We start from the raw sequence: 72,089 nt of genomic DNA, 5'->3' as shown, positions 1-72,089 counted from the left end.
AATTTGAAAGTGGAGGGGGGCACAAATGCGATTTTGAAAAGTGTGGGGGATAAGTCCCCCCTGTGCGTATAGGAAATTACACCCGTGGGTAGGACATCATCCCCAGGCTTCCTGAACTTGCGCTCCATGCTTTCACCGACGACACTAACGTGACGTATGGATCTCATTCACCTCGTGTTGCCAGGACCCGCCCCGCTCTGCTTCTGATAGGCTTGTGCCGTTAGTTAGAGCTGCGTTCCTCTCATATGAATGGTAGGTGAAATCAATTGACTCGAAAATATTAAACTGCATGCAAGTTCCCAATTTTAGTTTTTTTTTTTTTCCCTCAGATTTGGAGATGCCCTGATGGAGAGACCGCATATAAGCCATTAGGAATGAGAGAGCGGGTGAGAGAGAAGGACGAACCGAGACATACAGCGAACCGAGAGCTGGTACAGCATAAAGAGTGTTCGTCTGAGTGAACCGAGAGCTGATACAGCATAAAGAGTGTTCGTCTGAGTGAACCGAGAGCTGGTACAGCATAAAGAGTGTTCGTCTGAGTGAACCGAGAGCTGGTACAGCATAAAGAGTGTTCGTCTGAGTGAACCGAGAGCTGGTACAGCATAAAGAGTGTTCGTCTGAGTGAACCGAGAGCTGGTACAGCAGTAAGAGTGTTCATCTGAGTGAACCGAGAGCTGATACAGCATAAAGAGTGTTCGTCTGAGTGAACCGAGAGCTGGTACAGCATAAAGAGTGTTCGTCTGAGTGAACCGAGATCTGGTACAGCATAAAGAGTGTTCGTCTGAGTGAACCGAGAGCTGGTACAGCATAAAGAGTGTTCGTCTTAGTGAACCGAGAGCTGATACAGCAGAAAGAGTGTTCGTCTGAGTGAACCGAGAGCTGGTACAGCATAAAGAGTGTTCGTCTGAGTGAACCGAGAGGTGGTACAGCATAAAGAGTGTTCGTCTGAGTGAACCGAGAGCTGGTACAGCATAAAGAGTGTTCGTCTGAGTGAACCGAGAGCTGGTACAGCAGTAAGAGTGTTCATCTGAGTGAACCGAGAGCTGATACAGCATAAAGAGTGTTCGTCTGAGTGAACCGAGAGCTGGTACAGCATAAAGAGTGTTCGTCTGAGTGAACCGAGATCTGGTACAGCATAAAGAGTGTTCGTCTGAGTGAACCGAGAGCTGGTACAGCATAAAGAGTGTTCGTCTTAGTGAACCGAGAGCTGATACAGCAGAAAGAGTGTTCGTCTGAGTGAACCGAGAGCTGGTACAGCATAAAGAGTGTTCGTCTGAGTGAACCGAGAGGTGGTACAGTATAAAGAGTGTTCGTCTGAGTGAACCGAGAGCTGGTACAGCATAAAGAGTGTTCGTCTGAGTGAACCGAGAGCTGATACAGCATAAAGAGTGTTCGTCTGAGTGAACCGAGAGCTGATACAGCATAAAGAGTGTTCGTCTGAGTGAACCGAGAGCTGATACAGCATAAAGAGTGTTCGTCTGAGTGAACCGAGAGGTGGTACAGCATAAAGAGTGTTCGTCTGAGTGAACCGAGAGCTGATACAGCATAAAGAGTGTTCGTCTGAGTGAACCGAGAGCTGATACAGCATAAAGAGTGTTCGTCTGAGTGAACCGAGAGCTGGTACAGCATAAAGAGTGTTCGTCTGAGTGAACCGAGAGCTGATACAGCATAAAGAGTGTTCGTCTGAGTGAACCGAGAGCCCGTACAGCATAAAGAGTGTTCATCTGAGTGAACCGAGAGCTGATACAGCATAAAGAGTGTTCGTCTGAGTGAACCGAGAGCTGGTACAGCATAAAGAGTGTTCGTCTGAGTGAACCGAGAGCTGATACAGCATAAAGAGTGTTCGTCTGAGTGAACCAAGAGCTGATACAGCATAAAGAGTGTTCGTCTGAGTGAACCGAGAGCTGGTACAGCATAAAGAGTGTTCGTCTGAGTGAACCGAGAGCTGATACAGCATAAAGAGCGTTCGTCTGAGTGAACCGAGAGCCCGTACAGCATAAAGAGTGTTCGTCTGAGTGAACCGAGAGCTGGTACAGCAGAAAGAGTGTTCGTCTGAGTGAACCGAGAGCTGATACAGCATAAAGAGTGTTCGTCTGAGTGAACCGAGAGCTGATACAGCATAAAGAGTGTTCGTCTGAGTGAACCGAGAGCTGATACAGCATAAAGAGTGTTCGTCTGAGTGAACCGAGAGCTGGTACAGCATAAAGAGTGTTCGTCTGAGTGAACCGAGAGCTGATACAGCATAAAGAGTGTTCGTCTGAGTGAACCGAGAGCTGATACAGCATAAAGAGTGTTCGTCTGAGTGAACCGAGAGCTGATACAGCATAAAGAGTGTTCGTCTGAGTGAACCGAGAGCTGATACAGCATAAAGAGTGTTCGTCTGAGTGAACCGAGAGCTGATACAGCATAAAGAGTGTTCGTCTGAGTGAACCGAGAGCTGATACAGCATAAAGAGTGTTCGTCTGAGTGAACCGAGAGCTGATACAGCATAAAGAGTGTTCGTCTGAGTGAACCGAGAGGTGGTACAGCATAAAGAGTGTTCGTCTGAGTGAACCGAGAGCTGATACAGCATAAAGAGTGTTCTATGAATGTTGCTGTAGCTGAGGCTACGGTGAAGGCGCACGTGGCGCAACTTTTATTTTCTGTTTATTGGTTTTTCAATAAAGTGCGAGTCCCAGTCACGCCGACCTTGTCTTCTTCCTTCCACCCACACACTAGACTTGCTACAGTAGTCAGTGTTACCGGTGTTACACGGTGTTCAGTCGCAACACCGGTTCCATCACTTGCCCACCGCGACACCGCGGTGAAAAAACAAAAAAAAAATTTTTTTAAAGCGTTAAAATATTTAACGCAATTACGCAGTATCCGTTTTTTTTCTGTCACCCGTTGGCTAGCGTTGTATGATCACGCTCTTATTAATGTGAATGCTTTTAAGCGTGACAAGACTAAAGAGACCCCGCTATAAGTCCTGCCTATTACACACACACACACACACACGACACACAGAAAAGACGCGCGTCAGTATAGAGTTCTCTTTTGGGCTTGAACAGTCCATAACACACACAAATTATGCCAAAATGTCCGTTTTGTCGAGTGTCCTCATAAGAGCAGTATTAAATGATTTAAATAAAGTCTTAAATTAACGTAGAGATTTGTGAGAAAATGGGACGCGTGTCAGATCGCATCTCTGTCAGCAGCGTCTGGTCTTAAAGCGTCACTAATGTTAATCAAAGAACAAAGGCTAGAGAGTAAATTACTCACTCAGACACGGAGCCAGGATGATTATTATACCGGTAGCCTAATAATCACGAATGCACTCCGCTGTCTTTTAACACATCTCCGGCGAGCGGCTTCTTCACGCAAAAGAAAAACTCTTCATGAAGTGCAGTGAAATTCAGCGATCTATGGCGTTTCCTGATGGATCATGTTTGTTCGTTAACTTCATTTTATACGTGCAACTCACGTAGCCTACAAGGACACTGACAACGCGCTGACAGAAAGGACCGAGCAGGTAATATTTAATATGAAACAAAGTCTCAACTTTCAAATTTGGTCAGTCAAAGAAAATGAAACAATAAATAGGCCTACCGTTTTGTGGCTCTAATGTGTCGTGACGTGAGAGATTGCCTCAGTTAAAGCCAAGTTCAAATCCACCGACGGTAATCTACTAACTCTCCTGACTGCTTTGTCTGACAAAATATGGTGGATTATGATTTGTTAGATCGCATCAAACTCCATGCGAAGGATGAATTGACGCTAATTTAAAAGTGAAGTGCACACTGACGCACCAGCTTTTTATAAGCGATGTAAAAAAAAAATTTAGTTTCGTTTTCAAATTAGCGCCAATTCAGCGCACAATAACAAAACAGCGTTGCTCCGCACGACCACCAATTATGCCTGTGCAAACGCGCGCATTTTACGTTTACCTTTAAATTAGTGATTTAAAAGCCCCCGCCGGTGATACCAGTATTACCGGTGTTGTCACACGTCGATTAACCGGTGGGAAAATATCCTCACCGTCACATCCCTACCACACACTGAACCTCATCACAGTTCCTTAAGCTAAAAACTTTATTTCTCATTGCTATTTCTTCTATCAAGAGAATTCGAGATCTGTAAGCCTTGTCGGTTGCTCCTTTGTGCCTGGAATTTGCACTTGGCATGGTGAAGGATTTTCTTCACCCTAGGCTGGGTTATGTTCCTAAGGTCCCTACTAATGTTTCGGGCCCAATCGTGCTGCAGGCCTTTTATACTCCACTTTTTATTACACCAGATCAGGAAAGAATTAATCTGCTGTGCCCGGTTCAGCCTTCGGATGCTTATGTTCACAGAGCTGCCCTGTGGCGTAATTCGGACCAACTATTTGTCTTTTTCGGATCACCTAGAAAAGGTTACCCTGCTTCCAAGCAGATATTGAGCAAGTGCGTAGTCGAGGCTATCTCACTTGCTTATGAAGCGGATTTTTATCCAGACATCAACGGCTTATTGATCACTATAGGTGTTATCAATCATTTAGTTGTTGTTGCTAGTTTGAGTTGAGAAATACACATTTCAGCATTATCACTAATCTGTGTGTGCATTTTCCTTGAGAACCAAGCAAGTTGACTCATGAAACCATTTGTTTATTATATCGCAATTGCAATATTGACCTCAATAATCGCAATATGACATTTTCCCCAAATCGTGCAGCCCCAATTAAGATCCACTTCTCCTCTCTTGCCTGCCCCGCCATAACGAAGTGCAGGACCTAAAGAGGAATATGGATTGAGCAGCAGTTTCCCTCCATCTCGAGGACCAACTTCTGTCCCTTTATTAAGGGGGTCGTTCGCTGGGATGAGGGAGAGTTGAAGATGTGCTTTTGGAGTGGGCTGGACGACCACCGGATGTTACCAGTTGCTCGCTCCTCCAATATAGTGGCTGACTGGTTCCCATTGAAAACAACTGGGAAAATCCGCTATCCTCAAGAAAGAAATTTTGATTGATGGACACAGAGTTTCATGAGGACGCCTGCTTCACCTTCCTTCCCTTCCTCGCTGTAACAACAGTATCCTGTACTAAAGATGCACATATTACATACATATGACGTCAGAAAAGCGTCAGTACAATTATAATCGGTTATGGTCTATTACTGAACCTATACCGAATCGTCCTCGTCTGCATCGCGATGCATCGTAGAAACGATTAATTTCGACACAATTAATGCTTACTATCTAGGTACACATGTGAATGAATGACAGTAGACGCACCTGTAGCTGACCATAAACCAGATGCTCCTGAGACGGGTTTGGGCTCAGGATCGGCCAGCTTGAGACTGGATGAACTGGGAACAGGCGTAACCTCGTGACTGGACGGTCCCAGGATAAACGATAACTCTGAAAGAAGATCGGATAGACTTGGATCAAGCGATGAATCGAGGCTGAGTGAACCTGACTGGGAACCAGGGTAAGATGGACCTGAGAAGGGTAACGTGTCAGAACTAATCTCGCAGTAAGCTGGACCTGAGAAGGGTAATGGGTCAGAACTGATCTCGCAGTGAGATGGACCTGAGAAGGGTAACGGGTCAGAACTGATCTCGCAGTGAGATGGACCTGAGAAGGGTAACGGGTCAGAACTGATCTCGCAGTGAGATGGACCTGAGAAGGGTAACGGGTCACAACTGATCTCGCAGTAAGATGGACCTGGGTCGGTTAACTCCCAGGCGAGGACAGATATTCGTGGCTGTAGATCTGCTGGATCTGGGTCCACTGTGTCGTCCCCGTAACAACAAAGAGCGGAAACCTTTATAGTCTTCCATGTTCGTTGGATGAATGAGCTGATGTCTTTCTTCACCCTCCTTTTTGATTGTTTTTCTAAAAAAAAGAAAAAATGGAAAAATAAATTAAATTACGCCACGTCAAGTTCGGACAGAACAAAGACGACCAAGGCGAATCATGTAAAGGCAATAAAACGGCAAAAAGTGATGGACTTATAATAGCTTGTGATTGTGAAAAACCTATTCATACACACATTTCATAAATCGATTTTGTGTTAGACTTAACTACTTAAAGTTAATCACAATAATTGTGTAGCTCTCTTTCACAGCTACACACACACACACACACACACACACACACAACTGCGTCAAAATGCACATCGGATGTGTAACTATATTCATGCATTCATTCTTAAAGGGACAGCAGCCTCATAAACTGGTGCCATACGTTACATTAATGTTAATAAAAAACACTCACTGCTTTTGACTGAATCACCTTTTTAGACTACCGTTTTATTTTTTACATTTGTTTATTCAATTTCGGTAGTATTTCTTACTACATGTTTAATAAACATAGGCTACCGTACATGAAAAACCTAAAGTTTATTTAATTTGTATATTTTTTCTATTATATTTGTCCTATTGTTTGTAATTTGCTTCTTTGTTCCTATTTTTAATATAAAAGATAAAATTGCCTGCCTTGCTTTAATACAGAAGACTGTGTGTAATGATTGTAGTCAGCTTCATTTGTTTTATAATATTGGGTGGACTAAAATGGGAAGAAAAACTAAATACATTTCAAGGTTCACATTTAATTCAGTAGGATTTTCTTTTCTTCTAGAGCTATTAAACTGTGTACCGCAGTCAAATAAGAACTCACAACAGTAAACTACAATCAAAATGCTCATATCAAATCGAAATTTGATTCACAATCGAGAATCGATTCGAATCGTGAGGAACCAAAAGATTCCCACCGCTAGATTATAGTGAAAAATAAAATAGAGATAGATCCCAACATGCTAAATGTTGAACACTAATAAAGGGGAACAAGAATAATATAAACCGTAGACTAGAGCAAAAGTATAAATACAACTATAACGAAAAGAATGACAGTAGACTAATAATAGACTTACCAACAGCCGGCGCTATCCCAGAATCCAGTGTGGATGGACTGGAGACGGATAATGGCCTGAGATCTGCTGGATCCTGGTTATCCACCGGCTCATCAGCAAACCAGTCTGAGGCAGATTTGACAGAACGCTTTATAGCCCTCCATTTCCTGCGGAGAAACACACCCATGGTGTCTTTCTTCTTCTTCTGCTTCTTTGTCCGGTTTTCAGCAAACCAGTCAAACGCTGAGGGAAGACATCATGAAGAAAGAACACAATTGTAAGGTGAGACAACTGGAAAAGTGGCACATGAAGCTTAATCGTCTAAAAAAAGGATTAGACAAAGAAGTAGCATAAACTCTTAAAGTCTCCCTGTGGTGAAAATCCAGCTTTTAATGTTGTTTATGTGTCTATGTGATGTTATTAATATGCTTTAAGACAAACCATGTGTAAATTCGTAAGTCGACAGCATTGCTGAGTATTTTCTCCTTAAAACTGCAGTGAACCAAAGACGTGTGATCGTCAACGAGTGGATCTCTGAGTGAGTGAGTGAGTGGAGACGGGGGCTCATTTGCATATTCATAGAACCGCGCATACTAAATGAGGCAAGGGTGTCGCGTTACATTCAAGATATTTTAAGGCGTGGCAGATTGTTTTTCAAGGAAAAAAAACTTTAAATGTCATTTTTGGTGATCAAAGATGAGTTTTGAGGAATGAAATGATTGACCACGGGGGGACTTTAATAATTAGGCACAGAAGACGAAAACAACACAACTCGGTATAATGAAAGTACTGACAGTAATAATAATGACCATAGACTCACCAAAAGCCCCTAAACCAGATGGATCTGGGATCTCAGAATCCGGTGCCGATGGACCCGGGACAGACGATGGGTCGGGATGGTCTTGACTGGGGTCCGGTGTCAGCTCGATACTAGAGAAGCTGGATAATCCTGAGACAGATATCAGCTCTAGATCTGGTGCCGACTCTGGGTCCAGGACAGATGAACCGGAGACAGACGACGGCTCGGGATCATCCGGATCGGCATTAACCGGCAGCTCGAGAGTCGATATATCGGAGACCGACATCAGCTCTAAGAGGGATTCAACGGAGACAGACGACGGCTCGGGATCATCCGGATCGGCATTAACCGGCAGCTCGAGAGTCGATATATCGGAGACCGACATCAGCTCTAAGAGGGATTCAACGGAGACAGAGGACGGCTCTGGATCATCCGGATCGGCATTAACCGGCAGCTCGAGAGTCGATATATCGGAGACCGACATCAGCTCTAAGAGGGATTCAACGGAGACAGACGACGGCTCGGGATCATCCGGATCGCTCTCAGATGACAGATCGAGACTCGATACATCGGAGACCGACATCAGCTCTAAGAGGGATTCAACGGAGACAGACGACGGCTCTGGATCATCCGGATCGGCATTAACCGGCAGCTCGACTCCAGATGGACACGGATCCACTGATGACGCCCAGTCAAGCCCGGATAAATCCTGCTGGACATCCGTGGGATCGCAGTGGGGAAATGTGGACACTACATCAACATCACTGCAGCCGAGGGTGGGAAGCTTTACAGCCTTCCCTATTCTCCGTAAGAAAGCACAGATGCCTTTCTTCTTCTTCCTTTTCTTTGGCTTTTCTAAAGAAAGGTAAAAACATTCACACAAGAAACCGTAAATACTGAGACTTGACATCATGAAGAAAGAAGAAAATGGGATGAAAACAGTTAAAGATGTTCATCCCAATCATCCCAGCGTCCGATTACACACACACACACGCTTTCTTTTTCATTTCTCCCTTTCAATTACAATTACAGCTATACAATAGTGGCCACACGTGACGTCCGGCCTAGGAAATCTGACATCTGCACCCTTCATTTAAATATGATTATAAATGTGTTAAAGATTTTGTAGTCATATTGCATAGTTAAGCTTGGAGTCGATTGATTAATTTGTGATAATAATGCAATAAAACATGATAAATTTTGTGACATCATTTTTGTCCAGGCTGTCATTTAAAGAAATTAAAAACACATGCAAAACCAAGAGAACCAACCAAATATTAATAACTGATTATGTTGTAGTCAGTGTTTGCTTTTCCTGTCAGCTTTGTTGTTTTTCTGTGCATTTAATTTTTTTGCATAGTAAAATAAAACATGTAGCTGCAGTTTGCCAGTTTTTGTTTTGTTTCTTTTTTTACCAAATAACCTAATGTTAAGCCAAATTTAGTTTTTGGATTTTGTCGCTTATTTTAAAAAAACATTTTCCTCATATGTTGAGGAAATAACCCCTCTGGACATCAGTTTTGGCCACTACAGAAAATACTAACAATCACAGAACTAAGTTAGCAGCAAAGAAAACGAATTGCATTTTTGCAATTTTTTTCTGACTTCATTTTTTTCCTGATTGGTTTGTTCTACATTAAATCCATAAATGAAAAAAGTTAAATTTTCACTCATTATTAATTCCGGTTAAGTTACAACCGTTAAGTTAGTTAACGTACACGGTTAAGTTAGTTAGTAACGTTGCGGCAAACAGTTTTCCTTTCTGATTTGACCGTTAGTTTGAGTCTCTTACCGGTCGGGCTGTTCTCCTCTTGTTCGGAAGAAGCTGATGTTGGGTCGGTGGTGTTCCTTCCAGAGTCACTGGATATCAGCACAACATCTGTGTGTTCAGAGTCACTGGACATCAGCTCAACATCTGCTGAATCTGGACTGCTGGTTCTGATCGCCACAGACTCCATCGCAGGAGAAGCGCGAGAACAAACTACACCGCTTACAAACTCTCCGTGTGTTTGAGCGCGTGTAAATATACTAAATAGCTGTCAGACTTTCAGTATGTTTGTTCGTGTGTAGATATACTATATCGCTGTCAAACTTTCCGTGTGTTTGCCGGCTTTCAGAAGAAGAGATTCTGCTCAGGTGATTCTCACTGAACTAAGTGACCGTTAGAGCGCGCCTGTGACGTGTTCTCCAGTGTGACGTCACAGTCGCTGCGGGTTTTTTTTATTGAACAGCGACTTTTAAATTTCTCGCGTCCATTTTAGGCTCAGGACGTACATTTACAGTATATTGTTTATATTGCTATTTATTTTTATTCCATTTTATCCGAATTAGGTCACAATTTTTACACCACATTTTTCTACATTTTTTAAACACCAAATATGAGGGGGGGTTTTTCTCAATTGATGTGGCTGAGCCTTATATTTCAATATCAAAGTTATCGACAAATTAAGAAATTGTGTTACTATGAGATTTTTTTAGAGTAAAACAATTCAAAACAGAAGAGTTTCTCTCAAGTACCCAGGTCTGTTTATACCGTTTCTGCCACAATGAACTCCTATGTGAACTACAGCAGTCATTACAGTTCTTAGACAGTATTTACATCTACACACATAGAAACATTACAAATCCATTCAAGCAGACAGAGTGTAACTGTAGTAATTACATTTTTATTAGATTTCAAAATTAATTTAAAAGATTTTATTTTAAAGTGTTATTATTTTAAAATAAACTTTCTAGAATGGTCTGCAAGGAAAAGGAAGACAAACTGAGGATTGTTTATTGCACCAAAAGACATTTGAAAGGAATCAGTCTAAATACAAAAAATGTGGAATATTAGTGCAATGCAGAGATGGGCCCTTATGACTTGGTCACTTGGACTCGAGTCGCTATTTTTATGACAAAGATGGAGAGACTCAAGAAGTGACAACACGTAGAAGCAACAGGACGTTTCTGAAGGGTTAGTTGATGAATTTATTTATCTGATGTGGAGATAACTATCTTCAAGTCTGTGATTAGCATATTCTGTCATGATAATCTATAAAATTGCTTGTGTGGGAACTGTTGTAAGATGCACACAGCGTGACTTTCTATTGCATGTGAAAAGACGGATGCGACAGCTTGAGCTTGAACTCACAAATGTGCTCATCTACAACAACTCTTCCTCTCCTCAACATGGACTGCATGTTCCCGGGGGCGGGGCTTATGTAAATGTTAGGGTTTGTGATGTCACTAACCCGTGAGGAAGCTCGTGTAGTTCTACCAGCCGTTTGTTGTAGTCCTTAAAAGGCGATTTCTGTTAAACTAAAAGAAAATATCTCCCTTTGCTTTGAGAGTCGTAACTTTGCAGATGTTGTTTATGCTCAAACGGCAACATTACACACTAACTACAGTTAGAAAAGTGGAATCATAATCAATCATCCAAGAGAGCGCTGACAGACGACACACGAGAATAAGGTTATGTTTTTAAATCTCTACATAATAAATCACTGTCTTATCTTTTCAGATGCAATTTCCATCCATAAACCAAACAGGTCCTTGAGATCCTGTAATCCTGGTGTGTTTTCGATCGCTAGAACGAGCCTTCGCTGTCGTTGGTCCTAGTCTTTGGAATAAAATGCTTCTCTACCACGTTTAAAGTATCTGCTTAAAAAACATCTTTTATTAATAGCTTTCAACCAGGTATAATGTTTATAGTGTGTGGAGTTGTGTTCTTCTGTATTATTGTATTTGTATTGTATTGTATCAGATTTTAGTTGTATTGTACAGCAGTTTTGTGTCAACCTTGAGTTGCATTGAAAGTGCTTAATAATAAATAAAAAATGTAAAAAGGTTGTATTTAAAGTTTACAACACGACCACTAGAGGGACAAGAAAATAGAAATTGTTAATACATCAATATTTGACGTTCTTGATTAAGCTTTTTGTTGTTAGGATGACAAAACAATAAAAAATGATTTAGACAGCCAATCAGATTCATTAAAACTGATTTGCCGAAATCAAAACCCGTGCAGTGAAAGGGATTTGCCAGTAGCGCGAGTCCGGATCGAGCCGGGAGCGGCCAGACAGCAGAGGATTCACAATGATTTGTCCCAAAAGAATAATTAATTCTCAATGTAGAGTTTGTTATGCGTATGGTCTGATGCGCGTGAGGGAGCGCTGTGATTGGATGATGACCGGTGTCGTGATCATTCTCTTGTGTCGTGTTGCTGTTGTATCAGTCAGTGGTTAGATCAGCGTAGCACTCAATAAACGGGACAAATAAATTAGGCCTAATATGCGGGACGTCCCGGCTAATACGGGACAGTTGGGAACCCTAGTATCAGTATATTGGATCCGTGCGGCTCTTAAAGTGACAGCAGCCTAATAATCCTTCTTAAACAACGAGACAGAGATAAAATCACTCACTGCTGTCAATTTGCGATATTTCAATAATGTTAATATACCGTGCAGCCCTAATACTAAACCTGCATCCGAAACCGCATACTGTATAGTAGGTACTCCATTTGGTTTGAAACACTTCACAACCTTTACAAAGTGTGTTTTATATAGTATGAATGGCATTTAGATGAACTACATCCACTCCTGTGGCCTCATGGGATGTGCAGTTCAGAAGCTCATCCACAGACTTTCACAAAGAGTTTTTCATATACTCTGTTCTTGCCTGCTATTTAGTAGAGAAGCGTTCGATTTTGGATGCAACTCGAGTCTCTAATGAGCGTGTTAATAAGAGTCACTCAACATCCCGGTCTGATGATCCGGTATCTGCCACACACGGACAGATCCACGACTGTCGAACCCAAGATGTTCTGATCTCCAATCGTGCCTCCGTCCACCACAACCGCCAGACTGGGCCACAGATCCTCAAACTCCTGCAGAACACACACACACACACACACGTCAAACTCAGACCAAAGCCCCTGAGAAAGCACTGCGAGCTGTGGAGTCTGTGCTTACGCTAGCAGAAACCGTACTGGTGTGAGCGCTGACGTTAGCGCTGGTGAGCGCGAGCGGTTCCCCACACATCTGACAGAGGCGTCTCATGAACGGGTGATCTGGGATACGGAAGCCAATGAGTTGCACTTAACACAACATTAATGACATATGTCTTAAACACACACAACAACAGGGAAAACATTCACTAAAGGCCGCTTGTGAAAAAGAAGTGCGCTTAATTGTACTGAAGTCTTAATTGTACACCGTGATTTTGCAAAGTAAGACATGGTCCTGGATCAACATATTTTGTTGATCCTGGATCAACATTCCTGTCCCAAAATGTAGTCCTTACCCAATCCCTACCCCTAACCCTACCCATAACTTTTCCCTAAAATCAGAGGGTAATGATAGGTGAATGACACTGATGTTTAAGTACTTCACCTTGGTTTTAAGCCTAACTTGACATAAACTAAACTTGTCCCTCAAATCTGATTGGTTAATTGGAAAGTTGATCCATGATCAACAACGATGTTGATCCAGGAGCATATGGTACTTGATGAAATCACATTCACCGAGTGAGTACATCTTAAAGTCCCCCTGTGGTGAAAGTCCAGCGTTTAATGTTGTTTGTGTGTCTACGTGGTGTTTTTAATATGCTTTAAGACAAACCATGTGTAAATTCATAACTCGACAGCATTGCTGAGTAGGGCTGGACCCGAATATTCGAATATTCGTTCGGTGGGTTGGTATTCGATTTGAAAATGTGACATTCGAATATTCGTTTTTTTGGAGGTTTTTTTTGCACACCTGGCATCCCCCTCGAAAAGGTTCTCATTCACGCTTGAATATGTTTTACACTATGAAATCTGGTGAAATAAAATACTTAACATTGGCCTATAACTTTGTTATAGCTACTTAATAAATAAGTTTGCTTCTTGGACTACTAAAAGTGTTCCTGCAACGGGAGTATTCTCTGGCTCGAGGGCAGAACAGCGGAGTGTGTGTGGACAGACGTGCCTGAGCTTGTGTTTTGGGTTAAGCTGCGTTGCTTTGACATTGTGGAAAATAGAATAATAGAAACAAAATGTATTATCCTTTTTACCCATTATTATCAATCTAAATTAATCTACTGAAATGAATTGAAATTGTTATTTGCTACCGTGATCTTTATTTAGGCTATTCCAGTTCGGTTACAGTTTTTCTTTATTTAATTTTCGTTTTTATTCATTTAAATTTCGTTTTTATTTTTTTTAAAATTTCGTTTTTATTTATTTAAATCTACCCTACTTTGTCAGTGAGAAAAATATTATAAGACTATACCTTATTAAAAATATTGCTTAAGTTAAAAGACCTGTGGGGGTTTTATATCACTAGTGCAGTGTCCGTTCTCGGAGCAAATAAGCTCTGCTCGCGCGAGGCGCGCCGCTTCCCGCTCGCGCTGTTCTGTAGTTTATTACAAAATTATTAATTCTGAACCTGTCGCATCTCGTCTGTCTATCTATATTGCACCAAATACGACACTGCACTCCCTTGTGAAGTCGTTTGGATGAACCGTTCTTGAAATAATCAAAATGCAAACGGACGGACAGACAGACAGACATAGCCTACAGAGATTCCGAAGCTTCGAACATTCAAAAAATGGTATACGGACCAGCCCTATTGCTGAGTATTTTCTCCTTAAAACTGCAGTGAACCAAAGACAGTCTCAGAAACACAGTTTGAAATCGCTGGTGTTTCTGACGTCACAAACTACCTTGTAACCAATCAGATCAACGTGTGATCGTCAACGAGTGGATCTCTGAGTGAGTGAGTGAGTGAGCGGAGGCGGGTCTCATTTGCATATTCATAGAACCGTGCATACTAAATGAGGCAAGGGTGTCGAGATACATTTAAGATATTTAAGACATGAAGAAATTTTTTTTGCTACCAAGGCCACAGCGCAGGCTATCGGGAGGAATATGGCGAGTTTGGTCGTGCTCGAGCGCCACCTCTAGCTTACCCTCACTGACATTAAGGACGCGGAGAGAGCGAAGTTCCTCGACGCCCTAGTATCCAGCACTGGCCTCTTCGGCCCGGCGGTGAAAGGGTTCTCGGAGAGATACACCGAGGCACAGAAAGCGTCCCAGGCCATGCGTCACTTCCTGCCTAAACGCTCTAGCTTGGTGTCGAGTGCTCACAAGCCAGCCCCGTCGACGCCTCGGCCAATAAAGCCCGCGAAACAGACTTCTCAGCCCCGCCCTGCGGCTGATGCCCACCGAGACGCTAGCCGAGAGCAACCAAGTGCTTCCCGCTTCCCCGACGCCAAGGCCCCAGACCAAGCGTCGCGCCCCACACAGCGCCTCCAAAGTCGTCCTAGCATGCAGGGGAAAGAGAGAGGGCACGGGTCCCACACTTGCTGGACCACTCTCAAAGAAGCCAACAAAAGTTCACACAGCCCCCTGTTCAGTTCAGGTGGGCGGGGATTTTATTACTGCAAACAGGCCCGCAACAGTAAGCGCGTTCTTGCAAACAAACGCCGTTTTCACGGCGACCCATATAAAGCAAAAAAAGAGTATGTTTCACAAACACAACACGTGGGTTCACGGTCCCCCTTCATCAGGCGGCCCCTCCCCCGTTGTAATACTGACTTCCCCACATGCAAATGCTTGTACAGTCAGTCCAATACTCAATGTGTGCACAAATCACAATATAAGGGTATCAGGTCCCCCTTCACTAGGCGGCTAGCCCCAATCTGTGTGTCAAGCCCTAGCCACACGGGTTCTAGCCTGGCAAGCTATCCCTGGTGTGTCGAGTTGGGTCATAAACACTATAAAGCGAGGTTACTCGCTCCAATTCGCTCGCAGACCCCCAAAATTTCAGGCGATTCTCGAGACTTCGGTGAGAAGCAACGTGCTTCGCACCGAAGTACAGAATCTATTAGCAAAAGGGGCGATAGAATTAGTCCCATGCCCCCCCCCCCCCCCCCCCGCGCTAAAAAATATGGGTTTTTACAGCCCCAATTTCTGATTCCGAAAAAAGGCGGCGGTCTCAGACCCATTCTAGATTTGAGCTCTCAACAAAGCTCTCATGAGACGGCCGTTCAAAATGTTAACTATCAAACATATCCTCGCGCAAGTGCGCCCGGGGGATTGGTTTGTCACAATGGATCTGAAAGACGCTTACTTTCACGTTCAAATAAACCCTCGTCACAGGCCATTCTTGAGATTCGCCTTCGAGGGCCAGGCTTATCAATACACCGTTCTGCCGTTCGGCAGAGCTTACATATGAACTGTCTGGAGATGAAAGCAGTTGGATTGGCCCTGAAGGCATTTCTGTCGAACCTCTGAGGTCACCACGTTTTAGTCCGCACTGACAATATGTCAGTGGTGGCCTACATAAATCGCCAGGGGGGCATCAGGTCAGGAAACCTGCATGCGATGGCGAGAGACCTCCTCTTATGGGCACAAACCAACCTGACCTCTCTGAGAGCAGCGCATATACCGAGCTTCCAGAATGTGGGCGCGGATATGCTTTCACGGGGCAACACTCCCCCCGGTGAGTGGTCCCTGAACCCACAAACGGTCAGTCTGATATCGAAGGTGTTTGGCGAGGCCGAAGTCGACCTGTTCGCCTCGAGAATCAACACCCACTGCAAATTGTTCTTCTCGAAGGACAGGGCAGAACATCATGTTCTGGTGCTAGGAGAATGAACCCCTCCAGACCTCTTGACCCGCTGGCCCATGTCTGGCCCAACCGTCCCCTTTATGCCTTTCCCCCCCGTCTCGATGATTCCAAAAGTCATCAAACGGGTCAGAGAGAGTGGGTGCCCAGTCCTTCTGGTGGCCCCTCTCTGGAAAACCAGACCGTGGTTCCCGGAACTGGTTCAGTTATCGGACACAATCCCATGGCCTGTCCCACGGAGGAAAGACCTCCTCACACAGGCGAACGGGACATTATGGCATCCGAGACCCGATTTATGGGCCCTCCATGTTTGGCCCCTCAACGGGTACCCAAGGACCTTCCTGAGAAGGTCTTAAGCACTATATCTGAAGCCAGGGCCCAGTCGACTCGGCACCTTTATGCTTTGAAATGGTCAGATTTTTCCAGCTGGTGTTCGAAAAATCAGGCTGACCCAGAGTCATGTGAGATATCTGTGGTTCTCTCATTCTTACAGGAGCTGCTGGATGCGGGTCGCTCCCCGTCCACGCTCAAAGTTTATGTGGCAGCCATAGCAGCACATCATGTTCTGGTGGCTGGCCAGTCACTGGGAAGAAACGACCTGGTCGTGAGATTCCTTAAAGGTGCTAGGAGAATGAACCCCTCCAGACCTCTTGGGACCTCTCCACGGTCCTGGGGGCTCTGAAAGGTCCGCCTTTCGAACCGCTCCAATCGATTGATCTAAAAACCCTCTCGCTGAAGACCGCTCTCCTTATGGCGTTGGCATCTATCAAGCGAGCGGGAGATCTGCAGGCGCTCTCTGTGAGCCTTGCATGTTTGGAGTTGGGTCCAGATGACTCCAGAGTCATCCTCAAGCCCAGACATGGTTACGTTCCTAAAGTGCTCTTAACACGGTTCAGAGCACAGGTGGTGACATTATCAGCCCTCCCTCCTTCTGCAGAGGATGGAGAGGTTAATCTTCTCTGCCCTGTCTGAGCGCTTAGAATCTATCGGGAGCGTTCTGCATCTTTTAGACAATCAGAACAGCTTTTTGTCTGCTTTGGTGGTAGATCCAAGGGGGATCCAGTCACTAAGCAAAGACTGTCTAGATGGATAGTGGATGCTATTTCTATGGCTTATACCGCAGCGGGTCAAGTTTGCCCTATAGGCATCAAGGCCCATTCGACCAGAGGTATGGCCTCGTCATGGGCTTGGTCATCTGGCATTCCCATTAGGGATATTTGTGATGCAGCCGGCTGGTCCTCGCCTTCCACATTTATGAGTTTTTATAATATGGAAGTGCCTTCCCTGCAGGCGAAGGTGCTTTCGGTATGGTTAAGACCCGTCGGTGGCCGGTCTTGTCATATATTACTGTGCACACTGTGCATCACATTCACATATATATATAAAACCCGCTGCTGGCCGTTTGTATTTCATGCATAAACCTGCTGTTGCTGGTTATATTTACATATATAAAACCCGCTTTTGGCCGGTTATATGACATATATAGCTTACAGACTGGAGGTTGAACAGCTGGCTGCCTAGTGCAGTTATAACAACCTTGAGCTGAACACGCTCAAAACAGTGGAGATGATCGTGGACTTCAGGAGGAACAGCCCAGCACTCCCCCACTCACCATCATGAACAGCACTGTGGAAGCAGTGGAGTCATTCAAGTTCCTGGGCACTATCATCTCTCAGGACCTGAAGTGGGACAATCACATTGACTCCACTGTGAAAAAGGCCCAGCAGAGACTGTACTTCCTTCGCCAGCTGAGGAAGTTCCACCTGCCACAGGATCTGCTGATTCAGTTCTACTCAGCCGTCATTGAGTCTGTCTTGTGCGCTTCCATCACTGTCTGGTTTGGTTCAGCTACCAAATCAGACATCAGGAGACTACAACGGACAGTCCGGACTGCGGAGAGGATCATTGGTGACTCATCATCACAGACTCCACTCACCCTGGACACCACCTGTTTGAACTGTTACCGTCAAGACGGCGACTCAGATCACTGGCCACAAGAACATCTCGGCACAGGAACAGTTTCTTCCCACAGGCCATTTCCCTCCTGAACAGTTAACACTCCTCCCAAGGCATATGCCTTAAGTGCAATACTCCCACTGTTTAGTGCAATATCCTACAACTCAGGTGATACTTATATGTAGATTTATTTATTTATAATATTCAAAACACTGTAAATAGGTTCATAATCTGTAAATCTGAAAATGTCTATTCTGACTAAACCCAACTGTGATAGTTTTATTCTCATATATTTATATTTATATTTTTATTTTTTATTCTTATAATTTGTAGTATTATGTTTCATGTTGTATTTGTATTTGTATATGTCCACTGGAAGCCTCAGTACCAAAACAAATTCCTTGTGTGTGCAAGCACACTTGGCAATAAAGCTCTTTCTGATTCTGATTCTGATTCTATATAAAACCCGCTTTGGCCGGTTATATTCCATACATATATAAACCCGCTTTGGCCGGTTATAATTTCATATATAAACTAGGGTTGCGGCGGTGAGGAAATTTTCCCACCGGTTAATCGACGTGTGACAACACCGGTAATCGCGGTGTCACCGTGGGGGGCGGGGCGGGGAAGTTAAATAGCTTTTAAATGCGTGCGCGTTATACTTTCACTTTCGAAATAAGCGTCAATTGGCAATTCAGCGTCAATTGCTTGAATGGACAAAAAAAAAACTCGCTGATAATAAAACTTTTATTTATAGACCGAACTTTTATTAGCATAACGAACGAATAAAAATAACCCCATGCATAGGCTGAAAAAAGTGAAAATCGGCAAACTGGGCCCAAACAAATAAGAACCATAAAACATTTATTAACGAATAAGAAAATAAAATAGGACTAAATAAATTACACAAAGTTTAAATAAGATAAAACCAAATAAATAAGACCCCATTTACACCTGGTATTAAAATGCGATCTGTATCCAGATAAGTTATCCAGATAATAAAAACCGCATGTTAATGCAAGGTGTAAATACGTTGTGATCGGATTGTGATCGGATCTGCCTGACCACATCTGGAGGTAGTCTGGCTGCATTGTGTTTGGATCTTTACTAGGTGTAAACGCAATCTGGTTGTTGAAACCACATATGTATATTTTACTCCTCCCAAAAATGCTAAAAAAAATAAAGTGAGAGTGTTATATAGGCTAATTCATGTCAGATATGACGACGCTACTGCAACACGCATTACCGCAGATGAGCAGCTGAGCGTCTATTCATCAAGCCAACGTGCAAACATCGCAAATAAAAGTGAAAGTAAGTCACAGACACAGACGCTTAACACACAATCATCTTCAAGTAAAAAAACGAAATTATCTTACCAGGGCTGTTGCCACTTTTTCTTATTGCTGTCTTTGATTTTGAAATGAGCTGATGATCAATAAAATGCAGCTCACCTCTGTTGCTTTCGGTGGCGTGCAATCCATTAAATCATAGCGCGGGAGTTGAAGTCGGATTTATATCCGTTTTGCAAAAACACATTTATGTGGCCAGGTGTAAATGGAATCGGTAAGATCAGAACACTTATTATCCGGATAACTTATCTGGATACAGATCTCATTTTAATACCAGGAGTAAATGGGGTCTAAGAGACGAATATAAAATCTCCACACGAGCTAAATGACTCCTGATGCTTGCTGATCATGACTGGCTCTTGGCACGCACTGCGCAGTTCAGTTTTTAATTATAATGTATGCTCTCTTCTGAACTAAATAATTGATAATTATTATTTTTAATTAATTCAAATAAATATTTTAGCAAAAACGAATACTTTAAAAAAGTCAAGACATCACGGTGTCACGGTGGGAAAGTGATGTCACCGGTGACGGCGCTTAAAACCGGTAACACCGTCAACACCGTCTATCGCGGCAAGCCTAATATAAACCCACTTCACTGGTTGTATGTTCGTATACTAATAACCCCGACAGTGTCTGGGTTCATTGGTCTAGTATATTGGGTTATTTCTAACTGATGTATACTATTTTAGACCTGACGGTGTCTGGTCTATTTATACATAATTATGCGGTTATGGCTTGTTCTGTATGCTCAGGGGTCCTGAGTTGCAGTTGCAGCCAGTTACTCAGTGCGGCGTTTTGCATGGCGTCCCCACTGCGTATAGCTACGCAATACGAAGTGACCGTTCGAAAGGGAACTACTCGGTTACTCACGTAACCTCAGTTCCCTGAGTTAGGGAACGAGTATTGCGTAGCCAGCCGCACAATGGTAACATGGCAAATTGTGGCTTCAGTCGTTAAACCTGCTATAATGGCGAATTTGGGGAGTCCTCGGGACTATTATAGACTGAGGTCACGCCCCCGCGATGTGACACGGGTGCGGGGGCCCTTTTCATCGCTGCTTGCAGCTTTAATTACTATTTATTTTACTATTTATTACTATTTATCCCATTTATCCAAATTAGGTCAGAATTTTTCCACGCCTGTGTTTTACGTTGTGTTTGGTTTTTGTATTGGTATTTTATTTTAGCTAGCAGTCGTCCGCGAGGGGCTGCTGGCGGTATTTTGGTTTGTTTGTTTTATTTTAAATACAGTTTCTTTGATTGTTCGTCGGTTCCCGCCTCCTTCTTCCCTGAACATTGCTACAACGCAATTGAGACTTTATTTCACGCAATTGCGACTTTATATCACGCAATTCTGACTTTATAACATGCAATTGCGACTTTATATCTCGCAATTCTGACTTTATAACAGGCAATTGCGACTTTATTTCACGCAATTCTGACTTTATATCTTGCAATTCTGAGAAATAAAGTCACAATTATCTTTTAAAAATGTTTATCCTGTGGCGAAAACAAGCTTCCATACCCATCTCCCTATTAGATAAGAAGACAATAGGCTTGTTTGAGATGAGCAAAATCTGCGCAGAACCGATCACCGGTGATCAGCGCGCAATGCATGCTGGTTAGAAATGTGTCCGAGTGCGGTCCGCCTTGCTCTGATGTCATGCTGACGTGTGTCAAAAAACTCTCGCGAGCGCAAGGCGCACGTGTCGGATTCTGCAGTCGCGCGCAGTTGCTCTCCACAGACTGCGCTGATCAAAAGCATGATAGGAAACGACTTGCTGACGACACAGCTTAATGTTGATTGGTTTAAACAACCGTGATGTATTGTTCTCTTTTAAAATGTTTTGATTTTAAAACTCGGATATAGTGTTTTATGTGTATATACATATGCATATATGTTATGTGTGAATATTCCCAAACTCTCGGACAGTGCGATCTCTATGGGTTATGCAATATAATTTTATTATATATATGAAGAGTTCAGATGCAAAAGCCTCTAAGAGCCATCTGAAAATTTCTTCTAGAATGATCATTTTTATCAAGCTCGTATATTTTAGTTCATTAATTTCAATTAAATGTCAATGAAAATTACCTGTTAATTGTCATTTAAGTGAAATTACTGAACTTAAATATACAAGCTTGATAAAAATGATCATTGTAGAAGAAAATTTCAGATGGCACTTAGAGGCTTTTGCATCTGAACTCTTCATACATATATATAAACACATAGCCTATGTCTGTATTAAAGAAAAAATGATTGATAAACACTTATTTGGAATGGAATTAAATAACAAGTACTTTGGGTGTCTTGTTCATTATATTTATTTTCATATAAAAGCAACATAACTTAAATTACATCCAGTTTATTAGAAACACTGTGCACGAGCGTGAATCCCACGATATCCATCATTGATCTCGCATGTATCAGATCCACTGCGAGAAGAGAGAACTGTCCGCCTTGCCTGCGCTTTTTTCACTACTCCTCTCACTGCAGCCGCTACTCTCTCCACTACATTTCAGGCGAGGCAAGGCGCATCTCAAACAAGCCTATTCAGTTTTTTATAACATTTTTTTCATGTAGTCGCGATGTTATATTGTGTCATGATCATCAAAAAAAGTCGACCCAACTTCATTGACAGTTATAGTTGAACTTTATTCATCTACAAACAGACTTACATTCAAGCTATTTTAGGCATGAAGTTTTTTTTGTCCTCAAGAAAAAGTTTAAATATGTAATTTTGGTGATCAAAGATGAGTTTTAAGGGATACAATTATTGACTACAGGGGACTTTTAAGTTATTTTTGTAACAACCGCAGCTTTGCCTCAATCGAGACTTTTATTTTGAAGTGCTGTCAGCCTGGGCTTCCGGTTGTGTGAATGCATGCTCGTCAATGAGCGGAGCTGTTTATGGTCTTCTTCAGGTTTATTTGTACGACCAACACACTTTTAAATACTTTGTCTCATACACGAAACAAGCCCTTTAAGAGTGTCATCATGTGTAAAGAGCTGAAGACGAGAGTCCTGCGGATCCCACCTCACAACTCAGAGGATCTGACGTCACAGCAGCGCGGTAAGACTCGCTCAACTAGTTATAATAAAATCTCCCTTATGATATCAGTCGATAAACAAACACTTCTGGGATGTTTCATAACGCAGACTTTTCCTTGATCTTTTACAGGAGTTACTTTTGGCCCTTTGGACTTATAGAAAATAAACGCGCTCCTAAAATTCATTCGTCACACACTTGCTAGTTAGCAACAAGGGACTTTTTTAAATAACTAGTAACTTAAGAGAGTTTGAAAGATTATTTTCATACAGTAACTTTTGGTTTCTGTGAGTAAATTGTCCTCCAAAATGTCAAAATATTTGTGCACTCACGCATAACTATTATTTCAGTCTTTGTTCAGAGTATCATATTTCTAAAAATGTAATATCCATAACAATATATAGCAGGGGTATTCAAACTGAGGCTGGGGACAGGTTTAGAGAAAAAGCAGTGTAAAAAAATTAAATTGAAATAAATACAAATAAGATTAATCTAACACCAACAAATAATTTTTTTTAAAATAAAAAAACATTAATTAAAATAAATAAAAACAATTAAGTAAAATAGACAATAAAATAGTAATAGATAATGATTTCATTAGATTAAAATTAATTAAAATAAATAACTTTTTTTAAACAAATAATTTAAATAATTCATCTAAATGAGTAAAATTATTATAATAAATAAAACTTGTTTTAAACAAATGAATCAATTTAAATATGATTAAAATAAATAAAATTTCATCTAAACAAAACAATAATAACTATATAAATACAACTTTGATTAAAATAAATTATTAAAATAAATAATGAAAATCAATGGTGAAATAAATAAAAAAGATTAAATTTAGGAAAATAAATAAATAGATTAAAATTAAAAACTGCATAAAATAAATGAAGTATGATTTAAATTGATAATAAATGTATATATTTGATTAAAATGTTTTTTTTAAATATAAAAATAAAATTAAAAAAATGCATGTAAAAAAACGCTGTAATGTAACGTAGGCTAATGGAAAAACTAAATAGTTTACACATTTATACATGAAAAATACAGCCTATAGCCATCTTTTAAATTTTAGAATGGGGGTCACTCGCGTGCAAATTGTCGTATTTTGGGATTGAAAAGATAGAGAAGCCCTGACCGATTGATGGATCTGAAAATACAAGGTGTTTGCACGAATTAAAATAGACGTAGCAAATGTTTCCAAGACTTTTAATGCGAGTCTCACGTATCAATAATAATAAAACTAATGTGGATGTTGGAGCCCGTGGATGTGCCTGTAGTTTTAAGACGCATTAGTTTGCCATGGCCTCTTCTGATCTGTGTGTGCCGCTTGTGTTGTCAGAGTGTGTTCTGGAGGCGCTGAGGTCCACGTCCGCGGCTCTGAGGAACGGGCAGGTCGTGGCTCTTCCCACCGACACCATCTACGGCCTGGCTTGTGTGGCCCAGAACTCCTCCGCCGTACGCCGGGTTTACGACATCAAGGGCCGGAGCGGCGACAAGCCTCTCGCCATCTGTGTCGGGGAGATACAGGACATATACAGGTGCTCAGGCCTTTAAGCCTCTGGGGCACTTTCTGGGAAATTTGTACGTTTTTTTTTTTCTGGGAAATTTGTACTTTTTTTTTTTTAACTTCATCGGAATTGTTCAAAACTTGGTAAAGGTTTTGGCACTTGCTATGTGAACACACACACACACACACACACACACACACACACACACACACACACACACACACACACACAAATATCATGGACATGATTTGTAAAGGTTAAATGTTCCTGAAAAAAACCACACTTGTTCTGTTTCGTGGTCAAAAATGAATTTCATCTAGTGGAAGCGTTTGGAACTGCAGCCGAACACAATTTTCTTACCGAAAGCTAATTTTTTTAAGATATCAACCTCAAATTTGGAGCACAGCGTGTTTAGATTTATGGCATTGATTTTTTTTGTGGTTTTAGAGTAAAACATTCATAACAATAAACGTAAAATTCATTTACTTTTTTTAAGTTCACGTTTTAAAACTTTTTTTCAGTTCAGCAATAATCTGCCGAGTGTCTCTTTAAAAAGAGATCAAACCTCAGTCTGTCGCTCTAAAGCATTAAAGATTTACAACAGGCTAACTTGGACATTTATTGTTCAGGTCTATACTCAAAAAGTGAATAAATGGATTATAAATTCAGTGTAAATATAATTTAGTGTAAAAAAATCCCCTAAAAATACAAAATATTAAATAAAAAACATGAAACTTTTGTTCAGCAAGGATGCATTCAGTTCATCCAACGTGACAGAAAAGGCATTTATAATGTTACAAATCATTTCTATAATGTATCACAGCCTCCACAAAAATATTGATAATAATCATAAATGTTTCTTGAGCATCAAATCATCATATTATAGTGATTTCTGAAGGATCATGTGACACTGAAGACTGGAGTAATGATGCTGAAAATTCAGCTTTGATCACAGGAATAAATTACACTTTGCTATATATTCACATAGAAAACAGATGATTTACATTATAATAATATTTCACAATATTGTATTTTTGATCAAATAAATGCAGCCTTGGTGAACAGAGGAGACATAGTTTTGTTGTTGCATGTTTTTATTGACGTTGCATCATGCTAATATACTCTGTGTTTGAGATGTAATGCAGTAATACTGATATGTAAGTGTTGGGTTACTGTATGCACCCGGAGCTGCTGTGGTGTAAGGCCTGGTTGTGTGTGTGTGTGTGTGTGTGTGTGTGTGCAGGTTCTGTAATGTGTCTGTGCAGCGGGATCTGCTGTCGGATCTGCTGCCGGGACCCGTCACACTCGTGCTGGAGAGATCACACACACTCAACGCGGACCTCAACCCCTTCACTAAGGTCAGGCTCTGTTTGCGGGAACACACTCCGAGACTCTAGCTTCCACACACTTACCTGCAATTTAATCAAACTATTATACATTTGAAGTGGATCAAAAAGGTTTTCTTAAGACAAATTGTTCAAATTCATGTATAACTGTTGGTTTTGAACTTTTGATCCACTTCAAATGTTGACTACTGCACACTAAATCCAGTTAGTTGAACTTTGTTGTGCTTTTTGACCCACTTAAAAACATCTTAATATGTAATTCCATAATTACGTCTATTGTCTTTAAAATAGGGTTAGTTTCTGCTGAATGCATTTATGATACTTTAAAATATTTCTGTTGAAACTTGTCATGTATTTAAATTGATCTGTCATTACATATTTATATATATATATATAAGCGTTTCATACTTCATGTAAAGAGCATGCTTGATATTAAAATAGTTAAATATGCACAATAATATTGTTAATAAGTGATCAACAAGCTAATTGTGTAAAAACAAAAGGTAAAATTATTAATTATATGTCATTTGATACTGAAATTGCCAGCTATGACATCATGACTAATGTAGTTTAACAAAAGTGTGGTTAGTTACTGCTGAATGTATTCATGATTATCTAAAATATTTCTATTGAATCTTGTATGTCATGTATTTAAATTAATCTGTAGTTACACATTTTAATGCAATTTAGTACATTTAAAATATATTACCTTTAAATGTAATGTCACACATACTACCGTAAAATTTACAATCAAACTACTTTAACAAATCAGAATCAGTGTACTTCTGTAAAGCATGACAAAAGATTAAAGCAATGATTTAAAATGTACTTTAAGGTAAAATGTTGGAACTATTATAAAGTGAGTTAAGAAACATTGGGTTACACTTTATTTGAAGGTGTCTGTGTTACAGAGCAATGATACAGTACAGTAATGAGAAATAATGATTCAGCTATGTGCACTTACTGTAGAGCAGGATTAGGGTTTGTTGCATGTAATTATGCATAATTTATAGTTATTACCAGTTATATATAGTTATTATAGTTGTTACCAAAGAGCCCTGAAAGTGTTGCTCTTTAAGTACACTTAAGTGTCCTTTCATTTCATCAATGTTATATTCTCTGCAAGTACAGTTTTAAAATATACTTAAAGTCCTCCTGTAGTTAATAATTTATTTGACTTAAAACTCATCTTTGATCACCAAAAAAAAGGCATTTTTAAAACATTTTTTTCCTTGGAAAAACAATCCGTCATGCCTTAAAATATCTTGAATGTAACTCGACACCATTGCCTCATTTAGTATGCGCGGTTCTATGAATATGCAAATGAGCCCCGCCTCCACTCACTCACTCACTCAGAGATCCACTGGTTGACGTTCACACGTTGATCTGATTGGTTACAAGGTAGTTTGTGACGTCAGAAACACCAGCGATTTCAAAGCGTGTTCTTGAGACTGTCTTTGGTTCACTGCAGTTTTAAGCAGAAAATACTCAGCAATGCTGTCGACTTATGAACTTACACATGGTTTGTGTTAAAGCATATTAAAAACACCACATAGACATATAAACAACATTAAAAACTTATATTTCACCACAGGGGGACTTTAAGATGTGAAGTACACTACAAGTGCTCATTAAGCGCACTTCTTTTCCACAAGCGGCCTTTAGTGAATGTTTTCCCTGTTGTGTGTGTTTAAGACATGTGTCATTAATGTTGTGTTTGCTGCAGCTCATAGGGGTCCGTATCCCAGATCACCCGTTCATGAGACACCTCTGTCAGATGTGTGGGGAACCGCTCGCGCTCACCAGCGCTAACGTCAGCGCTCACACCAGTACGGTTTCTGCTAGCGTAAGCACAGACTCCACAGCTCGCAGTGCTTTCTCAGGGGCTTTGGTCTGAGTTTGACGTGTGTGTGTGTGTGTGTGTTCTGCAGGAGTTTGAGGATCTGTGGCCCAGTCTGGCGGTTGTGGTGGACGGAGGCCCGATTGGAGATCAGAACCGCTTGGGTTCGACAGTCGTGGATCTGTCCGTGTGTGGCAGATACCGGATCATCAGACCGGGATGGTGAGTGATGTCATAAGTAGGGCTGTCGCGACCCTTCTTGTTTTGAACTTTGTGCATGTTTATTGAATGTTAAATAAGTTAATAATGATAATAAGAGTGTTTATCATGGTGATTGGCACTCCTAAACACACAGTGAATGAGAGATCGACTAGCGCGTGCGATGACCTGCGTCTGTCTTTCAGGTCAAGTGTTATTATGAATATTTGAAGCGAAATATTTGTCATATCATTCTTTTAATGTTTAAGGGTATTTACCATGAATGGCGTCAGCATCAGCAGCGCGAGGAAGCTGAAAATATCAGCGAGTCACGCATTGAATCAATGCCATTGGTCTCTGTTAAGTGAAGCTTCAGTGTTACCCATGTGACGCATTGCTGGTCAGCTGAGCCTTGAAAAGTGGAGCTCAAAGTTAAAAATAATTAACACCTTGTTTCATTACATCTGTCTTTTAATGACTCTGCGATTTTGAACGTGTTCGTTGATTGAACGGTTTAATGACTCACTCAAAGACGTTGCCATAACGATGCGCTGAGATGCTGTTTAGTTTCAGTTACATTGGTTACTGAAAATGTCCTCGTTTTTGTGCATGCTGACCACATCGTAACACTTGTTTATATAGCAACAAATAAATATAAATACATACAAATAAATAAATTCTTAAATAAATAAATAAATAAATAAAACATTATTGAAATATCGCAAATTGACAGCAGTGAGTGATTTTATCTCTGTCTCGTTGTTTAAGCAGATTTATTAGGCTACTGTCACTTTAAGAGCTGCACGGATCCAATATACTGTTACACACACGTTTTCTATCTCAACTGTTTGTTCATTTAAGACACAACCGACTGTGTTTACAAGGATACTTACCAAAACAGCATTTCAACATATTTTACAGGATTTATTTATATTTAAGGAGAAAATACTCAGCAATGCTGTCGACTTATGAATTTACACATGGTTTGTGTTAAAGCATATTAAAAACACCACATATAAACAACATTAAACGCTGGATATTCACCACAGGGGGACTAAATGCTACTCTCATCTCACACACTCTTTCACAGTTAAAACTAAAGCGTTTTCTGAGATTAAGCCCCGCCTCCTTTGATCTGATTGGCTGCCCTTTATCATTTTGACGTTGATGAGCGCTGTCACATCAGCCTAAAAATGTAACTTTTAAACCGTTTTGTCATCCTAACAACAAACTTAATCAAGAATGTAAAATACTGATATATTAACAATTTCTATAGTCTTGTCCCTCTAGTGGTTGTGGTGTTTACTTCAAATACAACCTTTTTAAAAAAAATATTTATTGTTTTAAAAATGCCCTGTCCTGTGTTCTCCCAGCGCTCTCTCTGCTACGGTCGAAGTCCTCGAGGGCAAGTACGGACTCGTGGAGGATCCCGGCGAGCCGTGAGTGTCGGAGCTGAGGCTCGAAGCGCTTATTTCCTGTTCCCCGCGTTGCTTTTCAGAGAGATTTGAGTTTGAAATCTTCCTCCGGCGTTTGAATGCACTCACACGTTTGGGTCATTTTATACAGCTCTCCAGTTACACTGTGTATTATGTTGGGAATATTATTATGAATGCTGTAAATGTGACTGATTGCTATGTTAAAGTACAGTAATACTTTAGTTTTTTATTTATTGCAGTTTGAAACTCACGTGATTGTGGAGTTCGGATGAGTCCGGCAGAGCGACAGTCACAACCCGAATCTCACATGAGCTTTTATTATCACTGTACTGGTTTGCATTGTGGACCAAAGCAAAAGTCAATCATCTTATTGCCATCTTTTTATTTTTATTTTATTTTTGCAATAGTCCTCGAATTGTGTTTTGAGAAATTAAAATATTTTATGGCCTTACTGGCTTTGTTTCAATTTATTTCATACATTTTGTTTTTATAATGCCTATGAATTAATGGAGGTGTTTGTTGCCGGTTGTAAAACCGTGTTCCTGTTCCTCTGAGACCCGTTGACACGGATCATCGTCTCGGGATCAAGAGTGTGTGTTTAACCCTCATCCTTCACTCGCACATTAACAGATCTTTCCCTCGCAGGTGAAAAAGACCCGAAAATTATACTTAATTTTTTTTTTGTCCAGAAAGCTTATTTTATTTTATTTTGATTTTTTTTCTATTTTTTTATTCATTTTTTTTGTTATTTTATTTACCTTTAAATTACTAGATTTGATCAATAAATAATACATATTTAGTAATTTAAGCACATTCATGCATAACCCCTTTAATTCAGCTCTAAATATCTTACATTGGGTGTCTTTTCCGACCTCGTGTGGGAAATAAATAATAAAACATGATATTTCATGACTAGATATATGGAGCAAACGAGCTGTTCCGCAGAAATCTCAGTCAGTCAAAACTCCTCAATCCATTAAAAACATTTTTTGTGTGTATTTCAGAACTCTTAAATTACCCTTTTTTGTGTCTTTTCCAAAAAAGTGACTTAACTATTTTTTTTTTGCAACTTTTTGAACAGGCTGCACGTAACCCCACTTATTCAATATGGAATACATAAATGATGGCTAATGATGATGAATGCATGTCTATACCAGCACTGGTAAATATTACAGAACCAATTATTTTCTGAGGTGGTACTTGGTGTAAAACGTTTGAGAACCACTGGGCTACACCATACAACTATACAATTTGATCATTTGTAAATCACACGAGGTCCCCAGATAATACTAATCCAGTGCGAATAGGGCTTAGTTGATTCGTTTTTTTATATAGTCAGACTGGTCCGTTGTAGTGGATTAGTTTACCTCACTGTTGTGGAAATATCAGGGAATTTTAAAATTGTGATTGTTTATTTCAGGCATGGAAATACAGCCTTCAAAACATGGAATTGTGTCTAGTTCTGTAATATTTTATTGGCACATTGCACTAATATTCCACTTATCTTGTATTTACACTGATGTCTTTTGGTGCAATAAACAATCCTCAGCAGTTTGTCTTCCTTTTCCTTGCTCAAGACCATTCCAAAAAGTTTATTTAAAATAACACTTTAAAATAAAATCTTTTAAATTAATTTTGAAATCTAATAAAAATGTAATTACTACAGTTACACTCTGTCTGCTTGAATGTCTTTGTAATGTCTAAATCTAAATACTGTCTAAGAGCTGTAATGAGTGCTGTAGCTCATATAGGAGTTCATTGTGGCAGAAACGGTATAAACAGACCTGGGTACTTGAGAGAAACTCTTCTGTTTTGAATTGTTTTACTCTAAAAAAATCTCATAGTAACACAATTTCTTAATTTGTCAATAACTTTGCTATGAAATATAAGGATCAGCCAAATCAATTGAGAAAAAAAAACCTCATATTTGGTGCTTGAAAAATATGGTGGAAAAATTGTGACCTAATTCGGATAAAATGGAATAAAAATAAATAGCAATATAAACAATATACTGTAAATGTTCGTCCTGAGCCTAAAATGGACGCGAGAAATTTAAAAGTCGCTCTTCAATAAAAAAACCCGCAGCGACTGTGACGTCACACTGGAGAACACGTCACAGGCGCGCTCTAACGGTCACTTAGTTCAGTGAGAATCACCTGAGCAGAATCTCTTCTTCTGAAAGCCGGCAAACACACCGAAAGTTTGACAGCGATATAGTATATCTACACAAGAACAAACATACTGAAAGTCTGACAGCTATTTAGTATATTTACACGCGCTCAAACACACGGAGAGTTTGTCAGCGGTGTAGTTTGTTCTCGCGCTTCTCCTGCGATGGAGTCTGTGGCGATCAGAACCAGCAGTCCAGATTCAGCAGATGTTGAGCTGATGTTCAGTGACTCTGAACACACAGATGTTGTGCTGATATCCAGTGACTCTGGAAGGAACACCACCGACCCAACATCAGCTTCTTCCGAACAAGAGGAGAACAACCCGACCGGTAAGAGACTCAAACTAACGGTCAAATCAGAAAGGAAAACTGTTTGCCGTAACGTTACTAACTAACTTAACCGTGTACGTTAACTAACTTAACGGTTGTAACTTAACAAGAATTAATAATGAGTGAAAATGTAACTTTTTTCATTTATGGATTTAATGTAGAACAAACCAATCAGGAAAAAAATGAAGTCAGAAAAAAATTGCAAAAATGCGGCTTGTTCGTTTTCTTCGCTGCTAACTTAGTTCTGTGATTGTTAGTATTTTCTGTAGTGGCCAAAACTGATGTCCAGAGGGGTTATTTCCTCAACATATGAGGAAAATGTTTTTTTTAAATAAGCGGGAAAATCCCAAAACTAAATTTGGCTTAGGTTATTTGGTGAAAAACAAAACAAAACAAAAACTGGTAAACTACAGCTACATGTTTTATTTTACTATGCAAAAAAATTAAATGCACAGAAAAACAACAAAGCTGACAGGAAAAGCAAACATTGACTACAACATAATCAGTTATTAATATTTGGTTGGTTCTCTTGGTTTTGCATGTGTTTTTAATTTCTTTAAATGACAGCCTGGACAAAAATGATGTCACAAAATTTATCATGTTTTATTGCATTATTATCACAAATTAAACAATCGACTCCAAGCTTAACTATGCAATATGACAACAAAATCTTTAACACATTTATAATCATATTTAAATGAAGGGTGCAAATGTCAGATTTCCTGGGCCGGACGTCACTTGTGGCCACTATTGTATAGCTGTAATTGTAATTGTAAGGGAGAAATGAAAAAGAAAGCATGTGTGTGTGTGTGTGTGTGTGTGTGTGTGTGTGTGTGTGTGTGTGTGTGTGTGTGTGTGTGTGTAATCGGACGCTGGGATGATTGGGATGAACATCTTTAACTGTTTTCATCCCATGTTCTTCTTTCTTCATGATGTCAAGCCTCAGTATTTACGGTTTCTTGTGTGAATGTTTTTACCTTTCTTTAGAAAAGCCAAAGAAAAGGAAGAAGAAGAAAGGCATCTGTGCTTTCTTACGGAGAATAGGGAAGGCTGTAAAGCTTCCCACCCTCGGCTGCAGTGATGTCGATATAGTGTCCACATTTCCCCACTGCGATCCCACGGATGTCCAGCAGGATTTATCCGGGCTTGACTGGGCGTCATCAGTGGATCCGTGTCCATCTGGAGTCGAGCTGCCGGTTAATGCCGATCCGGATGATCCAGAGCCGTCGTCTGTCTCCGTTGAATCCCTCTTAGAGCTGATGTCGGTCTCCGATATATCGACTCTCGAGCTGCCGGTTAATGCCGATCCGGATGATCCCGAGCCGTCGTCTGTCTCCGTTGAATCCCTCTTAGAGCTGATGTCGGTCTCCGATGTATCGAGTCTCGATCTGTCATCTGAGAGCGATCCGGATGATCCCGAACCGACATCGTCTGTCTCCGTTGAATCCCTCTTAGAGCTGATGTCGGTCTCCGGTGTACCGAGTCTCCAGCTGCCAGTTTATGCCGATCCGGATGATCCCGAACCGACATCGTCTGTCTCCGTTGAATCCCTCTTAGAGCTGATGTCGGTCTCCGATATATCGAGTCTCGAGCTGCCAGTTAATGCCGATCCGGATGATCCCGAGCCGTCGTCTGTCTCCGTTGAATCCCTCTTAGAGCTGATGTCGGTCTCCGATATATCAACTCTCGAGCTGCCGGTTAATGGCGATCCGGATGATCCCGAACCAGCATCGGTCTCCGGTTCATCTGTCCTGGACCCAGAGTCGGAACCAGATCTAGAGCTGATATCTGTCTCAGGATTATCCAGCTTCTCTAGTATCGAGCTGACACCGGACCCCAGTCAAGACCATCCCGACCCATCGTCTGTCCCGGGTCCATCGGCACCGGATTCTGAGATCCCAGATCCATCTGGTTTAGGGGCTTTTGGTGAGTCTATGGTCATTATTATTACTGTCAGTACTTTCATTATACCGAGTTATGTTGTTTTCATCTTCTGTGCCTAATTATTAAAGTCCCCCCGTGGTCAATCATTTCATTCCTCAAAACTCATCTTTGATCACCAAAAATGACATTTAAAGTTTTTTTTCCTTGAAAAACAATCCGCCACGCCTTAAAATATCTTGAATTTACCGCGACACCCTTGCCTCATTTAGTATGCGCGGTTCTATAAATATGCAAATGAGCCCCCGTCTCCACTCACTCACTCACTCAGAGATTCGCTCGTTGACGATCACACGTCTTTGGTTCACTGCAGTTTTAAGGAGAAAATACTCAGCAATGCTGTCGACTTACGAATTTACACATGGTTTGTCTTAAAGCATATTAATAACACCACATAGACACATAAACAACATTAAAAGCTGGATTTTCACCACAGGGAGACTTTAAGAGTTTATGCTACTTCTTTGTCTAATCCTTTTTTTAGACGATTAAGCTTCATGTCCCACTTTTCCAGTTGTCTCACCTTACAATTGTGTTCTTTCTTCATGATGTCTTCCCTCAGCGTTTGACTGGTTTGCTGAAAACCTGACAAAGAAGAAGAAGAAAGACACCATGGGTGTGTTTCTCCGCAGGAAATGGAGGGCTATAAAGCGTTCTGTCAAATCTGCCTCAGACTGGTTTGCTGATGAGCCGGTGGATAACCAGGATCCAGCAGATCTCAGGCCATTATCCGTCTCCAGTCCATCCACACTGGATTCTGGGATAGCGCCGGCTGTTGGTAAGTCTATTATTAGTCTACTGTCATTCTTTTCGTTATAGTTGTATTTATACTTTTGCTCTAGTCTGCGGTTTATATTATTCTTGTTCTCCTTTATTAGTGTTCAACATTTAGCATGTTGGGATCTATCTCTATTTTATTTTTCACTATAATCTAGCGGTGGGAATCTTTTGGTTCCTCACGATTCAAATCGATTCTCGATTGTGAATCAAATTTCGATTTGATATGAGCATTTTGATTGTAGTTTACTGTTGTGTGTTCTTATTTGACTGCGGTACACAGTTTAATAGCTCTAGAAGAAAAGAAAATCCTACTGAATTAAATGTGAACCTTGAAATGTATTTAGTTTTTCTTCCCATTTTAGTCCACCCAATATTATAAAACAAATGAAGCTGACTACAATCATTACACACAGTCTTCTGTATTAAAGCAAGGCAGGCAATTTTATCTTTTATATTAAAAATAGGAACAAAAAAGCAAATTACAAACAATAGGACAAATATAATAGAAAAATATACAAATTAAATAAACTTTAGGTTTTTCATGTACGGTAGCCTATGTTTATTAAACATGTAGTAAGAAATACTACCGAAATTGAATAATCAAATGTAAAAAATAAAACTGTAGTATAAAAAGGTGATTCAGTCAAAAGCAGTGAGTGTTTTTTATTAACATTAATGAAACGTATGGCACCAGTTTATGAGGCTGCTGTCCCTTTAAGAATGAATGCATGAATATAGTTACACATCCGATGTGCATTTTGACGCAGTTGTGTGTGTGTGTGTGTGTGTGTGTAGCTGTGAAAGAGAGCTACACACTTATTGTGATTAACTTTAAGTAACTTTAAGTAGTTAAGTCTAACACAAAATCGATTTATGAAATGTGTGTATGAATAGGTTTTTTCCCGCACTGTAATCCGTATTTTATCTTTAAGGGACAATTGAAAAGGCATTTTTGTGTGTGGGTTGTAGTGATATGTTTATAAGGCATTTATTAATCTGAAAATTATTTTGTGATTCTCTACTGTATCACATGACACAATCACAAGCTATTATAAGTCCATCACTTTTTGCCGTTTTATTGCCTTTACATGATTCGCCTTGGTCGTCTTTGTTCTGTCCGAACTTGACGTGGCGTAATTTAATTTATTTTTCCATTTTTTCTTTTTTTTAGAAAAACAATCAAAAAGGAGGGTGAAGAAAGACATCAGCTCATTCATCCAACGAACATGGAAGACTATAAAGGTTTCCGCTCTTTGTTGTTACGGGGACGACACAGTGGACCCAGATCCAGCAGATCTACAGCCACGAATATCTGTCCTCGCCTGGGAGTTAACCGACCCAGGTCCATCTTACTGCGAGATCAGTTGTGACCCGTTACCCTTCTCAGGTCCATCTCACTGCGAGATCAGTTCTGACACGTTACCCTTCTCAGGTCCATCTTACCCTGGTTCCCAGTCAAGTTCACTCAGCCTCGATTCATCGCTTGATCCAAGTCTATCCGATCTTCTTTCAGAGTTATCGTTTATCCTGGGACCGTCCAGTCACGAGGTTACGCCTGTTCCCAGTTCATCCAGTCTCAAGCTGGCCGATCCTGAGCCCAAACCCGTCTCAGGAGCATCTGGTTTATGGTCAGCTACAGGTGCGTCTACTGTCATTCATTCACATGTGTACCTAGATAGTAAGCATTAATTATGTCGAAATTAATCGTTTCTACAATGCATCGCGATGCAGACGAGGACGATTCGGTATTGGTTCAGTAATAGACCATAACCGATTATAATTGTACTGACGCTTTTCTGACGTCATATGTATGTAATATGTGCATCTTTAGTACAGGATACTGTTGTTACAGCGAGGAAGGGAAGGAAGGTGAAGCAGGCGTCCTCATGAAACTCTGTGTCCATCAATCATTTCTTTCTTGAGGATAGCGGATTTTCCCAGTTGTTTTCAATGGGAACCAGTCAGCCACTATATTGGAGGAGCGAGCAACTGGTAACATCCGGTGGTCGTCCAGCCCACTCCAAAAGCACATCTTCAACTCTCCCTCATCCCAGCGAACGACCCCCTTAATAAAGGGACCGAAGTTGGTCCTCGAGATGGAGGGAAACTGCTGCCCAATCCATATTGCTCTTTAGGTCCTGCACTTCGTTATGGCGGGGCAGGCAAGAGAGGAGAAGTGGATCTTAATTGGGGCTGCACGATTTGGGGAAAATGTCATATTGCGATTATTGAGGTCAATATTGCAATTGCGATATAATAAACAAATGGTTTCATGAGTCAACTTGCTTGGTTCTCAAGGAAAATGCACACACAGATTAGTGATAATGCTGAAATGTGTATTTCTCAACTCAAACTAGCAACAACAACTAAATGATTGATAACACCTATAGTGATCAATAAGCCGTTGATGTATGGATAAAAATCCGCTTCATAAGCAAGTGAGATAGCCTCGACTACCCACTTGCTCAATATCTGCTTGGAAGCAGGGTAACCTTTTCTAGGTGATCCGAAAAAGACAAATAGTTGGTCCGAATTACGCCACAGGGCAGCTCTGTGAACATAAGCATCCGAAGGCTGAACCGGGCACAGCAGATTAATTCTTTCCTGATCTGGTGTAATAAAAAGTGGAGTATAAAAGGCCTGCAGCACGATTGGGCCCGAAACATTAGTAGGGACCTTAGGAACATAACCCAGCCTAGGGTGAAGAAAATCCTTCACCATGCCAAGTGCAAATTCCAGGCACAAAGGAGCAACCGACAAGGCTTACAGATCTCAAATTCTCTTGATAGAAGAAATAGCAATGAGAAATAAAGTTTTTAGCTTAAGGAACTGTGATGAGGTTCAGTGTGTGGTAGGGATGTGACGGTGAGGATATTTTCCCACCGGTTAATCGACGTGTGACAACACCGGTAATACTGGTATCACTTACTGGGGGCTTTTAAATCACTAATTTAAAGGTAAACGTAAAATGCGCGCGTTTGCACAGGCATAATTGGTGGTCGTGCGGAGCAACGCTGTTTTGTTATTGTGCGCTGAATTGGCGCTAATTTGAAAACGAAACTAAATTTTTTTTTTTACATCGCTTATAAAAAGCTGGTGCGTCAGGGTGCACTTCACTTTTAAATTAGCGTCAATTCTTCCTTCGCATGGAGTTTGATGCGATCTGACAAATCATAATCCACCATATTTTGTCCGACAAAGCAGTCAGGAGAGTTAGTAGATTACAGTCGGTGGATTTGAACTTGGCTTTAACTGAGGCAATCTCTCACGTCACGACACATTAGAGCCACAAAACGGTAGGCCTATTTATTGTTTCATTTTCTTTGACTGACCAAATTTGAAAGTTGAGACTTTGTTTCATATTAAATATTACCTGCTCGGTCCTTTCTGTCAGCGCGTTGTCAGTGTCCTTGTAGGCTACTTGAGTTGCACGTATAAAATGAAGTTAACGAACAAACATGATCCATCAGGAAACGCCATAGATCGCTGAATTTCACTGCACTTCATGAAGAGTTTTTCTTTTGCGTGAAGAAGCCGCTCGCCGGAGATGTGTTAAAAGACAGCGGAGTGCATTCGTGATTATTAGGCTACCGGTATAATAATCATCCTGGCTCCGTGTCTGAGAGAGTAATTTACTCTCTTACCTTTGTTCTTTGATTAACATTAGTGACACTTTAAGACCAGACGCTGCTGACAGAGATGCGATCTGACACGCGTCCCATTTTCTCACAAATCTCTACGTTAATTTAAGACTTTATTTAAATCATTTAATACTGCTCTTATGAGGACACTCGACAAAACGGACATTTTGGCATAATTTGTGTGTGTTATGGACTGTTCAAGCCCAAAAGAGAACTCTATACTGACGCGCGTCTTTTCTGTGGGTCGTGTGTGTGTGTGTGTGTGTAATAGGCAGGACTTATAGCGGGGTCTCTTTAGTCTTGTCGCGCTTAAAAGCATTGACATTAATAAGAGCGTGATCATACAACGCTAGCCAACGGGTGACAGAAAAAAAACGGATACTGCGTAATTGCGTTAAATATTTTAACGCTTAAAAAAAATTTTTTTTTTGTTTTTTCACCGCGGTGTCGCGGTGGGCAAGTGATGAAACTGGTGTTGCAACTGAACACCGTGTAACACCGGTAACACCGACTACTGTAGCAAGTCTAGTGTGTGGGTGGAAGGAAGAAGACAAGGTCGGCGTGACTGGGACTCGCACTTTATTGAAAAACAAATAAACAGAAAATAAAAGTTGCGCCACGTGCGCCTTCACCGTAGCCTCAGCTACAGCAACGTTCATAGAACACTCTTTATGCTGTATCAGCTCTCGGTTCACTCAGACGAACACTCTTTATGCTGTACCAGCTCTCGGTTCACTCAGACGAACACTCTTTATGCTGTACCAGCTCTCGGTTCACTCAGACGAACACTCTTTATGCTGTATCAGCTCTCGGTTCACTCAGACGAACACTCTTTATGCTGTATCAGCTCTCGGTTCACTCAGACGAACACTCTTTATGCTGTACCAGCTCTCGGTTCACTCAGACGAACACTCTTTATGCTGTACCATCTCTCGGTTCACTCAGACGAACACTCTTTATGCTGTATCAGCTCTCGGTTCACTCAGACGAACACTCTTTATGCTGTATCAGCTCTCGGTTCACTCAGACGAACACTCTTTATGCTGTACCACCTCTCGGTTCACTCAGACGAACACTCTTTATGCTGTATCAGCTCTCGGTTCACTCAGACGAACACTCTTTATGCTGTATCAGCTCTCGGTTCACTCAGACGAACACTCTTTATGCTGTATCAGCTCTCGGTTCACTCAGACGAACACTCTTTCTGCTGTACCACCTCTCGGTTCACTCAGACGAACACTCTTTATGCTGTACCAGCTCTCGGTTCACTCAGACGAACACTCTTTCTGCTGTATCAGCTCTCGGTTCACTAAGACGAACACTCTTTATGCTGTACCAGCTCTCGGTTCACTCAGACGAACACTCTTTCTGCTGTATCAGCTCTCGGTTCACTCAGACGAACACTCTTTATGCTGTACCAGCTCTCGGTTCACTCAGACGAACACTCTTTATGCTGTGTCAGCTCTCGGTTCACTCAGACGAACACTCTTTCTGCTGTATCAATTCTCGGTTCACTCAGACGAACACTCTTTATGCTGTACCAGCTCTCGGTTCACTCAGACGAACACTCTTTATGCTGTACCAGATCTCGGTTCACTCAGACGAACACTCTTTCTGCTGTATCAGCTCTCGGTTCACTCAGACGAACACTCTTTCTGCTGTACCAGCTCTCGGTTCACTCAGACGAACACTCTTTATGCTGTACCAGCTCTCGGTTCACTCAGACGAACACTCTTTCTGCTGTATCAGCTCTCGGTTCACTCAGACGAACACTCTTTATGCTGTACCAGCTCTCGGTTCACTCAGACGAACACTCTTTCTGCTGTATCAGCTCTCGGTTCACTCAGACGAACACTCTTTCTGCTGTATCAGCTCTCGGTTCACTCAGACGAACACTCTTTATGCTGTACCAGCTCTCGGTTCACTCAGACGAACACTCTTTATGCTGTACCAGCTCTCGGTTCACTCAGACGAACACTCTTTATGCTGTATCAGCTCTCGGTTCACTCAGACGAACACTCTTTATGCTGTACCAGCTCTCGGTTCACTCAGACGAACACTCTTTATGCTGTATCAGCTCTCGGTTCACTCAGATGAACACTCTTACTGCTGTACCAGCTCTCGGTTCACTCAGACGAACACTCTTTCTGCTGTACCAGATCTCGGTTCACTCAGACGAACACTCTTTATGCTGTACCAGCTCTCGGTTCACTCAGACGAACACTCTTTATGCTGTATCAGCTCTCGGTTCACTCAGATGAACACTCTTACTGCTGTACCAGCTCTCGGTTCACTCAGACGAACACTCTTTATGCTGTATCAGCTCTCGGTTCACTCAGACGAACACTCTTTATGCTGTACCAGCTCTCGGTTCACTCAGACGAACACTCTTTATGCTGTACCAGTTCTCGGTTCACTCAGACGAACACTCTTTATGCTGTACCAGCTCTCGGTTCACTCAGACGAACACTCTTTATGTTGTATCAGCTCTCGGTTCACTCAGACGAACACTCTTTATGCTGTATCAGCTCTCGGTTCACTCAGACGAACACTCTTTATGCTGTATCAGCTCTCGGTTCACTCAGACGAACACTCTTTCTGCTTTACCACCTCTCGGTTCACTCAGATAACACTCTTTCTGCTGTACCACCTCTAGGTTCACTCAGACGAACACTCTTTATGCTGTACCAGCTCTCGGTTCACTCAGACGAACACTCTTTCTGCTGTACCACCTCTCGGTTCACTCAGACGAACACTCTTTATGCTGTATCAGCTCTCGGTTCACTCAGACGAACTCTCTTTATGCTGTATCAGCTCTCGGTTCACGCAGACGAACACTCTTTATGCTGTATCAGCTCTCGGTTCACTCAGATAACACTCTTTATTCTGTACCAGCTCTCGGTTCACTCAGACGAACACTCTTTCTGCTGTACCACCTCTCGGTTCACTCAGACGAACACTCTTTATGCTGTATCAGCTCTCGGTTCACTCAGACGAACACTCTTTATGCTGTATCAGCTCTCGGTTCACTCAGACGAACACTCTTTATGCTGTACCAGCTCTCGGTTCACTCAGACGAACACTCTTTATGTTGTACCAGCTCTCGGTTCACTCAGACGAACACTCTTTCTGCTGTACCACCTCTCGGTTCACTCAGACGAACACTCTTTATGCTGTATCAGCTCTCGGTTCACTCAGACGAACACTCTTTATGCTGTATCAGCTCTCGGTTCACTCAGACGAACACTCTTTATGTTGTACCAGCTCTCGGTTCACTCAGACGAACACTCTTTCTGCTGTACCACCTCTCGGTTCACTCAGACGAACACTCTTTATGCTGTATCAGCTCTCGGTTCACTCAGACGAACACTCTTTATGCTGTATCAGCTCTCGGTTCACTCAGATAACACTCTTTATGCTGTACCAGCTCTCGGTTCACTCAGATAACACTCTTTATGCTGTATCAGCTCTCGGTTCACTCAGATAACACTCTTTATGCTGTACCAGTTCTCGGTTCACTCAGACGAACACTCTTTATGCTGTATCAGCTCTCGGTTCGCTCAGACGAACACTCTTTATGCTGTACCAGCTCTCGGTTCACTCAGACGAACACTCTTTATGCTGTATCAGCTCTCGGTTCACTCAGATGAACACTCTTACTGCTGTACCAGCTCTCGGTTCACTCAGACGAACACTCTTTCTGCTGTACCAGATCTCGGTTCACTCAGACGAACACTCTTTATGCTGTACCAGCTCTCGGTTCACTCAGACGAACACTCTTTATGCTGTATCAGCTCTCGGTTCACTCAGATGAACACTCTTACTGCTGTACCAGCTCTCGGTTCACTCAGACGAACACTCTTTATGCTGTATCAGCTCTCGGTTCACTCAGACGAACACTCTTTATGCTGTACCAGCTCTCGGTTCACTCAGACGAACACTCTTTATGCTGTACCAGTTCTCGGTTCACTCAGACGAACACTCTTTATGCTGTACCAGCTCTCGGTTCACTCAGACGAACACTCTTTATGTTGTATCAGCTCTCGGTTCACTCAGACGAACACTCTTTATGCTGTATCAGCTCTCGGTTCACTCAGACGAACACTCTTTATGCTGTATCAGCTCTCGGTTCACTCAGACGAACACTCTTTCTGCTTTACCACCTCTCGGTTCACTCAGATAACACTCTTTCTGCTGTACCACCTCTAGGTTCACTCAGACGAACACTCTTTATGCTGTACCAGCTCTCGGTTCACTCAGACGAACACTCTTTCTGCTGTACCACCTCTCGGTTCACTCAGACGAACACTCTTTATGCTGTATCAGCTCTCGGTTCACTCAGACGAACTCTCTTTATGCTGTATCAGCTCTCGGTTCACGCAGACGAACACTCTTTATGCTGTATCAGCTCTCGGTTCACTCAGATAACACTCTTTATTCTGTACCAGCTCTCGGTTCACTCAGACGAACACTCTTTCTGCTGTACCACCTCTCGGTTCACTCAGACGAACACTCTTTATGCTGTATCAGCTCTCGGTTCACTCAGACGAACACTCTTTATGCTGTATCAGCTCTCGGTTCACTCAGACGAACACTCTTTATGCTGTACCAGCTCTCGGTTCACTCAGACGAACACTCTTTATGTTGTACCAGCTCTCGGTTCACTCAGACGAACACTCTTTCTGCTGTACCACCTCTCGGTTCACTCAGACGAACACTCTTTATGCTGTATCAGCTCTCGGTTCACTCAGACGAACACTCTTTATGCTGTATCAGCTCTCGGTTCACTCAGACGAACACTCTTTATGTTGTACCAGCTCTCGGTTCACTCAGACGAACACTCTTTCTGCTGTACCACCTCTCGGTTCACTCAGACGAACACTCTTTATGCTGTATCAGCTCTCGGTTCACTCAGACGAACACTCTTTATGCTGTATCAGCTCTCGGTTCACTCAGATAACACTCTTTATGCTGTACCAGCTCTCGGTTCACTCAGATAACACTCTTTATGCTGTATCAGCTCTCGGTTCACTCAGATAACACTCTTTATGCTGTACCAGTTCTCGGTTCACTCAGACGAACACTCTTTATGCTGTATCAGCTCTCGGTTCGCTCAGACGAACACTCTTTATGCTGTACCAGCTCTCGGTTCACTCAGACGAACACTCTTTATGCTGTATCAGCTCTCGGTTCGCTGTATGTCTCGGTTCGTCCTTCTCTCTCACCCGCTCTCTCATTCCTAATGGCTTATATGCGGTCTCTCCATCAGGGCATCTCCAAATCTGAGGGAAAAAAAAATAAACTAAAATTGGGAACTTGCATGCAGTTTAATATTTTCGAGTCAATTGATTTCACCTACCAATCATATGAGAGGAACGCAGCTCTAACTAACGGCACAAGCCTATCAGAAGCAGAGCAGGGCGGGTCCTGGTAACACGAGGTGAATGAGATCCATACGTCACGTTAGCGTCGTCGGTGAAAGCATGGAGCGCAAGTTCATGAAGCCTGGGGATGATGTCCTACCCACGGGTGTAATTTCCTATACGCACAGGGGGGACTTATCCCCCACACTTTTCAAAATCGCATTTGTGCCCCCCTCCACTTTCAAATTCATTTATGATTTTTAACCGCACGCCGTCATTGCCACGGAGGAGCAGGACCGAGTCTGTGTAAAATGGCTCACTGACTTGGGGGGGGGGGGGGGGGGGGGGGGGGATTTTGCCCAACATCAAATGGCAAACGTAATGCAAGCGGAACGAAACTGCTAGTTATTATGTGGTTGACGGACCGTTTATCAGTTTGGACCAAACCAGCGCGAGCCGATCTTGATCAAGCGACACTGTTACTACACAGCGCTAATAAGAGATCAAGTAAAGGAAGAATTTGAATTTGGCACAGAAGTAATAACATTGCTGCGAGATCTAGTGAGAAATATTCACATTTCTCCGTTATTAACGGATCAAACAGCACTGACGTGGAAACCAGGAAGAAACATTGTGCCATGTATGAACTATCCAGTGTCCACAGATCAGCAACATTCACCATGGATATACTGTAGTAACACTAACTGCAACCATGGAAGTTTGGCAGGAATAGTAGGCTATAATGCCTTCAAGTAATATTACGTTGGTTTTATTTTGACATTATGAATACAATTGCTGCCCTCAAACTAATCTGAACTAAAATATAACTTTATTTATAACTACTACAATATTGCATTTAATTTTTTCCAAGGAGCTGTTTTGTTTTATATGCTCCTAAGAAGAGTCAATTATAGCTCCAGAATTGCTCAAAGTAAAACAAATATCAATCATACTTTATGATGTTAGTTTTCATTTAAAAAAAGAATAAAAAAAAATGAAATCAAGGAAATTACCAAAAACCTAAAACCTGGTAAACAGTAAATTCTAACAACATAGGGCTATTTAGATAAACAATCTGGCGAGCATGTTGTTTTAGGCTAACACACCAACAGCAAATTTCTGTTGACACGTCTGCCATAGCCTGACGTGGTCTGTATCGCTTTTACTGGCACTATGTAACTTCGGGGAAAGTAACCGGAGCACAAAAAGAACTACAAAATTCGACTGCTTTACGGCATACATAGTTTTTCTTCGTTTGTGATGTCTTTCATAAAATCATGCATCATACTCTACCTTGTCTGTGGCCATCGTTGATTCCAAAGCCGGTGCTGGATAAACAGACAGTGTGCGCGTGCGACAGTAGGCTGCGGTAGGCTAAATTATTTACGACAGCGGTAATGGACAATTCCGCTTCTAACCTGTAGGGGGCGACCGCAGAGCAAAAGTTCCTTGGTGTTGCTTTAACGTTCTAATGAGCAGGTGTAGCGTTTGCGGCACAGAGAGTTTTAATGTCATCATGGATGAAAAGAAAGAAGATGTGAGTTGGTTGATTGCGTAAATTAACTCAGGTCAGGATAATCATATTTTCTGTTTACACCTTTTGATGTTAACCGTACGTCGTTAACTGAGCTAATGTTAACATACACTGCTGCTAGGTAACTTCAGACTGTGAACATTCTGTCGCTTAGTAAAAAAACATTCTGTGTAGGCCTACCATAAAAACGGGTCCACTTTAAACCGCATCATTTTCTTTCAGCAATGTATGAGTTTTGTAACAAGTTAGTGCTGTCAACGTTAACGTATGCGATTTATTTTTGTCCAGCTTTAATGTGTTAAAATATTTAACACAATTAACGCAGCATCAGTTCTTTCTGTCATTCTTTAGCTAGGGTTATGATCAAGCTCTTAGCTACAAGACAAAAGAGAACGCGCTTCAGTAAATGTCTTCCTGCCTGACACACACACACACACACACACAAGGCACACACACAGACACACACACACACACACACGAGGCACACACACAGACACACACACGAGGCACAAAAAGTCGCGTGCCAGTATCGAGTTCTCTTTCGCACAATCGAACAATAAAACATACATTTTATTAGTATAGTATCTATATAGTATTAGGCTAGTATCCTCACAAGAACCAATCATTATAAATCTTAAATGGAAGTAATGAGGAGTGAGAGAATGAGATGCGTGATGCTGTCAGCAGCGGCATATCTTAAAGTGACAGCAGCCACTAATTCTCTATGTCAGTAAAGTTATTTTAAGAACACAGGGAACATATAAAACTACTAACTACTCTTTGACTAAAGAACGCTTGTAGCTTTAATTAGGATTAATCTAATTTAATTTATAATTTATGCAGTGCGGACTATTTTATAACCCTATTAAATTTCTGTATATTTCATACCTGTTAGACAGGAAAGGTACAGGTAAATATGACATTTATTATGGGTTTAAGTGAGGATTGTTTTAAGTTCACTTTAATTAAAAGTTGTTATATTTTTTTGAAGCCTAACAAATGTTAAAAATTTGGGGGGAAATCATTTATCGAGACATCAGTATATTAATATCAGTGATACTGGCCTTCATTCTTAAAAAGATGAAAAGATGCCATTAAGATACAGCTGTAATATTTGAAAATAAATGGTTCCATTGAAGATAAGTCCGTCTGTGCAGCACCACCACCCCCCCCCCCCCCCTACCTCCCCACCGCCTACGCCCTATTCTGACGTGCTCTCTTGTGCGCACGCATGATACTAGCACGCGTCTTTCTGTTAGTCACAGTCAGGACATTCACAAGCAGCGCGCTCTTTTTTTGTCTTGTCGCGGTTCAATGGTTTTAAAGCATTTCCGTGAATAAGAGCGGGATCATGTAACACTAGTCAAATTATGCCAAAATGAACAGATGCTGCCCTGATTAAGTCAAGTCAAGTCAAGTCACCTTTATTTTGTATAGCGCTTTTTACAATACAGATTGTATCAAAGCAGCTTCACAGTGATAACATGAAAACAATATAACAGAGTTTGTTTCTAAAAGAAAATTGCGTCAACGTCCACCGTAAGTAAGGCAGATCAATAATATTATTGAATAATAAATGTCCCCAACTAAGCAAGCCAAAAGCCAAGGCAACAGTGGCAAGGAACCAAAACTCCATCAGGTGACAGAATGGAGAAAAAAACCTTGGGAGAAACCAGACTCAGTCGGAGGGCCAGTTCTCCTCTGGCCAACGAAGGAACAGTGCATGATTTATGATTCGGGCAGCATTACAAGGCAGATTGGATCGGAACATTTAGAATATTTATCCATTTCCATCTTTTGGAAGTCCAAGTAATCACGCCGGTGTTGAGACGAGTTGTTGAGGATCAGTGCCGTCCACCATAGAGGGTCCATATCGCCGGTGTTGAGTCGTCTCTTCACAGGCTTTGTGATTGGCGTATCTGAAGTCTCCGTGAAAGGCTGGATACAAACTGGAGCTGACGAACGCCGTTTTTCTCGGGACTCGCGTCCCGAGATAACAGCACAAAAGCAAAAAGGGAAAATAATTAGCGTAGCTGCTGTTCATAATGATTTCCATAACACGGGCGTAAATGATAAAAAACATGAAGACAGTGATTCTTGCGTCCCACAGTCACCCCCCTCCGTCCCCCACTCAACTCAGCCCTGCTTACTGACCTCTACATCCCTCCTGCTGCTGAGACCCAACCACAATCTCACAATCTCTCCGCAGCCCAACCATACGCGCCGACCCGTTTGACTAAGGCTGTCGAGCCCCACTGTCGTCGTTTAAGCAGGTTCAGTGGCAACGGTTCCGTATGGCATACCACCTACCGCAAAACACAATATCTACCCAACGACCCGTCATTCACGCAATATACACAGGAACGTAATGACTGTAAATACTATGCAACCTATACAAATAACCTACAGACTCTTCAAGTTTTATAATATTAAATGCATTTGATCTGATTCAGCAGTGGTATAAAAGGTAAGCATTATGTAAATGCTTGGCTAAAGAGATGCGTCTTTAATCTAGTTTTAAACTGGGACAGCGAGTCACAGCCTCGAACAATATCAGGAAGGCTATTCCAGAGTTTTGGAGCTAAATGTGAGAACGCCCTTCCTCCTTTAGTGGACTTAGATATCCTAGGAATGACCAGACGCCTCGAATTTAGTGATCTTAAAGAACGCGATGGATTGTAGGGCGATAGAAGGTCCATTAAATACACAGGAGCTAAACCATTTAGGGCTTTATAGGTCAGTAATAGTAGTTTGTAATTGATACGGAACTTGATAGGTAACCAGTGTAGAGATGATACAATTGGTGTTATATGATCATATTTTCTTGACCTAGTAAGAACTCTAGCGGCTGCATTTTGCACAAACTGTAGCTTGTTTATTTAGGATGCAGGACAGCCAGCTAATAAAGCATTACAATAATCTAGTCTCGAGGTCATGAATGCATGAACTAACTTTTCTGCATCAGAAACAGATAGCATGTTACGTAGCTTTGTAATGTTTCTAAGGTGGAAAAAGGCTGTTCTTGTAACATATGAAATACGATTTTCGAAAGACAAGTTGCGGTCTAGAATAACACCCAGGTCTTTTACTGTAGTGGATAAAGTAACAGGACATCCTTCTATATTAAAGTTGTATTGTAAGTGAGTTTGTGGGCAGTTTTTTGGACCAATAAGTAATACCTCTGTTTTATCTGAATTTAGTAGCAGGAAATTACACGTCATCCAGCATTTTATATCTTTGAGACACTCTGTCAAATTTGATAAGTTAGTGTTTTCATCTGGCCGTGATGAAATTTATAATTGAGTGTCATCAGCATAACAGTGGAAATTAATTCCATGTTTTCTTATAATATTACCAAGTGGGAGCATATATATTGAGAATAGCAGAGGGCCTAACACCGATCCTTGCGGCACTCCATAGTCTACTGACGTTATCTTTGATTTTTCCCCATTTAAACAGACAAAATGGTAACGGTCTGATAAGTACGATCTAAACCAGCTTAATGCCTGTCCCTGAACTCCAGTGTAGTTTTGTAGTCGATCCAGGAGTATTTTATGATCTATAGTGTCGAACGCAGCGCTAAGATCGAGTAGAACTAGTATTGAGATACAGCCTTGGTCAGAAGCTAAAAGTAAATCATTTGTAATTTTAACTAGCGCAGTTTCTGTGCTATGATGCGGTCTGAATCCTGACTGGAATTTTTCATATATCTCATTTTCTTGCAAGAAAGAGCACAATTGAGCGGACACAATTTTTTCTAGTATTTTAGACATAAATGGAAGATTTGAGATGGGTCTCTAATTTGCTTACAAAAAAGATATTTGGGTCTAATTGCGGTTTCTTAATGAGAGGTTTTATTACTGCCAGCTTGAATATTCTTGGAACATGACCTAAAAATAAAGACGAGTTAATAATATTGAGAAGAGGCTCTTCCACTACAGGTAACACTTCTTTCAGTAGTTTAGTGGGTATTAGATGTATGAAACATGTTGTTGGTTTCGATGCAATGATAAGTTTATTTAGCTCTTCCTGTCCTATAGTTGTAAAGCGGTGTAGTTCTTCTTGAGGGGCGATAATTGAGGCTGAATCATAAGACACCATAAAAGAGTGTACATTTACAATTGTGTTACGGATGCTTTCTATTTTCTCATTAAAGTAGTTCATAAAATCATTACTACTATACTGTTACGGAATATTTTGCTCTGGTGATGTCTGTATATTTGTTAGTCTAGCCACGGTGTTAAATAAAAACCTTGGATTATTTTGGTTATTTTCTATTAGTTTGTGGAGATGCTCAGCCCTGGCTGCTTTTAGAGCCTTTTTATAACGTGACATACTGTCTTTCCACGCAATTCTAAAGACCTATAAATTAGTTTGTTTCCATTTACGCTCTAAGTTACGAGTTTCTCTCTTGATAACATGCGTAGCACTGTTGTACCAAGGTGCTTTAGTTTTCTCTCTAACCTTTTTTGATCTAATTGGTGCAACAATATCTAATGTACTAGAGAAAATGGTGCTCAAACTGCTAGTCATTTCCTCTAGTTCATCTGTTTGTTTGGGTGCACTGAGCAGCTGAGATAGATCAGGTAAGCTATTTGAGAATCTATCTATAGTGGTTGGAACGATTGTTCTGCCTGGTCTATAACGTGGCGCAACATGACAAATTTCAGCAGTACGTATTATACAAGTTACCATGTGATGATCAGTGAGATCGTCACTTTGCGGTATAATATCTATATCAGTTGGATTGGCTCCATATGATATAATTAAGTCTAGTGTATGATTTAGACGATGAGTGGGACCACTGACGTTTTGCTTGACCCCAAAAGAGTTTAATAAATCTGTAAACGCAGTCCCTAACGCATCATTTGTGTTATCTACGTGTATGTTAAAATCTCCAACAATTATTGCTTTATCGGTATTGACCAATAGATCTGAGATAAACTCTGCAAACTCTTTTAGGAAATCAGCATAGCCCTGGAGGTCTATATACAGTAGCCAAGGCTAGAGATAATAGGGATTTCTTTCTTACATCTAAGAGCGTAATATTTAGTACAAGTACTTCAAACGAATTAAACCTGTGACCTGTTTCCTGAGTAACATTAAGAATATCTCTATAGATTGTTGCAACACCGCCGCCACGACCGATCAGACGGGGCTCATGCTTATAACAGTATCCTGGTGGAGTAGACTCATTTAGACCGAAATACTCATTTGGTTTAAGCCAGGTTTCAGTAAGGCAAAGTACATCGAAACTATTATCTGTGACCATTTCATTTACAATAGCCGCCTTGGGTGTGAGCGATCTAATGTTTAGAAGACCTAGTTTTAGAAATTGTTTTTGTTCACTGATATTTAGATTTTCAGGTTTAATTACAATAAGATTTTTCCTAGATCCTACAGTAGATTTATTATATGGCCTCACTAAACGAGGAATAGACACAGTTTCTATATAATGTTCTACACTAATTATATCAATTAATTTGGCACAGCAAAGACTGTGATTTGGACTTTGATTTTCTAGTCATATGGTGTGTAACGTCTTGGAGATGTTGTCCGACAGAACAGCCGCTCCGATTCTGCAATTATTTACAAAGAGCAGTTTCTGTTCATTACACCATGACATTAACCATTCATTTAGTGCAAATAATCTACTGAACCTTTCCTGTCCTTGTCGGTACGTGGGAAGCGGTCCAGACACGATGATCGTTGCTTCAGGCGCTGTGCTGCGTACCGTCTCGATCAGGCTCTTGTAGTCCTTCTTCAGAACCTCCGTCTGCCGCAGCCTGATGTCATTTACTCCCGTGTGCAGCACAACAGCTCCGACGCGCTCGTCACCGTTCAGGATCTCGGGAACCTGTGCGGCGACATCAAGAACACGAGCACCAGGAAAGCAGTGAGTGCGCACCTTACGCTTACCTGAGGTAGCGCGGACATGACGGACCATGGAACTGCCGATGATCACGGCGTCGTCGCGTTCCGACTCGCGAAGGGGGGAGAAGCGGTTCCGGGTGGAGATCTCGAAGACCGGGAGGGGCGGTGAGGTTCTTGCTCTGGTCCTGGCTCGTGTCTTTCGCTGTGGGATCACCCAGGGTCCATGGTGTTGTGTCGGTGCCGGAGTGAATGATGCCAGAGATGATCGCGTCCTCCTGGGCAGAGAAACGCACGGAGTAGACGAAGTCGGAGTCAAAAAGTTACTAACCACTGACTTATGAGCATCGGCGCGTGACGTTTCAAGCGCTGATCGCCGATCCCGCAGCTCGGCTTGTTTCTCCAGCAGATCACGGATCTGTTTCTCCACCGATTCCAGCTCCAATCGTACCGAAATCAGCTCGAATGTGTCCTCACCTGCACTCAGAGGTAACGTTAGACACACATCCGATATGTTCGCCATTATAACAGATGAACAGTAAATTAGTAGTGATACTACCAATATCACTACTAATTTAGGACTGAAATGCTGGATATAACCTGTATCCTTTCAGTGAAACGGGTGTAAAATAAGACGGTCGGTAGGCCACGCGAGGCCACGCGTGAAATGCTAGCGGACTAAAGGCTAGTAGCCGAGATTCTCAAAGTTGGATCTAAGTAGCGATATCAAAGTAATCCGATTGTTTTTTATAAGGAATAGTAGCGAGGATAAGTTCCCATGATATAAAAATAGAAAGTGCTTGTTTATAAATGAGTTGAAAAGAAGAAAATCAAGGATTAATGAATCAATTCGACGGAGCTACAAACACAAACCGCATGCGCATAAACCATCAACTTACAGTGAAAGATCATGACAACAGGCTATTTTATATGTGCTTGCTATTTAAAAAGGTGTATAAATCTGACAAATCATATTTCTATTTAAGTCCAGTGTTTTGCACAAGTTTCTGTAAGGGTTGTGTTTTGGGGTGGGGCTTGGTCTAGGTCGTTTAAAATATGAATCATTAACTTGATAAAAACAAAAGTGAAAGTCTGCAATGTCCTGAGCTTAAAAATATAGTGAAACAAACATGTGTTTGTCAATTAGGCTAATTTTTTGATGTGCTGAGTCAGGATGGCTGCTAAAAAAAGAAAAGTAGACATTAGGAGCTACTTTAAAACAAACACAAGCAAGTCGTTTAAAATATTTTCTCAATTGTTAAAGTGTAGAGTCATCAACAATTGTAAAAATAATAATTAACCATAAATGTTTTCCCTCACTGTTAATTCCCTCAATGTGTTATTTTGCCAGCTGAGTTGACCGAAACAGTCCTGCTAGGTAGTAGCTCAGGAGGAGAGGCAGGGTCACGGGTGAGGTCAAGCTATGACATGATGTTGACATGTTAGTAGTGAGAATCATTATTGTGACAATTGTTAGGCAGATGATCTGCTATAGTTCTTCAATGTGTGTTTGAAATGAGAGCTTTGATTAGGCACAAGTTGTTGTCTCATTTTTCATATGCATACATTGTTTCATTTTATCAGGTGACCAAAACAGTCCTGCTAAGTAGTAGCACAGGAAGAGAGGCAGGGTCACAGGTGAGGCCTAGGCTGGTGACAATGTAATCATAAGAGTAAATGTAGATAATTGTTTTGTATTACATCGAGGTTCCACTGGTATATTAAAGGTGCAGTGTGTGATTTTTAGCGACATCTAGCGGTTCGGCTGCGAGTTGCACTGAGGGCTCAGCCCACTGCTCACCCCACCCTTTCGAAGAAGCTACGGTGCCTGAAACTGGACAAACGTATCGTCGTCTGAGACAGCAGAGAATAGCCAGAGTAAGCCAAGAGTGTGTAACATTGTCACTGTTTCTGTACCACAGTCCATTATAAACCACATCATGGATAAAGTTTACAAAGCCATAGTCAGGTGAGGATCAAGGGTCTTAATATATAATATAATAATAGTAATCAGCTGATTGTCTCACAAACGTAACCAGCACATTTCCCCCCACATAGCAAACCCATAATACAGCGAGGGAGAAGAAACACATGATGCACATATGCAACTATATATTTTTTTTAACAGGGTAGTAAAAGTTTATTTGGCTAAATATGAGCTGTTACTGTGGCTGAGCTGGTTAAAGCGTAAAGCCTTCATAAGCGTAAAAACTCGACGCGTCCGCATGAGCCCAAAGGTGCGCGCGGCAAAAGTGGCATGATTGTAACAGCACGCACCTCCGCATCCCCTACACACCATTTACTACACACAATAGGCTTTTTTTTCTCTGATTTTGAAAACTCTTCGCGATCGACTTAAAATGCTTCCAAGATCGTTTTGTAGACCGCGATCGACGGGTTGGTGATTCCTGTAACGTTACTGTTTTACGGTCAATGACAAGAGTACTAATCAGCTGTCTCACGAACATAACCAGCACATTTATCCCCACATAGCAAAGCCATAACACAGCGAGGGAGAAGAACTAAGTTACATGAAACAATCCAACTACATATTTTACACCACTGACAAGGGAAAAGTCACTACTCACGGTGTTTATGGCTAGCTTCTAGCTTTCTGCTGCTTCTCTTTCAAGGTAGTGACGAAACGCGCTCTATAGCGATGTTTGTTCGCTGTCGGCTACGGTAGAAACATGACGTCACAATATGTCAACCTTTATAGAAGGGGGTGCCCGCGGTTATGTAGATATAAATGTCTCATTCTAAGGTAATAAAAACATTACGGTTTATTAATAAGTTCTTTATACACCACTGAAAACATAGTTATGGATTTCATATTGCATTTCTGTTTATAGATACTCAAAATTTTTACACATTGCACCTTTAAGAGGTTTATTAATCACTCATCATACATGGTTTTAATAATATGGGCATAAAGTGGTTACTAGCCGTATCAGTGTGTAGATGTATTTTTCAAATGTGGTAGTTGATACAGAGTGGTTAATTGTGTACTGTGGTGTATTTTTAAGGATGCTGGTCCATCTGTAGACAGCAATAAACAGAGCAGCTGTGAAAGTGATGACATCAAAGAACAGAGAGACAACAATGAAGAACAGTGTAGAACTGGAGATATTCTGGACTTTGACATCAAGCCAAACCAACCTCACCCCAAGAACATTGCAGTTCAAAAGCTGTCAAATAGGGTCCTCCATTTTCAGGAAAATTGGTACAAGCCGTATCCATGGCTTCACTATAGCCCCACTGTGAAGGGAATTCTCTGTTTTTACTGTGTGAAAACATACACAATAAATAAAAATACACTGTCCAAAAAAGCAGACCCTGCGTTTTCCTCAAAGGGATTTAGTAACTGGAAGAATGCTCTTGCTAGCTTTGAACGCCACCAGAATAGTAAATCCCACCATCATGCAGCACAGTTTGTGCTCAAGAAGCAAACCCAGTAGATTCACATCCCTCAAGTGCCTGGGCAAAGCAACAAGATAATGCTAGGCACTGCCTGCAAAATATTGTAAGTTCAGTACAGTACCTAGCTAGGCAGGGTCTGGCACTGCGAGGCCATGAGACCCAAGATGGGAATCTATTTCAGCTTTTGAAATTTAAAGCAGATGATGCTAGTCTCTCTAGTTGGCTATCCCGTTGTCATGACTAATACCTCTCCTCCAGTGCAAAATTAGTTTTTGCAATTGTTAGGAAACTGGATTGTCAGAAGTATTGCAGTCTCTACCAGTTTTGCAGTACTCACTCATTATAGATGGCACTCAAGATGTATCAGGAGTAGAGCAAGAATCTATCTGTTTTAGATATGTGGACCATGACCTGATACCACGTTTTTGTTGGTTTATATAAAGTTCCCGGGACTACTGGAGTGGAAATTGCTAGGGTGGCTGCGGATGTCCTCTTGAGGCTAAATATTCCTATGAGTTGTCTAAGGGGTCAGACATATGATGGTTCTGCCAATATGTCAGGAAGACATTCAGGAGCACAAGCAGAAATTAAAAGACAGCAGCCATTGGCTTTGCATGTACATTGTGGGTCACATTGTCTTAACTTGATCACACAGTCTGCTTGCCTAGGTATCCAGTGATACGTGATGCCTTGCAGTGGGTCCATGAGCTAGGGACATTAAGCCACCAGTCTGGTAATTTTAAGGCCTTATTTTCAGCAGTAGCAGCAGGTTCAGAAAGACAGTCGAAATCACTCAGACCACTGTGCCCAACCAGGTGGACAAAGCTATCAGAGCAGTGCTGTCTCAGTATGAGAGTGTTTTATCTAGCTTGGAGGAGATGGCATCAAATGGATCTAACACGGGTGTGAGGGCAAATGGACTACGAGAGAAATTTGAAAAGGGGAAAACTGCTTGGACTTTTTTTGGCATTAGAAGGGATTGATGAGTTAGAGTGTCTTAACAAGTCCCTGCAAAAACGGACAGAAACAATTGCAGGAATGAGAAGGTCAATAGAGTGTGTCAGATCTACTCTAAAAGGCAAAAGAAATGAGGACAGCTTTCAGGAGGTTTTTCAGAAAGCAGTGGCAATGGTTGACTCCCTTGGGATTGAGTCTATTAAGATTCCTCACCAAAGACAGCCACCAAAACGTTACACTGGTGGGGCGAGCCAGCACCCTCCCAAGTCAGCTGAGGAGCATTATAGAACAGAGTTCTATAAAATGATAGATTGTACTCATGCTCAGCTTCAGGACAGGTTCTTCAACCAACCAGATCTAGATGTCTTGCAGAAGCAAGAGGAAACACTACTGACTGGAAAGGTAAATGACATTGTTGATCAGTATCCAGAACTGAATAGGGATAATCTAAAAGTCCAATTAGCCATGTTTCGGACTAATAATACTTTCAAATCAAGTACTGAAGTGGCTAATATCATGAGAGGAATGGCTATTGAAGTGAGAGGCTTTTTTGATCAAGTTGAAACGCTTGTTAGGCTGCTGAGAAGGCTGAAAGAAGTTTCAGTGCTCTTAGGAGGCTGAAAACATGGCTCCGATCAACAATGGCACAAGTGAGACTTAACAGTATTGCTGTGTGCCATGTCCATCAGGAGAAACTGGACAAAGTAGATGTCAAACAAATATGCCAACAGTTCATTTCTGTTAATGAAGACGTAGACGTGTTTGGCTTCTTCAAATAGTAAAGAAGACAGTAGACACAAAGTTAAGTCTCTGTCAAACTGCCTCCTTGTCATTATTTGTTGCCTGTAACATTACAGAATTCATTATTGCATTACACTATGAGCGGATTTTTATTTTTTGTTTTTTGTTGTAAGTTTATTTCGAATTTATGTAAAAAAGAACATCCGAAAAGAAAATGAAAATCAAATAGACAAATCAAAGTGATAAGAATAACACAACAAATTAATTAACAATAGTTACAGCCATAGACTTCATAAACTCCTGTCATTGTCCATTACATATCTGAAAAAGAGTGGGAAGAAGAAAAAAACATATATATTTTTTTTAAAGTTTAAAGTTAATAAGTCTGTTAATCTGCCTCATTGTCATTATTTTTTCCCTTTAACATTACAGAATTCATTATCGCATTACACTATGAGCAGATTAAAGTTAATAAGTCTGTTAAACTGCCTCCTTGTCATTATTTGTTAAACTTGTAACATTGCAGAATTCATTGTTTAACACATTAAGGTCAATGTAAAATAATAACCTTAATACATTGTCCCATTCATTTCATTTTCTGAATCGAATCCTCAGCCTCCGGGGATGACCCACCAATCTCAAAATCAAATCTACGCCTTTGGGCAGGATGATTTTCAGATCATTTTGAAGCAAAAACTCTAGGTGACAACATCCATTAGTCAAAAGTATTGTGTACACATATTTAGTATGTGTTTTGTGGCCTTATTTCAGAAACTTTCATTTTTATTTTTTTCAGTAACCATGCATAAACAATATTATCTCAAAAATACAAACATACATGTTGCACACATATTATGGTAGCCCTGTTTGTGCTAAATAGAGTGTAATTACACCTGTGCCATTAATATGTTTATAAGCAACTGAAAAAAGCACAAATGTCAGGGCATGTCAAAACATCTCAAGGACCCCAACAACACCTTAGACCCCAGAGGGTTAAACTTGGTGTGTTTTATCAAGCTGGTGTGGGCGTTGTCACGTCTGCGTGTCTTGCCTCAGATCATTTGCGTTTGAATAGCGCGCGCTCTCCGTGGGCGTGTCACATTAGCAGAATAATGAGCTGAGAGAACGATAATTAAAACGGCTGACATCTCTCTCTTTTTATATAGATTACATAAACAGAGAATATTTATTTTAGTTTTAAATTAGATCATTTAAAAGTACACACTTAAATGATTATAAAGATATATTGCTCATGCCTGAGTGAATAGTATTCGCTGAGTTTTGTTTAAGTTTAGAGACGTGTTCCAGAAAAAAAGTTCACAGAGACGGAGAGGCAGAAAGCACACCTTGTTTATTTTCTTTATTTTACAAAAGCACAATGTTTTAGTTCTATTCCAGTTACTGTCTTCTTGTGAATGGACCTATTGGGAAATATTCATGAAAATATGAGGAAAAGAAAATGCCACAATGTCTCTTTATTCTCTTATTTAGGGTGAAGAGATACAGATCACGGATTAGCAACAAACTATACTTAACAAGATATTATTTAACATTATTGGATTTACTGCTTTAACAAAACACTTTTGAGTCATGTGATTTTCATGGCTCCTTTCTGTCTCAGTACTGAAACTCTTTATACAAAGTTACATGTATAGACAGTTCAGACTTTTATACAGTAATAAATTGCAAATTTCAAACACACATTAGTCCTCATTAATATTGCTTAATCATGTTAATGATTCTTCATGATTTCCATCCTAAATCATACGCTGAAGGTTCAGAATTATTGGAATCACATTCTGCAAAGCTCCTGTTATCTTAAGGGAAACAGTAGGAAACCACTGAAAGTGTTTAAGTTATTCTGGTCATCATATATCCTTGTGCCAGACCAAAGTCTCACATTGACAACATCTCCAACCTCCAGGAGCAACACAACTCCATTCGAGGAGTTTAAATCACCCTGAACCTCATTATCATGTGCCATAACCACATGCTGTCCATTCTTAACAATGGATGCAGATGATTTAGTTGAGCCATAAACAGAGATTCTGAACATGTACGCTCCTTTCAGTGAGGCAATGAAAATACCTAAATCAAATAACAAGAGGTACAGAATCAGATGTTTCCTGTATGATCGCTTAATCAGCAAACACACTGTAATAGTTTTAAAAGATAGCAGATCATTTAATTCTCTTATACACATTACACAACTGCAGAGAGGTCTGAATGGAGCAGAAGGGTTTTCATTACTATAAACTGAGTTTTATGACTCATTTCATTGATTATTACCTGTGATTGGGTTGTAGGCGTTCCCTATGTTTGTGAAGAGATTCCTGTAGGTTATTGTGATGTCAGTGGTAAAAGGACCAATATATCCACTGCCAGATTGCATCAGTCCAGCTGAAAAAGCTATTTCTCTGTCTGTTATTGAAAAACATAAGCAATATTGTGATATATTAAACTATTACACTGGGAATGTATACACTGAATTTAACATCATTCAAGCACACTTTCACCTCTATTTTCCTTTCTCAACTCCACTTGACCCAGAGTAAGATTTGATATTTCTGTGAAGGAATAATGATTCTGTTAAATGACATTTACACGGCTTATTGTAATAGATAACACAATTTACACAGTATACACTCAACTTTACACTAACATTTACACTATGCAATGTATTTCATTGGTGTTTTACTTGGAGGATCATTGATAAAAGAGTGAATGTCTTGGTGAGGTACCATCATTTTTCTTGTTCATCTCTTCCCTCAGTCTCGCCTCTAAAGCTCTGATGTTTGTTTTCTGCTCTTTAACTGTGGCGGTCAGTCCTCTGATGTTTATTTTCTGCTCTGTAACTGTGGCGGTCAGTTCTCTCAGTGCTGCATGGATGTCAGTGAAGAACAGATGGTAGTTTTGTTGGCTGTCAGTTGAAGCTTCATATCTCAAAGTGTCTGTTTGAGGTGGATTCTGTCCTCCGTCCTCAGATCTGAGCTGTTGACTGATCTCATTCTCATTGAGTCCTCCATCTACCTGATGCTGTACCACAAAGGTTTCCAACAGCAGCAGTAAACATACTAAACCCTTCATTCTTCACTGATGTTTGTTTCCAGCTCTTGCTCTTCATCCTCACAGCCTCTCATGATCCTTTTATAGTGTCCTGATTTACTGTCTTTTGTACTTTGTAATTAACGATTAACTTAACCTACTTATTTATCTGAAACAATATAGACAATCAAAGGGATGTGCCGGGTTCAGTACATGTTTATCTCTGAGTCAAAGTTATTTTCTATTTCACAAATGTTGTGACTAAAGTTCAAGATCAGCAGTCGGTGTCCTTATGGGTCACGGAGGGATAATCACAGAAGCACCTCTGGTCATTTGAATCAATTGTCATGAATGGTTAATATCTCACACGTATTAGTATGTATTTGCACCTAACATAATAAAACAGGCTCTGTGAGGAATGATTACTTCAAAATGTACATCCATATGCAAGTTTGAGTGAGTTTATTTAAATTAACCCTCTGGGGTCGCCCGTCGCGAAGAGCTTGATTTTTTTCACATAGCAGAAAAATAGACTTAAAATACTCGATCATTTCTGGTCATACAGACTTAAAAAATATGACAAAATGAACTGTTAAATGTCTATTGTTTTATGTGTCCACTTACAATCGAAACGAAACATTGTTCTTTTGTAAAATAAAGAAAATAAACAGGGTGTGCTTTCTGCCTCTCAGACTCGTTTATCTTTTTTTCTTGAGCACGTCTCTAAACTTAAACAAAACTCAGCGAATACTATTCACCCAGGCATGAAATATATATCTTTATAATCATTTAGGTTTGTACTTTTAAATGATCTGATTCAAAACGAAAATACATTTTGTCTGTTTAAGTAATTTGCTAAAACCAACAAGATGTCCAGTTTCTCAAACGCTCATTATTTTGAATTTGACCACGCCCACAAAAGAGATTGATATGCAAATCTCCACGAAGGAACGCAAACTTCTATGGAAGAAAGAAGGACTTGAGTGAGGTTGCTGCTCGTTTGAAAGCCTCTAGAGCAGGCAAGATGGCACACCTTACAAGAAGAATGAATATTGTTAACTCTTTGATGACTGATGCTGAATGTCTTGAAGAAGTAAAGGGAAACATGATGAAGTTCAATGAAATGTTTGTTGAATTCAAGTCCCTTCAAGAATCAAATGTACAAGTGTTAAGTGAAGAGGATAAAGTTGAAGACCTGAAAACCTGGTATGAACCAAGAATGAAACAAGTTGATATGTTTGTTTCTACTGTTGAGAAGTGGATGTCTACTATTCAAGAACCAGACTTTCAAACTAGTACTCAAGTTCCTTCTGCTCTAAAAGTGACTGACCAGCTAAATGATGAAGATAACACTTCAGTTGTTTCGTCTGTGCGTAGCAGTAGATCTGGCAGATCTAGCAGATCAAATTTAAGCAGATCAAGTGTGTAAACATCAGCCTCAGCTCGTATCTGTGCAGAGGCAGAGAGGGCAGCTTTACTTGCCAAAGCCAATGCACTGCAACAAAAACATGCTATAGAGAAGAAAGAAGAGGAACTTAGAAAGATGAAGGAGGTGTGGGAAGTTCAAGCTGAAATTGCAGCCAACACCGCAAAATTCGAATATCTGAAGAATGCTGAGACCTCAGTAACCAATGAAAATGCTGTTGAAGATGATGCCATGAATGTATATTGTAAAGAGATGTTGGATAAAACTCAGTGCAACAAGATGTATGCCCAAAAGAGACTCTTCATGAACTCTCTACAGCACCAACTCGGACTGCAAGACATTCTTTTCCTCAGAACAGCAATGCAATTCAACAATCCACCACCATGAAGACTGACTCCAAATTCTCTGCACACATCTCTCATACAGCTCAAGCAAGACCTCTAGGAAGTAGAGAATCATCTTCATCTAATGTCATTCAAGGGCCTGATCTTGCTAGAGTTCTTCAAAAACAAAACAACTTGACAGACATGCTTGTGAAACAACAACTTTCCACCTTACCAAGAGGGGAAATTCCAATGTTTGGTGGAGATATTCTGCAGTACAGGTCATTCCTTCATTCTTTTGAGCACATCATTGAAACTAAAACAGATGATAATGCAGACAGGCTGCACTTTCTCATTCAATACACAAGGGGGCTACCACAGGAACTGGTTAGAAGTTGCCAACACATGTCACCGAACCAAGGTTACCAAAAGGCAAAGCAGCTATTGAAAGAACACTTTGGTAATGCATATAGGACTTCATGTGCTTATATCGAGAAAGCTCTTTCTTGGCCTTTAATCAAACCAGAAGATCCAAAGGCCTTACAGGCATTTGCATTGTTTCTTAGAAGCTGCTGCAATAGTATGGAAGACTTGAAGTTCATTGAAGAACTGGACATAGTCTCCAATATGAGGTGTATTGCTTTCAAACTCCCAGACAAGCTCAGAGAGAGGTGGCGAACAAAGGCATTTGAGTTACAAGAACAGAGGAGGAACAAGGTAAAGATGGTAGATCTCGTCAGCTTCATTGAAAAACAAGCTAACATTGTCTCAGACCCAATATTTGGTGATATCCAAGACTCAAGCCCAAGTAAAGGAAAGCTAAAAGTATTGAAACCCAAATCCAAAGGCAGTTTTGCAACCAATGTGCATGTGAACTCGCCACAGACCACATCTAAAGATTCACGGCCAATGTCTTGTCTCTACTGTAAAAATGGACATGATTTGATGTCATGCTTGCTGTTTGAAAAGCAGCCACACAGGGAAAAGATAAACTTTCTTAGACAGAATGGAATCTGTTTTGGGTGTTTAACCAAAGGAGGACATCTGAGTAAAGACTGCACACAGCATCTTAACTGCTCCATATGCAACAAACAGCATCCAAGTGTGTTACACATTAAAGCGTTGGAATCCTCAAACCAACTTAAAAAAACACCTGTGAGAGCACACAGGTCTCTCTTCAAGATGGTAAGCATGCTGGAGTCAGAAACATGAAGATTTACACAGAGTGTTTGTTGTCGATTGTACCAGTACAGGTTAAAAGTTCAAAAGGAAGTATGATTCTGCACACATATGCCTTTCTGGATCCTGGTAGCTCGGCAAGCTTCTGCACAGAGGATCTTATGAGGAAACTCAACATTACTGGAAGAAAGACCAATATTCTTCTTCGAACAATGAGCCAGGATAAGTCTGTGCCCTCTTACATTGTCAGTTGGTTGGAAGTTTCTTCACGGGAAGAAAGTAACTTCATCCGCCTGCCAGAAGTATACACCCAAAAGATCATGCCTGTTGACACCTGTAACATTCCCACAAAGAAAGAACTATCTAAATGGCCATACCTGAGTCAGGTACACTTTCCTAGGATTCCAGCCAAGGTGGAGTTGTTGATTGGAAGCAATGCTCCCAAAGCCATTGAACCTTGGGAAATCCTTAATAGTCAAGGGGATGGGCCATATGCAGTTAAGACCTCTACTAGGATGGGTTATTAATGGTCCTTTACAAGGCAAAAACACCGCAAACAGGAACAGCTGTGATGGTGTTGTTGTTAACAGAATGTCTGTCTCGAACTTGGAAGAAATGTTGATGAAACAATACAACCATGATTTTAATGAGAGGTCAAGTGAAGAGAAGGCTGAAATGTCTATAAAAGACAAAAGATTCATCAAGATTGCAAAACCGTCAATCAAGTTGAAAAATGGACATTACACTCTTGATCTACCTTTTAGGAAGGACGACACTGTGTTGCCTAACAATTACCAAGTGGCAGAACAGCGACTTCAAAGTTTGAAAAGAAAGTTAAAGAAGAATGAAAAATTCAAAACCAACTATACTGAATTTCTAACAGAAGTCATAAATAAGGGCTATGCTGAAGTGGTGCCGCAACAAGAGGTGAAAAGATCAGATGGTCAATTGTGGTACATCCCACATCATGGTGTATATCATCCACAAAAACAGACCATAAGGGTGGTCTTTGACTGTGCTGCTACTTTTCAAGGTAAATCCCTCAACTCAGAACTTCTTCAGGGTCCTGATTTGACCAGCACACTTTTTGATGTTTGACCAGATTTCGCCAAGAATCTGTAGCAGTTATGACAGATATCCAAGCAATGTTCCATCAGGTCAGAGTGTCAAGATCCGATGTTAACTTCTTGCGATTCCTCTGGTGGACAAGTGGTGATGTCAGCATGCCTGCTGTGGAACATCGAATGATGGTACATCTATTTGGGGCAGTCTCATCCCCCAGCTGTGCAAACTTTGCTCTGAGGCAAACAGCCAAAGACAACAAAGACTCTTTTCGAACTGAGGTGATAAACACTGTTGAGAACAACTTCTATGTAGATGATTGCTTGAAGTCCCTTCCAACAGAGCATGAAGGAGTAGAATTGGTGAAAGATCTAACATCTCTCTGTCAAACAGGAGGATTCCACCTCACAAAATGGGTGAGTAACAGTCGCACTGTTCTTGCACATATTCCAAAGGAAGACATTTCTCTGATGCTAGTGAACAAGGATACGGCATAGTGAGTTACTTGAGATTGACTGATGATTGTGTTTGGGCGAAACACAAAGTCCATCGGGCGGCCAGGGCGACGCAGACAGTCCATCGGGCGGCCAGGGCGAAGCAGACGACCCATCGGGCGGCCAGGGCGGCGAAGACGACCCATCGGGCGGCCAGGGCGGCGAAGACCCATCGGGCGGCCAGGGCGGCGAAGACCCATCGGGCGGCCAGGGCGGCGAAGACCCATCGGGCGGCCAGGGCGGCGAAGACCCATCGGGCGGCCAGGGCGGCGAAGACCCCTCGGGCGGCCAGGGCGGCGAAGACCCCTCGGGCGGCCAGGGCGGCGAAGACCCCTCGGGCGGCCAGGGCGGAGACGACACCTCGGGCGGCCAGGGCGGAGACGACACCTCGGGCGGCCAGGGCGGAGACGACACCTCGGGCGGCCAGGGCGGAGACAACACCTCGGGCGGCCAGGGCGGAGACGACCACTCGGGCGACCATGGCCCAGGAACAGCAACCGGCTCAGGAGCAGACCCCGGCACAGGAGCAGACCCTGGCACAGGAGCAGACACCGGCACAGGAACAGACCCCGGCACAGGAGCAGACACCGGCACAGGAACAGACCCCGGCACAGGAACAGACCCCGGCACAGGAGCAGACACCGGCACAGGAGCAGACACCGGCACAGGAACAGACACCGGCACAGGAACAGACACCGGCACAGGAACAGACACCGGCTCAGGAATAGACACCGGCTCAGGAACAGACACCGGCTCATGAACAGACACCGGCTCAGGAACAGACACCGGCTCAGGAACAGACACTGGCACTTGCTCCGGCTCTGGAGCAGACACTGGCACTGGCTCCGGCTCTGGAGCAGACACTGGCACTGGCTCCGGCTCAGGAACAGGCTCTGGCTCAGGAACAGCCACCAGAACAGCAACGGCCACTAGGACAGACACAAACACAGAAACAAACACTGGCTCCGGCTCAGGAACAGCAGGCCCTGGCTCCGGCTCAGGAACAGCAGACCCTGGCTCCGGCTCAGGAACAGCAGGCACTGGCTCCGGCTCAGGAACAGCAGGCACTGGCTCCGGCTCAGGAACAGCAGGCACTGGCTCCGGCTCAGGAACAGCAGGCACTGGCTCCGGCTCAGGAACACCAGGCACTGGCTCCGGCTCAGGAACACCAGGCACTGGCTCCGGCTCAGGAACAGCAGGTACTGGCTCCGGCTCAGGAACAGCAGGCACTGGCTCCGGCTCAGGAACAGCCGACACTAGCTCTGCCTCCGGTTCTGGAACAGCAGAGACTGGCATCTCCAAGATCCGAGCCAGACGCTCCAGATAGTCCGTCACAACCTTGGCGGCCACGCCAAAGGGGATCTCTGGCTCTGTCCCAGACTGGACAGACGGAACGTGATCAGTCTCTCGCTGGGCAGACGTGACGTGACCCGTCTCTCGCTGGGAAGACGGGGCATGAACAGTCTCTCGCTGGGCAGACGGGACGTCAACAGTCTCTCGCTGGGCAGACGGGACGTGAACAGTCTCTCGCTGGGCAGACGGGACGTGAACAGTCTCTCGCTGGGCAGACGGGACGTGAACAGTCTCTCGCTGGGCAGACGGGACGTGAACAGTCTCTCGCTGGGAAGACGGGACTTGAACAGTCTCTCGCTGGGAAGACGGGACTTGAACAGTCTCTCGCTGGGCAGACGGGACGTGAACAGTCTCTCGCTGGGCAGACGGGACGTGAACAGTCTCTCGCTGGGCAGACGGGACGTGAACAGTCTCTCGCTGGGCAGACGGGACGTGAACAGTCTCTCGCTGGGCAGACGGGACGTGAACAGTCTCTCGCTGGGCAGACGGGACGTGAACAGTCTCTCGCTGTGCAGATGGGCGTTTCCTCCTCCTTTTCCGTCCGTGACGGCGAGAAGTAGGCTCTAAGCTGTCCCTCACTGGCCCAGGATCGAAGGGGGGCCAGGATGGAGAGTGGTGTTGAGCCTCTTCTCGACCCTCTCCTCCTCCTCTACGACATCCACGGGTCCCCGAGAACCCGGCCAGACGCTCCGACTCCTCCCTTTGATGAACCATAAAAGCGAGGGCCTGAAAAATATTCATTCTGCCGGATTCGTTAGAGGACGGAGTAATTCCGTCATGAAAGATAGTGGAAAACTGGGTCGATCCAAATGTAGCGATTGTGTAGTCTGGACAATCCAAGTCATCGTCGTCCATGCAAGCGTCTTCATCCATCCAGTCAAAATCATCGTCATCCATACTGCTGAGTCCTCAAATGGTCGGATCGTTCTGTCACGTTACAGTTACAAAAAGTGGAGAGGAGGACTCAAGTGCAGCAACGGATGATTTATTAACAAAAGAAAACAAAACATAAAGCAAAAACCCACAAGGGGGAAAACACAATAAATGAGACATTAAACAAAAACTGAACCTGAAGAACAAACACTGACTCTGAACACGAAGACCATCACACAGAAACTGGGAAAACATATGACAACGATCCGACAAAGACTGCAAACAAGAGGGGACTTAAAAAGGGAACAAATCAAGAGGGAACAGGTGGAAGAACTCAAACACTAATCAGGTAACAAGGGGGAGGGATCAAACAATAACGAGAGCACATGGCCCAACATAACAAAGACACCCAAGTGCAATACAAGACAGGACAGACACGTGACAACTGCTTAACTATTTCTCAAGTTGGACAAAGCTGAAGTTGGCAGTAGCATGGTTCTTGAAGTTCAAGAATATCCTTTGTTTGCTCACTGCAAAAAGAAAAGAAGTACAGGCAACTTTTGACCATTTCCTCAAAAACAAAGCACCAAACTTCAGTCCTCTGCTTTTCGTCGAGTTTGGAAGACACGCAGTGCTTACATTGGATTTAGTTACCTCAAAAGAAGAACGCGATTTGAAGACAAGAAAGATGTAAGGTAAGAAATGTATTATGAATTATATTAGTTAGTGTTGTAGGGTATCTGGGTAAATCATGGGTCGTTCATCTGAACACACAAAAATGCACATTCCTTCTGAAATCACGAAGCGTTTAGGCTCTGAACTCATGGAGGCAAATTAGGCATAAGGCTCCGGCCAGTCTGCAATAGACGATTCGGGTGACAATTTTATGGCACCCAGAGGTTTAACAGACAACAAGACACCGAGCTTCAAAGATATCATCCCCCCAACCTCTCCTCCTGCGGGGAGGCCAGAATGGACCTGAAGACATTCCTAAACACACACATGGAACTTTCATTAACTTCATCATATAAAGACTTTACCCAAATATATTTGATATGTTTTTATGTGTCGGCATGCCCAAGTCAGATGGGAATCAATGCATGTATTGCTATCGTAGTTTTAAATTAACTATAAGGGTGTGTAAATATGTATTAAGCCGTATCTTTGTAATTCCTATGCTTTTTCATGTTTTGTCTGGTATCAATGTAAATCTCTCAGTTTGTCCCAGCTGAATCCATATCGTATGTTGTGCTGAAATGTATTTTACTATGTTTTATCATCTCTGGAGTAAAATTGAACGCATTTCTGTCACTGTCATAAAACATGCAAAGTAGGCCTCGACAGGACAAAGGAACACTTTTGCCGCGCACTTTTCTCACAGGTGATTGGTTCATTCCCGCGAGAGAAGGCGTGAACCGAATTGCTTTAAAGAGACGCGCCAAGCTCCTCTCTCTCTCTTACTCTTACCTCTCTTCCTCACATCACCATGTAACTTCTTTGTGATCCCTCCTCCGGGTATCTTTTTCTTTTGTTTGTTTAAGTTGTTTTTCCGTTCTACTTTGTTCATTTCCCCAGACGAGTAAATGAACTTAGCCTGAATTGTTTCTTTGGTAATTTACGTCAAAGACCTATAAACCTTCGTTTGAAAGTGCACGCTCCGGACCAGCTGCAGACCACGTGACGCTCCGACGGCACACACACAACACGAGGCTGCTTACCCACGCAGCCGTGTTCTACAAAAATCTACAATGCATGCCCAAAGTCATGTAGCCATATAGTTTCTCTTGATATCAGCATGTGCAGCATATTTTATCAGCATAAATTTTTTTTTTTTTTTTTTTTTACAGGGACCAGATGCCCCACTGATGAGTCCTGCTGACTTCAACATTCACTGGAGACTCTGTATATGAACATGGTACAATGAAAAATCAAACACCTTGGAAATGACAGGTATGTACTATGTTTCAGGAATGGCACAAAGTTGAGTGACTGTTTAAGTCTTTGTCTTTAGATCAGTGTGTTTACTAATGTGCTTTTTTGTCCTTTGTTGTGTATCTTTGGATTATGTTGTGTTGTAAATAAATCCAAACAATCTAAAAGCCATTCTTTTTTAAATCTCCTCATTCTTTGTGCAAGGCTCCTTATAATGATAGGGCCTGATAGCACCTAATAGGGCCATTATGGGAGGGTCTTTGTCTTTTGTCTCACATAGTTTTGAAGCAAATATTCTAGGCTATTTGATACAATTTTCCAAAGTCTTGTGAAGAAATAATCAATATGTGTTTTGTGGCCTTATTTCAGAAACTTTATTTTTTAGTTTTTTCAATAACCATGCATAAACAATATTCTCTCAAAAATACAAACATGTACATACATGATGCTTACATATTATGGAAGCCCTGTTTGTGCTAAATAGAGTGTAATTACACCCGTGCCATTAATATGTTTATAAGCAACTGAAAAAAGCACAAATGTCAGGGCATGTCAAAACGGTTCAAGGACCCCAAAAACACCTTAGACCCCAGAGGGTTAAATACATTAGCTATTGTCACAAGTCAGTGATTATCCCGACCTCTGATATATTTCTGACCTCTGATATAGATGGTCACATGACTTTCTGGTGTCTGGGCGTACAAGATTTACCAGCTTTATGTTCTAAGAAAAAGTGATGTTTACATAGATAAAGTTTAAGCCTTGTGACAATACTATTGAAACAGTTTGTGTATTTTAATCTTTACTGTTTGGCCCATTTACATCGATTGTGAGAATTTTTTTAAACTAAGAATGAGTTGGCAGTTATTTCTGTGGTTATTAATATCATACCACAAATATTGCTGATGGAGTTTAACTTGTGTTGAATTCACAATTCTTTAAATGTTATTTTTCCATAGGAGAGAAACAGACGTAGGAGAGGAAGGTTACTGGAGAGGTGGTTTCTCTGCTTCTCTGACAAATGTCAGGGCATGTTAAAACATCAAGGGCCCCAAACTTAAAACTTCTGTTTGTGCCGCGGATTACCAAAATGCTTTGCATTCACCACTGGTAATACGTCACGATGATGTCATTAGCAATCTCTATTGCGCCTTTTTCACAGAACGCTCGAGTGGTTTTATATACATGTCATTTAATTTTGATATAAAATTGGTTTTATATATAAATATATTTAATTTTTATATAAAATTGGTTTTATATCTAAATATATTTAATTTTTTTATCGAAATTATTGCTGGGGCAAATCAGAGGTCATTGGATATTGGTAGGGAGGGACACGTCCCTAGCGTCCCTACCAAATTCTACGCCCCTGCCAACAGATAACATTAACAAATTGACAAGCACTTACTGGGCAGAATGAGTCTTTAAATGACAGACGAAATTGGAGGTTGTCGTCTGGCTGTCCGCGATGTTAATGTTGCATGTCTTGCAAAGCGCTGTTCGTCTTTTGCCATCTTGTGAATAATTCTTGAAGCGATGACCCTCGGTACCCCTCCGGCTGACGTGATATCTGATCTAAGTGGGCGTGGTGTGCGTAAGGTATGAGAGGGCGTGACTGATGATAGTGGCGTGATCCAGTCATGACAGCGCTATTCTCAGCATGCGCTCAAGCTGGATCAACTTTATTTAAAAAAATAATTTATATATTTTATATTCAAACTGAAAACATGATGTGATTAACACTCAAGTCATCGTCTCTCAAGTCAAGTCCCGAGTCTTTATCTTCCAAGTCTGAGTCAAGTCTCAAGTATTTTATTTTTTGTCAAGTCACAAGTGATAAAAATAGCGACTCGAGTCCAAGTCACCAAGTCATAAGGGCCCATCTCTGCATTGCACTTATATTCCACATTTTTTGTATTTACACTGATTCCTTTCAAATGTCTTTTGGTGCAATAAACAATCCTCAGTTTGTCTTCCTTTTCCTTGCAGACCATTCTAGAAAGTTTATTTTAAAATAATAACACTTTAAAATAAAATCTTTTAAATGTATTTTGAAATCTAATAAAAATGTAATTACTACAGTTACACTCTGTCTGCTTGAATGCATTTGTAATGTTTCTATGTGTGTAGATGTTACATCCAGTCAGGAATGAAACGGAGAGTGAATCCAATCGCAAGCACATTTAATTAAACAAATACAAAAACAGGAAATCCAGGGAACTCAGAACAGGACAAGAGTAACAAAACAACAACCGACAGCCAACAACTGAAACACAGGGGTTTAAATACACAGGCAAACAAGCTAAACAAGATAACAAGGGGGCGTGGTTAATAAGAGACACCTGGGGAGACTAATAAACATAGATGAGGAACACCTGTGGACACTGAGCAACAACAAACAAAAGACAAGACATGGCAGGATCACATGACAAACAAGGGATAACGTGATATACAAGACACAACAAAAACCCACACGTAACATAGCCCCCCCCCATGGGCGGCTCCCGACGCCCCTAGAAACAAACACACTAAAGTTCAGGAGGGTGGTGAGGTGGAGGCGGTCTTGGGGGAGGGACGGAGGGCCAGGTTCGTACAGGGGGCCAGGGCAGAGACGACCCCTCGGGCGGCCACGGCGGAGAAGACAGTCCATCGTGCGGCCAGGGCGGAGAAGACAGTCCATCGGGCGGCCACGGCGGAGAAGACAGTCCATCGGGCGGCCAGGGCGGAGAAGACAGTCCATCGGGCGGCCAGGGCGGAGACGACCCCTCGGGCGGCCAGGGCGGAGACGACCCCTCGGGCGGCCAGGGCGGAGACGACCCCTCGGGCGGCCAGGGCGGAGACGACCCCTCGGGCGGCTAGGGCGGAGACGACCCCCTCGGGCGGCCAGGGCGGAGACGACCTCTGGGGCGGCCAGGGCGGAGACGACCTCTGGGGCGGCCAGGGCGGAGACGACCCCTCGGGCGGCCAGGGCGGCGAAGACCCTTCGGGCGGCCAGGGCGGCGAAGACCCCTCGGGCGGCCAGGGCGGCGAAGACCCTTCGGGCGGCCAGGGCGGCGAAGACCCTCGGGCGGCCAGGGCGGCGAAGACACCGGCTCAGGAACAGCAGACACAGCAGACACCGGCTCGGGAACAGCAGACACCGGCTCGGGAACAGCAGACACCGGCTCGGGAACAGCAGACACCGGCTCGGGAACACGAGTGATTATCCCGTGTGATTATAGATAAACATTCTAGAAAGTTTATTTTAAAATAATAACACTTTAAAATAAAATCTTTTAAATGTATTTTGAAATCTAATAAAAATGTAATTACTACAGTTACACTCTGTCTGCTTGAATGCATTTGTAATGTTTCTATGTGTGTAGATGTTACATCCAGTCAGGAATGAAACGGAGAGTGAATCCAATCGCAAGCACATTTAATTAAACAAATACAAAAACAGGAAATCCAGGGAACTCAGAACAGGACAGGAGTAACAAAACAACAACCGACAGCCAACAACTGAAACACAGGGGTTTAAATACACAGACAAACAAGCTAAACAAGATAACAAGGGGGCGTGGTTAATAAGAGACACCTGGGGAGACTAATAAACATAGATGAGGAACACCTGTGGACACTGAGCAACAACAAACAAAAGACAAGACATGGCAGGATCACATGACAAACAAGGGATAACGTGATATACAAGACACAACAAAAACCCACACGTAACAAAGCCCCCCCCCCCCCCATGGGCGGCTCCCGACGCCCCTAGAAACAAACACACTAAAGTTCAGGAGGGTGGTGAAGTGGAGGCGGTATTGGGGGAGGGACGGAGGGCCAGGTTCGTACAGGGGACCAGGGCAGAGACGACCCCTCGGGCGGCCACGGCGGAGAAGACAGTCCATCGTGCGGCCAGGGCGGAGAAGACAGTCCATCGGGCGGCCACGGCGGAGAAGACAGTCCATCGGGCGTCCAGGGCGGAGAAGACAGTCCATCGGGCGGCCAGGGCGGAGACGACCCCTCGGGCGGCCAGGGCGGAGACGACCCCTCGGGTGGCCAGGGCGGAGACGACCCCTCGGGCGGCCAGAGCGGAGACGACCCCTCGGGCGGCCAGGGCGGAGACGACCCCCTCGGGCGGCCAGGACGGAGACGACCTCTGGGGCGGCCAGGGCGGAGACGACCCCTCGGGCGGCCAGGGCGGAGACGACCCCTCGGGTGGCCAGGGCGGAGACGACCCCTCGGGCGGCCAGGGCGGAGACGACCCCTCGGGCGGCCAGGGCGGAGACGACCCCCTCGGGCGGCCAGGGCGGAGACGACCTCTGGGGCGGCCAGGGCGGAGACGACCCCTCGGGCTGCCAGGGCGGCGAAGACCCTTCGGGCGGCCAGGGCGGCGAAGACCCTTCGGGCGGCCAGGGCGGCGAAGACCCTTCGGGCGGCCAGGGCGGCGAAGACCCTCGGGCGGCCAGGGCGGCGAAGCAAAGGTGTTTCAAATCAGTGCTCTTTAGGTCATAGACCTGACGCTGCTTTCATTAGTACAGGCTTTAGAAATTGGAAAAAAGCCATTGAAAAATGTACAGCACACCAGACCTCCCAAGCCCACCGACATTATGTGACTGTGAGTGCACATCAGTCAAACCCAATCAGTGCCCAGTTATCCAGTGCATGGGGTAAACAGCAGGAGGTGGCAAGACATTGCTTGAAGAGAATTGTTAGCTTTGTAC

At 42.2% G+C, this 72,089-nt stretch overlaps 2 protein-coding genes and 2 long non-coding RNA genes across 6 annotated transcripts; 2 read left to right on the top strand and 2 right to left on the bottom strand.

Moving 5' to 3' along the window:
• Positions 1–5,279: 5,279 nt before the first annotated feature.
• LOC143704956 (uncharacterized) lies at positions 5,280–7,093 on the bottom strand. The gene is made up of 3 exons (XR_013191899.1): positions 6,886–7,093; positions 5,679–5,849; positions 5,280–5,498 (listed from the first exon to the last, which is right to left on the bottom strand). It is a non-coding gene; the product is annotated as an uncharacterized LOC143704956 (long non-coding RNA).
• Positions 7,094–7,177: 84 nt separating this feature from the next.
• LOC143705288 (uncharacterized) lies at positions 7,178–9,621 on the bottom strand. The gene is made up of 3 exons (XM_077197477.1): positions 9,456–9,621; positions 7,685–8,518; positions 7,178–7,185 (listed from the first exon to the last, which is right to left on the bottom strand). Exons 1-3 carry the CDS (start codon positions 9,619–9,621, stop codon positions 7,178–7,180), a joined length of 1,008 nt encoding a protein of 335 aa, XP_077053592.1.
• A 12,747-nt stretch (positions 9,622–22,368) lies between these two features.
• yrdc (yrdC N(6)-threonylcarbamoyltransferase domain containing) lies at positions 22,369–32,553 on the top strand. 3 transcript variants are annotated; one of them, XM_077197461.1, is made up of 7 exons: positions 22,369–22,635; positions 23,960–24,158; positions 25,372–25,486; positions 27,201–27,320; positions 27,406–27,536; positions 28,886–28,951; positions 29,188–29,399. In XM_077197461.1, exons 1-7 carry the CDS (start codon positions 22,473–22,475, stop codon positions 29,201–29,203), a joined length of 810 nt encoding a protein of 269 aa, XP_077053576.1. In that variant the 5' UTR covers positions 22,369–22,472; the 3' UTR covers positions 29,204–29,399. The 3 variants fall into 3 exon arrangements, with proteins under 3 accessions (XP_077053576.1, XP_077053577.1, XP_077053578.1); XM_077197462.1 differs by lacking the exons at positions 28,886–28,951; positions 29,188–29,399 and adding an exon at positions 32,436–32,553 and having other exon boundaries at positions 22,400–22,635; XM_077197463.1 differs by lacking the exon at positions 28,886–28,951 and having other exon boundaries at positions 22,409–22,635; positions 29,188–30,499.
• A 1,413-nt stretch (positions 32,554–33,966) lies between these two features.
• Positions 33,967–35,695, top strand: LOC143704945 (uncharacterized). Its single transcript, XR_013191888.1, has 3 exons — positions 33,967–34,167; positions 35,341–35,511; positions 35,557–35,695. It is a non-coding gene; the product is annotated as an uncharacterized LOC143704945 (long non-coding RNA).
• The last annotated feature ends 36,394 nt before the right edge of the window (positions 35,696–72,089 follow it).

Source organism: Siphateles boraxobius, unplaced genomic scaffold (genome assembly GCF_051911475.1).
Source record: "Siphateles boraxobius isolate OS27281-9 unplaced genomic scaffold, OSU_SipBor_1 110, whole genome shotgun sequence".
In the NCBI taxonomy this organism is placed as follows: Eukaryota; Metazoa; Chordata; class Actinopteri; order Cypriniformes; family Leuciscidae; genus Siphateles; species Siphateles boraxobius.
The sequence above is the reverse complement of the archived record's forward strand: the minus strand, read 5'-3'. Positions and strand labels throughout refer to the sequence as shown.

Excerpts from the sequence above, each read along its gene's own strand:
- yrdc (XM_077197461.1), top strand. The coding sequence starts at position 22,473 with ATGGTCTTCTTCAGGTTTATTTGTACGACCAACACACTTTTAAATACT. Across the intron at positions 22,636-23,959 it reads TCTGACGTCACAGCAGCGCG|AGTGTGTTCTGGAGGCGCTG; the intron begins GTAAGACTCGCT and ends TTGTGTTGTCAG. Across the intron at positions 27,537-28,885 it reads CGGATCATCAGACCGGGATG|CGCTCTCTCTGCTACGGTCG; the intron begins GTGAGTGATGTC and ends GTGTTCTCCCAG.
- LOC143705288 (XM_077197477.1), bottom strand. The coding sequence starts at position 9,621 with ATGGAGTCTGTGGCGATCAGAACCAGCAGTCCAGATTCAGCAGATGTT. Across the intron at positions 8,519-9,455 it reads AGAGGAGAACAGCCCGACCG|AAAAGCCAAAGAAAAGGAAG; the intron begins GTAAGAGACTCA and ends ACCTTTCTTTAG.